General features: G+C 35.6%; 2 protein-coding genes across 2 annotated transcripts; one reads left to right on the top strand and one right to left on the bottom strand.

Annotated features, from left to right (window-relative positions):
* Positions 1–4,568: 4,568 nt before the first annotated feature.
* On the bottom strand, positions 4,569–28,223 carry LOC131949105 (uncharacterized). Its single transcript, XM_059310866.1, has 9 exons — positions 28,212–28,223; positions 14,025–14,123; positions 12,624–12,763; positions 11,230–11,445; positions 9,727–9,967; positions 9,367–9,516; positions 5,811–5,934; positions 5,560–5,659; positions 4,569–4,731 (listed from the first exon to the last, which is right to left on the bottom strand). Exons 1-9 carry the CDS (start codon positions 28,221–28,223, stop codon positions 4,569–4,571), a joined length of 1,245 nt encoding a protein of 414 aa, XP_059166849.1.
* A 29,168-nt stretch (positions 28,224–57,391) lies between these two features.
* LOC131949104 (uncharacterized) lies at positions 57,392–58,084 on the top strand. Its single transcript, XM_059310865.1, has one exon. It carries the CDS (start codon positions 57,392–57,394, stop codon positions 58,082–58,084), a length of 693 nt encoding a protein of 230 aa, XP_059166848.1.
* Positions 58,085–64,373: the final 6,289 nt, after the last annotated feature.

Below are 64,373 nucleotides of genomic sequence, written 5' to 3'. Positions count from 1 at the left end.
ATAAAATGTGCTTAATAGTGCGGAATATTATTAATACTTTGTAAATTCACATGCGCTTTTTGAGAAATCGGAAATAGTGAAAATTACCACTTCCAGTCAACGGAAATTACTCAAAATTTAATAGTTATCAGAGAATTAGATCTTCTACTTATATGTAAAATGTCATATATCTATCTGAAATAGTACTCAAGTTATAGGTTTTTGAAAAATTCAAAGCCGAAAAAGTACCACTTCCGGTTATAGGAAATCGCTCAAAAGTTTATACGGATCTAAGATTTAGATATAATACTTCTTTATAAAATTTCATCAACCTAGATGTAACGGTACTCAAGTAATCGTGTTTGCACACATACAGATACACGGACAGAATGGAATAATCCAGTTTTTCCAACTCCATTACGCATAAAACGCCAAAATTTTGATATATCTGGATTTATAATTTTTGCCCGATTAAAATAAGTCCTCTATATCCCGGATGTGCTGAAGGACCGAGGAGTAAAAAAAAAGAAAACTGTCAACATTTCATGTGATTTTTGTGCACGACTACAATACTTTCTCTATACTCTGTATACGAGAAAGTAATAATTGCTTGCGATTGTTCTTGCATCGACAAATGTTTCGAAAAAAGAAAAGCAGGCTGAAATCTTATATGATGGACCACAGAACACGTAACATGCTGACCAATAATGTTGGAGGAAATTCACTTCAATACAACAATTAATTACAAAGAAACAGTGTTTAGCAGGGGAAATCACCTACTCATGATGTCACTTTTAAACAAATAAACCGAGAGTAATCTCCCCTAAACTTTCTCGAGTATTCTTATATAAAAAAACAGGGGATGGTAGTTCGGGATATAGAAATGAATTTTAATCAATTTTAAATACTTACACTTTTAAAAATAGAATAAAATTTCGTAGAAAACAAATTACTACTTCCGGTAAACGGAAATTACTCAAAATTTGACAGAAGGTAGAGAATTAGATCTGTTACTTACATGTGAAATTTTATTTATCTAGCTGAAATAGTATTCAAGTAATAGGCTTTTGAAAAATCAAAGTAAAAAAAGTAACACTTCCGGTTATCGGAAATCGCTCAAAAGTTGATACGGATCTACGATTTTGATAAAATACTTATACATGAAATTTCATCAACCTAGCTGTAAAGGTATTTAAGTTATCGTATTAAGAGACACACAGACATACACACAGACATACACACAGACGTACGGACAAGATTGCAAACATGTTTTTCCGTATCATTGAGGTGTAAAACGTCGAGATTTCCAAAAATCTCGATTTTTTTTTGCACGATTACAAGACTTTCTCTATACTTCGTATATACGAGAAAGTAAAAATTAGGCTGTTCCCCTTTAAAAACAATCTATATATATAATTCTCTTCTTGGAGAGCATAGAAATCACCAAGCGGTAAGTGCGTCTAGCAGCCCCCTCTCTTGTTTTTTTTGTGGGGGGGGGGGGGTGTAGGGTAGGGGTTGGGGGAAAGGAGGGTGGGGAGGGTGGTTATCGTCCTTAACGACCTACTTATAGTGTTTTAAAGCAAATATTTTCAGTGGCAGCATTGGTACTGTCGAATTCACAAATTATTAATTACTATTAAATTATTAATTACTGAAAAGTAGAAAATAAAACAACTAAATAGCGGCATATGATACGCCGCGGGTCGGCTAGTGTAATATAATTGTAATATTCAGTTTGCCTTCTGATTACGGCAAATAAGATTCGACAAAATATTTCTCTTCACTACCGCCTGTAGCACAATGATTCATGTCTCAGCCTATGGATTTGTATAGCTAAAATATGCTTCTCCAAAAAAATGGGTTCTACGTTGTGGATTAGATTAGTTTTAAGTTATTCTGAATATAAGTCTAGTTCACAATGTGAACTTTGGTTGAGAATTGTGATAGACCAGTTCACGGTGTGAAGATTTTACGACTGAAGAGAAAACGAGTATCAAAGGATCAGAAACACGTGAATAATTAACAGCACTAATTGCATTTCAATGTCAATAGTTATTACCCTAAAGCTTTTATAAGTAACAAAAAAAAAATTATTAAATAACCAGCCAATACACAATTAAAAGTAATCAATGTTAAAAAAAATAAATAAACATTTATTGATATTGTGATTAGATTTAAAGTAGACGACCTAGTTCCACGTCAGAAAAAGGTCATAACACAGCACACACTTATATCCCATGATGTCTACTCCACTCCTATAAATGCTTCAGTTAAAAGAAATGAAAAAAAAAATTGTTGTTTAAATGAAACGTATGTTTACATTTTTCTAATGCCTTAAAACAAAATTCCTGCTTTGCTTAGCATGTGATTGACACTCTGAGTATATGCGTGCACTTGACGAGGCTTCAACACTTTCATTAGAACATAATTTTTCACTATGGCAATGAAAATAACCCAGCTCAACGGAGTACAATTAGATGTACCTGTGTCAACTTTCGTAATTTCATAATTTAACTTTGTGTCAACTTTCGTTATTTCCAAATTTAATTTACTTAGTGGATACAGCATTGGAAGGTAACCCGACGTTTGGATAGACTTTTGCTGTTATGGACAATAGTACTCAACTGATACAAAATGCAGTCATTGGTCCCACAACACAAACTCAGTAAACTTTCAATTTCACGCAATGTATTTAGAAAATACGTCTATATATATATATATATATATATATATATATATATATATATATATATATATATATATATATATATATATATATATATATATATATATATATATATATATATATACTAGCTGCATACCCTTGCTCCGCCACGGTGAATCATTTTTAATTGTGCCAACTAGCTTAATTTATATTCATCGGTTTTTTTATTTATTTCCCACAACAAAAGAGTATTTTATATGTTTTTAAAAATTTAGAATTCATTGTTACATAGATTATAAAATTACTAGAAGCATTTATCTGAAATGTAGTAAAACAAGAGAAAGAGTAGTTCTTACTACGTTTGGACCAAAAAGATAAGGATCGCAATAGCCAAACAAAATATCAAAAGTATTTGTACCACTAGAACGACCAAACTAACACAAATAGTTAAATTGATTTTAATTGATTTGATATGCTTTTCTCTCTTCGTAGAAGTTTTTAATAACGTAAATAATTTTTTTTATATTTCTAGTTGATAGAGTTAGGTTAATGACCATAAGCACGGAGCAAAGGACGATAATGATGCCTGGGACAACTGCGGTAATAGCTAGAAAAATATACGTTCGATAGATGTTGTAAAAATTTCCTAGTATCTTCATTATAATATAACTCGTTATCTAAGTGAAGCAATAGAAACATTAGTGTTGTCAACTGTTGTCCATATGATTTTGTATTCGACTAAAAATGGCATGTACAGAAGTATTATCAGAATGTAAACTATAATGACGAGACATGACATACGGTACGGCAGTGGCGTAGCGAGGTCGGGTGTCACCCGGTGCGGCACTTAATGGTGTCACCCCCCCAGAGGCATAGAGACCCTTCCCAGGGACAAAGTTTCAAGTTTTCGATTTGCACCCCCCCCCTCAAACTTTCGATTTGCACCCCCCCCTCGAGTTTTCGATTTGCACCCCCCCCTCAAACTTTCGATTTGCACCCCCCCCTCGAGTTTTTCTCTATATATTTTGCTATTTTTTGCCTTGGTGTCACCCCCCTAAATGGTGTCACCCGGTGCGGTCCGCACCCCCCGCCCCCCCCCTCGCTACGCCCCTGCGGTACGGTGTGATAATTCGTGATATACTAAAGGGAAATAACACAGCGGTCATCCGTTCTAAGGCGATGACGGACACAAGATGGACGCTGGTAGTCAGCGCACATTGGTTCAAGTAATAAAAACAAATACAAGTTATCACATTAAATGTTTCCGCTGTGTAAGTATCGACCAACGCTATGTATCTGTATACTTTCAACAGTAAATGTGTTGACGAATATAACAGATCAGATAGTGCTAAACCAGTTAGAACAATATTGTCACAGTAAAACCGTTGTAGAATAAAAGATAATGATTGTGACACTGTTTCCCAGAATCCCAAGTAAAATTAGAACTTCAATCAGAAAACTGTTCAGAAATATGTCTATGATGTAAAATACTTCATCGGGAAAATCGTACAACGGGTGCGGAATGTCGTTGTTTCTATTTATAACTGTGTCGTTTTCTTGGAGGCTCAGATTTCTTGAACTTTGAGTCATTTTATGAGGAAATTTAGAACCTTTTGTCAAATATTAAACACATTAATTACTGAAATTAAAAAAAAGGGTTAAATACACTTTAAAAATGTCATGCAAATTTGATGTTGAATTATAATAATTTTCTTTCACTAGACTATGATATATATATATAATATAGAAATATATACATATATATATATATATATATATATATATATATATACACATATATATATATACAGAGAGAGAGAGAGAGAGAGAGAGAGAGATAAAACAGTGTTGATCGAGATAATTAATGAACAAAAACATATTATAAATAAGCGTGTGTATATGTGGAAATTGTGAATCATAAAGGCTACATTTGCAAAAACAGTTTAAATCCCGTACCCACGACGGCGACTGAAGCGACACCTGGATATTTCTGTATCCTCTCCTCCAGCCACTGGGGGTACACGACCCCAGGTCCACTAATGATGGTGTCTGATGTCCGCCCAATGACGTGGATACCTCCTACATCACTGATAAAGTTATATCACACATAGTTTATTTTTACTTTCTCGTATATACGAAGTATAGAGAAAGTCTTGTAATCGTGCACAAAAAAATCGAGATTTTTACAAATCTCGACGTTTTACATCTCACTGACACGGAAAAACATAGTTTTGCAATCTTGTCCGTATGTCTGTGTGTCTGTCTGTCTGTGTGTCTGTGTGTGTGTGTAAACACGATTACTTGAGTACCGTTACAGCTAGGGTGATGAAATGTCATATATAAGTATTTTACTAAAATCGTTGATCCGTGTCAACTTTTGAGCGATTTCCGATAACCGGAAGTGGTACTTTTTCTACTTTGAATTTTTCAAAAGCCTATAACTTGAGTACTATTTCAGATAGATAAATGAAATTTCACATATAAGTAATAGATCTAATTCTCTACCTTCTGTCAAATTTTGAGTAATTTCCGTTGACCAGAAGTACTAATTTACGCTATTTCCGATTTCTCAAAAAACGCATGTAAATTTATAAAGTACTAATAATATTGCGCACTATTATGCACATTTTTTTTTGGTGTCCGCTTGGTGCGCAATTCTTTTTTCTATGAGATTCTATTCTATTTTTAAAAGTTTAAGTAATTAACAATCATGTCTATATTCCAAGTTATATAAGAATATTCGAGAAAGTTTAGGGGAGATCACTCCCGGTTTATTTAATTTGTAATAACGTGATTTAAATGTAGTGTCAGTAACATTTTAATTAATAATTTGCCCAAAAATACAGAAGCATTAAGTTCTTGATTGGTTTATCATAAGTGATAATTTTAAACAAATAAATCTAATGTTAACATACTCAATGTATCCCACATCACTAGAGTCAAACCACCCATCATCGGTGATGACTCCACTTGCAGTTGAGTCAGCATTCATGTAGTGACGCAGCACCATGCCTCCTAATGTGTGAAAAATTTACCTTCAGTTTTAATTTTTTTTTTTTAAACTTCGTTTTATTTTTTGGATAAAACAAAATGTTTAATACATTTGTGAAAATTAATTCCTACCAGCAAAAATCTAGCTTCTTCATATAAGAAGTCTAACGCCTACCTTTAAGAAACAACTTTCCAACTTGATTTGGGCCAGTGACCTCCCTGTTTGTTTGCTCGTCCACAATTTTCATCTGGACACTGCCCAAAAGCCGGTCTCCAACATAACAATCTTTCAACATATCCTGGGGACAATCAAACTATAAGTTTAATATGTGTATGCATTTAAATTCTGTTAAATGACATCTAAGTTTAAAAAAAAAAAACGGAACAAATATGAAGTTAAAGCAAGCAGATAAACTAGAAAATATTTGTACGCCACTTTTTAACAAAACAAAAAACCAGCCTAATTTGTCCTACCACACCAGCCAATTAGGTTTCTGCCCAAGCAGAGGTGTCGCAAGGTGTGGGCGGGGTGTGCGGACACCATTTAAATGGTGACACCATGGCGAAAAATTGCTGACTATATAGAAGAAATATGCATTTTTGCAGTTCAACTAAGATTAATTAGAGTTAATACACCTGCATTAATAAATGCCTATAGAAAAACATCTATACTTTTAACTGTGCACATTTTAAAACTATTACGGGGGGATTACTAAACAGACGAAGGAATTAAGCCTTATTGAGTATTTTGAATAACTGATAAGTTAACGACTGGAGGGGGTGACACACAAATCTAAAAATTTACGATAAAAACTATGTTTTTTCGACATAGGTGGATTGTGCGCACAAATTGACGCTATTAGGCAAACAGAGAATGTGGTGTCACTAATTTCAACTATATTTAAAGGCCCATGTAGACCTTAATATATATCACATCGTTGTCTTCGAGTGGGGGGTGACACCATGAGGTACCGCAGCGGGTGACACCCGACCTAGTGACGCCACTGTGCTTTATCCAAAGTAAGGGGCAAGAGGAGGGAAACTCGAGACATGTAAAAGACTAAAGTACGAGGGAGTATTTACCTTGTTCTCACTCGTCACCCGACCTAGGGAGTATTTACCTTGTTCTCCCGTGTTTCCCGACCTAGGGAGTATTTACCTTGTTCTCCCGTGTTACCCGACCTAGGGAGTATTTACCTTGTTCTCCCGTGTTACCCGACCTAGGGAGTATTTACCTTGTTCTCCCGTGTTTCCCGACCTAGGGAGTATTTACCTTGTTCTCCCGTGTTTCCCGACCTAGGGAGTATTTACCTTGTTCTCCCGTGTTTCCCGACCTAGGGAGTATTTACCTTGTTCTCCCGTGTTTCCCGACCTAGGGAGTATTTACCTTGTTCTCCCGTGTTACCCGACCTAGGGAGTATTTACCTTGTTCTCCCGTGTTTCCCGACCTAGGGAGTATTTACCTTGTTCTCACTCGTCACCCGACCTAGGGAGTATTTACCTTGTTCTCCCGTGTTTCCCGACCTAGGGAGTATTTACCTTGTTCTCCCGTGTTTCCCGACCTAGGGAGTATTTACCTTGTTCTCCCGTGTTTCCCGACCTAGGGAGTATTTACCTTGTTCTCCCGTGTTACCCGACCTAGGGAGTATTTACCTTGTTCTCCCGTGTTTCCCGACCTAGGGAGTATTTACCTTGTTCTCCCGTGTTACACGACCTAGGGAGTATTTACCTTGTTCTCCCGTGTTACCCGACCTAGGGAGTATTTACCTTGTTCTCCCGTGTTTCCCGACCTAGGGAGTATTTACCTTGTTCTCCAGTGATACCCGACCTAGGGAGTATTTACCTTGTTCTCCCGTGTTTCCCGACCTAGGGAGTATTTACCTTGTTCTCCCGTGTTTCCCGACCTAGGGAGTATTTACCTTGTTCTCCCGTGTTACCCGACCTAGGGAGTATTTTCCTTGTTCTCCCGTGTTTCCCGACCTAGGGAGTATTTACCTTGTTCTCCCGTGTTTCCCGACCTAGGGAGTATTTACCTTGTTCTCCCGTGTTTCCCGACCTAGGGAGTATTTACCTTGTTCTCCCGTGTTTCCCGACCTAGGGAGTATTTACCTTGTTCTCCCGTGATACCCGACCTAGGGAGTATTTACCTTGTTCTCCCGTGTTTCCCGACCTAGGGAGTATTTACCTTGTTCTCCCGTGTTTCCCGACCTAGGGAGTATTTACCTTGTTCTCCCGTGTTACCCGACCACTGACGATCATCCCAGCGTCAGTTGATGCATAGATCGTTATCAGCTCCTCACAGATCACGTTCACAAGCTCGAGCACACACTGATGGGTAGCCATTTTAATTAATGACAATAGTAATTGAAAATTATTGATTGTTTTATGCTGGATTTTATAGAAGCAAAATAGTACACTTTTTATAAAGCTAATAATCATCCCCCACTATTTTATTAAAAATGAAAATGTATGTTTATCTACGATTATCAACTGATAATAAACTTTAAAATGTAAAAAAAAAAAACTACTTCTCTCTAATAAATGAAAACAAGTAATTCAAAAAAGTCTAGTGACAGTTTTAGCGCAATTTCCTTGTGTTATCTAAAAATAGCTCTGTCGTAGCGTAAATCAAGAGCAGGGTTAGTAAAACCATTGGTTAGTTATTAAAACGTTTTTTATTAATTTTTTTTTCAGTATTTTACATGTTTTATTTACAATAGAGTAACATGACTAAAAACAATTGCGAGGCCAGCTACCGAACGTGACGTCGCAGCCATTGAACGTGATGGCGCAGCTTTTGAACGTGATGACGCGTGTGGTGTGGTTGCATAAAATGCCTACTAATTCGGTCCAAATTTTAATTAATTCAAAAATTTTTTGTGAACAAACGAAAGGATATTTTTGAAAACTTTCTTCGGCAATATTGTTCTAAATTATGGCAGAAATCGATTGGTACATGTTTCAAGTCGCTAAGTGGTCTGGTTGCCGAGATATGGGCCAAAAACTGCATTTTTCCAGGTTTTTTTGGCTTCTCCGGGAAATCCATGAAAGAAACCCGGAATTTTTATGGCCTATGTTCATCCTCGTAACTTGCTTAACATAATTGCTTTTGGAACTAGTCCTCGATATTGCTTCGTTGAGGAGGAGATACGACTTAAAGCTGCGGACACACATCCATCCATCCATTCATCCATCCATTCTCAGAAAAGACGAGTTAATAAACGCAATTCTCCAGAATGGAAATTGCGCTAAAAAAAATAATTATATATTTCTAGTGCAAACGTCATCAGAAATTATAAATCTTTGAAAAGTATAAATTGTTTCCTTGCCTTTTTGATGGGTTGACCTCCGCAGAAAATTCTTTTCATAGGTCTTGTTATGATTCCGTCTTGAAATCCCTGCATTTAAAAAGTGTGTCCTTTATAAGATTTTTTTTTAAATTCCCGAGTTTAAAATATGACATTTTAAGGTAGCTATTTTCTAATCACCGAGATTTAAAAATTTGAACTATTAATATACTTGTAACAGTCGCGTTTAATCAGACGTTTGCTGCTATTTAACTAGTTTTTACATAGACATCAAAAGGATGGTAGTTTAACTTTGCTGTAAAACAATTAAGAAAATGTGACCAGAATTAAGGACACATCTTCATCTTCTTTTTCTCCCGTTCGTGCCCAAGACACATAGGGTAAATACAGTAGAGTTCATCTGTTTCAATGACCTAGGCAAACAAAGGGAATTGTGTGGTCAGCAGGAATGTAAGGCAGGTACCCATCGGGGATTTGTAGGCTGAGGGAAGTTCTGCAGACTCGAACCCAGGATTCAAACTTGAGACCTTCGTAAGCTCTACCATTAAACCACACCGTCACCCTGTTAAATCCCTTACGAAACATAAAAATGAAATTAATAAATGGAGGTAAAGTGAGGTACGCATATCGCGGATGTATGAGAAAAGGGGGGGGGGATTTAGTTCTTTTACCATGCATCGTGATTGGAGATAAAAATGCAAGCAAATTTCTTAGTATTAAAACAAAGCAAAAATTATGTTGAATCGAAGTTTTAATGAACTGTGAAAACAAATGTAAACAAACCTGTTTAACGACCATCATTTCCTCGGGTATCAGCATAGCACCGGTAGCCCCCATATCGCAGGCAATATTCCAAATATCCGGTAAACTAATTTTGACGGAACTGTCCGTGTATTCTTGCACTATGGTAGTGGCTCCGCTGCCCAGGTAAGCGCACGGAAATGCTGCCATCCATTCCATCTCCCTATTGTTGAGAAATACGTCACTGTTGAAGTCAAGGGTGTCAGCGAACTTCAAACATTCTCTGCGGGAAATACACAGATGTATTTTACACGGGATAGAGATGCGATAATCTTACATAGGATAAACACAGATGTATTTTATACAGGATATAGATGTGATATATCGTACAGAGGATACACAGATGTATTTTACACAGGATAGAGATGTGATATATCGTACACAGGATACACAGATGTATTTACACAGCATATAGATGTGATATGTCGTACACAGGATACACATATGTATTTTATACAGGATAAAAATGTAATATATCGTACACAGGATACACAGATGTATTTTATACAGGATAGAGGTGCGATATATCTTACATAGTGTGATGACGCTAGTTTAGGTCAAGTAGATAGAGAAACAGACTATAGATAGTTGGGTGGAGACCAATTGACGTACAGGAGCTGACCGGTCACGTGGGATGGTCAGCTGACCACTGAGGTGTGGGCCAGTAGTTATATTAGCGGATGTTGATAGTAGCTAGCGAGGAGAGCAGAGGGTATTAGGTTGCATTATGGAGCAGACGTAGTTATGTAGAGAACTGTTAGTGTTAGGATTGGTCATGGGAGTGCGTAGTTAGTAGAGTTAGTAATAGTAGATAGCATATAGTATGAACAGTATACAGTAAAGAATAGATTAGTTAGGTTAGGTAGGAAGTAAGTTATATAAATTTGAATAAAGAACATTGTATTTTGAACCTGAACGTGTGTTGGATATTTCTGTCATCTCTATTCATCATCCCCACTCATCATGAAAATTCAACCGAACCCTCACACATATGATAAACAGCTGTATTTTAAAAAGGATAGTGATGTGACATATCTAACTTAGGATAGAAAACAGCTGTATTTTAAACAGGATAGAGATGCAATATATCGTACACAGGATACACCGATGTATTTTACACAGGACAGATAACGGTCCGCTTTTTTCGCTCTAATATCCTGTAGAGCGCTCTACTTTTGACTTTTATAACTAAAAACCGGTTATCCGTTTGGACCTTTTGGTGAGAAAACATTAAAGTAGGAGCTTACCATTGGTTTTACCTTAAGACAAAAAATGTAAGTGGTGTTTAACCAGAATTTAATATCTACCCATACAAACTTTTATAACAGAAATTATTGTACTGGACCAAGGACTAAATAGATAAATTTAGAGGATAGTTATACTTTTGTTAAATCAATTCAGCGTTGTTGTAGTCAAGCCTCGTGTAAAAATAAGTAGATAAAAGTACTAGATTGATCAATTTTCTCACAGTGACCGTCCACGTACCTGTGAGTTCTTAGCACCATCTTGGAGTAGCTGGTACTACCGGAAGTGAGGAAAATGTGAGCCTCGTCATCAGCTGAGCCGTGAGCTTGATAGAAGTCCTCACCTTCAAGGCTAGACAGGAGAGCTGTATGGTCCTCGTGAGAGCTGAGCTCGTACACAATCAGTTGCTTCAGGCACGGGGCTTGTTCACACTCTACTGGTACGACTGTCTCTAAACTGTAAAATACGAATGTTCAGATCGGGTCTTATGATTGGTGTGTAGTTTTATATTTAATATGCAGCCTACATTTAGTTTTTCTCGTGAAAATTTACTTTATATTTAAGAAATTGCAAATGCTTATGTTTAATAACAATCTTCTTATGATGTGTGTGTGTATTTTTATATTTTTTATAATTCGTACACAGAAATCCAGCGAGTTTTAATAACCTACACCGAAACATTATTTTCTTTACAGCATTTAATATGCAACCTACATTTACTTTTTCTCGTGAAAATCTATTTTGGTTTTTTAGAACTTGCAAATACTAATGTTTAATTTTTAATCTCCCTAACGTGTTCTTGTTTTTTGAAAAAAAATAATGCCATAATATTCGATAGTCACAATTCATTAAACTAAGTTGCTATTCCGCTATACGAAACACCTTGTCTAGTGTTAGCATAACATCATGGCTGTTAAACAGAAATTTCAAGTTTTAATAGCCCTGGTAGATGAGGCTCGATAGCTGGGGACAGCGGCCCATCTAGGAGAGGGCAACTGTTGTCTTGTTGTTTTATGTTGGATGGACAAAGGCTTAAGATAATCAGACTGAAATCGGAGTCACCATCATATATGGTGCATACTATATTGACTCGCAATTCCAAATTGTGTTGAAGGAAATCTCTATCTTTACAATTACGACAGAGGAAGTTACAGTTTGAAATACATTTTAAAATTTGTTTGACGTACAAGCAAGACCAGTATAAGCCGTCAGCTCTAAATTAGAAACACCATAGCAAATTCAGTATTAGCAGTCAGCTCTAAATTAGAAACACCATAGCAAAGTCAGTATTAGCAGTCAGCTATAAATTACAAACACCATAGCAAAGTCAGTATTAGCAGTCAGCTCTAAATTACAAAGACCATAGCAAATTCAGTATTAGCAGTCAGCTCTAAATTACAAAGACCATAGCAAAGTCAGTATTAGCAGTCAGCTCTAAATTAGAAACACCATAGCAAAGTCAGTATTAGCAGTCAGCTCTAAATTAGAAACACCATAGCAAAGTCAGTATTAGCAGTCAGCTCTAAATTAGAAACACCATAGCAAAGTCCGTATTAGCAGTCAGCTCTAAATTAGAAACACCATAGCAAAGTCAGTATTAGCAGTCAGTTCTAAATTAGAAACACCATACATACTCGGATGATGGGAAACTTTTCCCCATTTTTAAAAACTTTTGTAGAAAAATAAACTCTGGTCTTTTCCAAGATGTTAAGATGGTTTCACATTTGGAAGCGTTGAGGACTGTGAAAATATCTTGACCATCAGCAAGCATCGTCTGAGAAAATAAATTCAATTTGTTTTTTAGAAAGTCTTCGGTGGTATTCATCATTACGTCAACAATAGCAGTTTTCACAATACAGGGTAAACAAACAAGCTGTTTTTTTTTTAAATCTTTGGTGGTATTCATCATTACGTCAACGATAGCAGTTTTCACAATACAGAGTAAACAATCAAAAATGAAGTTAATGTTGTACTACCGTGGATTCTTTGAAATATTTCAAACGTGTGGAGTGTATGTATTTAAAGCCGAGAAGTGTGAATAACGTATAGCTAGATCGTGTGATGTCTGTGTTTGTTGATGGTGACGGAACGATGGAGTTTAACAAGGGGTGACTACTAGGTCGAGTTTATCAGATTGTTCCATAGAACATTATAGAAGGAAGACAGGGGAGATAAAAAGCTTGACTCGGAATTCAGATTGTGTATGGCTGCACTACGAGTAGCTTCATGGAATATTGAAGAAAATTTGATTAAATAGACATTTTGTGTTACAAAAACAATGTGGTTAACTGAGTTAATGTTGGGATCCCGGAAATCACCCAGCAACAAACACCATACCACAACGACAATTTTAATATATCTCACAACTAACAATTTTACCATAGTTTAGACTCCATTTTTACACCACTCATACACATATTTCCTATCACATCCAGACACACATATAGACAAATCTCACACCATACACAGCCACATATAACACCACACACAGCCACATATAACACCACACACAGCCACATATAACACCACACACAGCCACATATAACACCACACACAGCCACATATAACACCACACACACCCACATATAACACCATACACAGCCACATATATCACCACACACACCCACATATAACACCACACACAGACACATATAACACCACACACAGCCACATATAACACCACACACAGCCACATATAACACCACACACAGCCACATATAACACCACACACAGCCACATATAACACCACACACAGCCACATATAACACCTCACACAGCCACATATAACACCACACACAGCCACATATAACACCACACACAGCCACATATATCACCGCACACAGCCACAAATAACACCACACACAACCACATATAACACCACACACAGCCACATATAACACCACACACAGCCACATATAACACCACACACAGCCACACGCAGCCACATATAACACCACACACAGCCACATATAACACCACACACAGCCACATATAACACCACACACAGGCCCACAGACACACAACCACCTATTTACCAGCCCATTAACCACAACACCATCGGCAGCTATGACACCAAATGTTGTGATCAGTTTTGTCCGAGATGTTTTGATCATGGAGCACACCACGTCTCCGGTCTGTCAACAGAGTTTTACAAAAGTTAATTCAGCAAAAAATAACATTAGAAAGATATCCATTGTAAAGTTTTAAAATACCAACAGAAAGTTGTTTAAGACTTGGTTTTGTCATAAGCTGAGATCACAGAAACAGGTTAAATTTACCTCCCCTGCACCATTGACTAAGCTTCGAAAAGTACTCACCGTTTTGTAGTACAATATCCTAGCATGTATGGGCGTAGCGGGCACTTTCAACAAGACACCTACTTCAGAGGCGTAGCGAGGGGAAGGGGGGGGGGGATACATATCACCGAGCGCCGACCTTAAGGGGCGCCAAAATGGGTTGTAAAAACAAATTAAAATCTCATTTTAGCTGCAGTTTTGCTTTATAAATATACAACAAATATGGGGGGGGGGGGGTGCAAATTGAAAGTTTGAGGGGGAGGGGGGTGCAAATTGAAAGTTTGTCACCGGGCGCCGGGAAGGGTCGCTACGCCTCTGACCTACCTGTATACAATCATGAAGCGTAGCGTTACTTCAGTTCCATGAAAATGTTCTTAGTATTAAGCCTAACATATTGTGACCTTAATATAACGATAAACCTACTAGTATACCGTGACGTCTGATTCGTGAAGCGTAACGGCCACTCAGGTTCCTGTTAATTAAAATATGTCGGAATGTCGTGGTTAGAAGGTAGAGCTCACGACTGTCAACCTAAAAGTATCAAGTTCGGATCCCGGGCTGGAGTTAGTGGGACGTCCTTAAGTCCACCCGAATTTGTTTGTGCACCTGATGAAATAAGAGCGCTGTATTTCCCAGTATGCCTAGATAATTCAAACATACGAACACTAATCCGCTGTCTCTTGTGTCTTGGGCACAATCAAAAAAGGTGCTCAGATTAATTAAAAATGTCTACATTGTGTTTATAAATAAACACTGCACTAGATCATTATTTATCCCAGTATTTTCATTTAGGTAGCCCTACATATAGAGAAAAAATGTGCATTTGTTTGTAGTTAACGTCAGTGTATAAGGTTAGGTAGCCCTACATATAGAGAAAAAATGTGCATTTGTTTGTAGTTAACGTCAGTGTATAAGGTGAGGTAGCACTACATATATAGGAAAAAAATGTGTATTTAGTAGAGTTATGTGATTGTGATGACGCAACGTAACAGACAAACACACATGAATCGATAATTATGTAACATTCATGTTAAAATTGTTTAGTTAATTACAAAACATATAGCCATATGTGTTTTAAATAAACTTTTTTCAGCTATTTATTTTATCGGTGACATGCCAAAATAAGTTACGATGAATATTTTTTGCCCTTATTTTACATTTGAAATTATTTTTTTAAATGTTAGGATGTAATAAACATTTATGGTAAACAAAGACAAGAACTTTTCTTATTTTACTTTAATATGTATTCATGTATTTCCTGTAGTACATTATACTTTAAATAAACTGTTTCTATTTCATGATGCGCTTTTGTTTTTACTTTTTTACTTCAATAAACTTTTGTCTGCATAATAAGTGATAAGTTACTATGCTTGGTAATATAAAGAGATATTTTTAATCTTAAAGGATGCTTTGTAATGCAGATATTATTATTTTCATTTATTTTATTTTTTTGGAAAATTGTCTCAATTTCAAATTTTGTGAAACGTTTCCAATTTTTCATATTTTAATTATATCTACAAAACTGTATTTATTAACATTTTATGACTTAAATCGGTTTATGTTAATATATAAATCCTACAGAGCTATACAAAACAAAACACAATTGTGTTTACCCATGTTAACGTTAATGACAAAATAATAGAACGTGTTGATATTTGCTTCCACAAGATCCACAACACATAGATCTACTAAACGGCAAACAAGTTAGCATAAAATATTCATAAATTTAAAAAAAAAGTAACACAGATGTTTAGAAAAACATTTTTTTTTTAAATTAACTATGTAAAAAAAGATTGAAATAGAATTATTTAATAAATTTTTTTACATTATTGTTGTTTTTATTTATTAAGTTATATTTAATAAGATTTTAAAATTATTGTTACATTTATAAATTAAGTTATTCAAATTATTTATAGTTATCACTGGATGAGACAGAGCATTTGGCGTCTAGACTAAAAATGACAAAATTATTTTAAATTAATAAATTAGTAATTATTAGCTGTAAATTATAATAATACCATCAGGAAAAAAGTGTAATATTTTGAAATATACACGATAGGGATACATAATTTTTTTTTTAGTTTTAAGGTAACCAATTAACCAAAAATAAAATGCACGTCGATTTAACTCACCGAATGAGTGCATGAAGAAGGGCGAAGCTGTTAAAATTTTCAACAGAAAAATGTAATTATTTTCTAATAATAAAACGTCTAATTTACTTAACCCAGAATATCCTCTAAATAATTTGGATAGACCATTGAATTTTTTAAAATAGTGTAAAACGTTAATAAAATATATATCGTTATAAAAATCTGACTTTTTTTATCTTTGATGTTTATAGTATTTTCGGTAACTAAAAAAAATCAAAAACAATTAAATTTATCACAGAAATTGAAAACAAAAATGGCTACACATTAAAAATTGTACCGGCGAAGTTTTGTGTACAAATTACTATGAGTTTTGTTTTTAAGTTGGGCTTTCAAATCATGGAGTTCTTGTAGAACCAAACAATGTTTTTTCTCACGACAGAGAAAATTCAAGTTATAATTTAGACTGGATGAAAAAACAAAAAAATAGGAATGTAGCCTTAAACTCAAAATTTATTTTCAAAATTCTCTGGATTCGCAACTGCTAACTCTAAAAATATTAAATTTCTAAATTATTTTCAGGCTAAGGTTTTTATAACATAATATTTGTATAGTCGCTTTAATTGCAAAATAAAAACAAACACGTTCTTTTTGTTCATGTCAACATTAATAGTGGGAGGATTCTCGTCAACTCAGTAATGTTTATTATTAATTTTAAATCACACCACATCGTGTTGGTTGTCAACGTACCATGTTTGCAACAAAACAGTTCGGAAGAAGTTAATAAACTTCGGTTTTCAAGTTTCGACCCAAGTTAGACGTCTGTGGTATCAGACTCTTTAAAACCTTGTAAAACAAACTGATACAAGATTTTAGTCATCTACATGGACGACCTAATATTTGTTTCCATCATTCGGTCTATTCGTGTTATGTTTCTTTACGATTTGATGATTTAAACAAAATGTTAGTAAATTATTTATTTTAGCAGTGAACGTGTTGTTCAAGTTTGTTAATAGTTTAATAACATTCATTTTGTATACTTTTAGACAATAGGTCAATTCAAAAGTTAAGATTTTATGAAGGCCTATAGTATTAATTACAATGAAACGTTATTACATGGTATGAGACGACAATTAAATAAAACTAGCTAGAAATCGTTATTTTCGCCCACATTGTATCATTTGAAGAAATATTGCTTCGTAGAAGAAATAAACCGGGAGTGATCTCCCCTAAACTTTCTCGAATATTCTTATATAAAATAACAGGGGATGGGAACTCGGGCTATAGACATGATTTTTAATCCATTTTAAATACTTAAAGTTTTAAAAATAGAATAAAATCTCGTAGACAAATTAATTGCACACCAAGTGAACGCGAAATAAAAAAGCGCATAATAGTGCGCAATATTATTATTACTTTTAAAATTTACATTAGTTTTTTGAGAAATCGGAAGTAGCGTAAAGTACTACTTCCAGTCAACGGAAACTACTCAAAATTTAATAGAAGGTAGAGAATTAGATCTTTTACTTACGTATGAAATTTCATTTATCTATCTGAAATAGTACTCAAGTTATAGGCTTTTGAAAAATTCAAAGTAGAAAAAGTACCACTTCCGGTTATCGGAAATCGCTCAAAAGTTGATACGGATCTACGATTTTGATTAAATACTTATATATGAAATTTCATCAACCTAGCTGTAACGGTACTCAAGTTATCGTGTTTACACACGGACACACACACACACACACACACACAGACACACAGACATACGGACAAGATTGCAAAAATATGTTTTTCCGTATCAGTGAGATGCAAAACGTCGAGATTTGCAAAAATCTCGATTTTTTTTTTTTGCACGATTACAAGACTTTCTCTATACTTCGTATATACGAGAAAGTAAAAAAACATAATTTAGAATAATATCGCTATTTAACTTATTTTTTTTTCACTAAATTCAAAGAAAATGTACCTGTTTAACTTTTTTTCTAACCACATTGTTCAAAACATTTAATTAATGGAAAATGTACAGAAGCTACATACAACTCTCTTGTAATTTTATATTACATCTACAATTTAACATATCTTTATAGCTACAATTAAATGATCTATAGCTACCACTTTTAACAGATCTAATATCAAACAAATTATAAAAGCACAAGCGTATTTTAACTCAGAGATATTTACTTCATTCCGCTGTTGTACAAAGGGAAGCGTTCCTTGGTTGCATAACATGGTGCTTTTTAATTATAAAAAGAAGGGTTAATTAAAGTACGATGTGAGCTTCGGTATAGATTTTTTTTTCTTTGTTTTTTTTTAGTTGTTAAGAGAACGGTCTCTAGCTATGATCAGTAGAAAATATCATAAGCTAACAAATCAATAAATAAATGATATAAACTAACGTCGTATCTAATTGCACACATTCAATTGATTCAGACACAAGTGAAAATGAAATTTCGAAACTCGTTTCTATTGGCGTTTTGAATAAATTAGCATTTGTATTTTAAAAAAATGACATTTTTAACATTTAACTTGACTAGTTCTCAGCACAGATAAACTCTACAGAGAATTACTCAAATACCGCAAAACCGTGTTTCTTAGTATCAACGATCTCAAGTAAAATGGATGCAACTAAAATAATACTAAATCGGTATATTGTTTGCAACTTCGATTGATCGGAAAATATTTTTGGATTGCACTATTAAATAGGAGATGGTTTTTTAATAAAAAAAACACTTAAAAATTCTTCAATTTACAGTTTTAAAAATTTCCAAATATTTACTGTCACAGTAAATGTTAAACAATAGAATGACATTAAATAAAGAAAACGACAGTTTTTTGTCAAGTGAGACGGATCTTTATGAAAGTAATGTATCCCTAAAGCAACCATTATACGATTTTCCTGATGAAGTATTTTACGTCATAGACATGTTCTTGAACAGTTTCCTGGTTGAAGTTCTCATTTTACTCGGAATTCTGGGAAACGGCGTCACCATCGTTATCTTGGTCTACAACGGTTTAACAGTGACAACAAACATAGCCCTGGCAGCGCTTGCTGCTTCAGATTTGTTCTATTCGTTGACACACCTCGTGATAAAATCGTACAGATACGTGCAGTTGTTCCATGTGTACGCTGCGCACACGACTAATGTGATGACGTCTGTGTATGTGTACTTTTGGAATCTATGTGCTATGACCGTCAGCGTCCATCTTGTGTCCGTCATCGCCTTAGAACGGATGACCGCTGTGTTATTTCCCTTTAGTGTATCACGTATTATCACACCGTACCGTATGTCTTGTCTCGTCATTACAGTTTACATTGTCATATCCATCTTCTACTTACCTTATCAAGTCATATATAATATTATATGGGTAACAGAAGATAACACCAACACTACTGTTGCAGAGTATGATGTCAACTATATATACAATAACAATTACTACTTTTATACTTTTTATCGACAGTATGTTTTTCTTATAGTTACCTCCGTTATTCCTACTGTTATCATTATCGTATGCTCCGTGTTAATAATAATAAAGCTAACGATATCGAAGAGAAATATAAAAACAATGTCTTTGAGGAAGACATCAAAGAAAAGGGATAAGGATATGAAGGGTATAAAAATAACTTTAGCGATGTGTGCTAGTTTTGTTGTGTTGGTAATGATCCCATCAAACACCCTTGACCTTTGCTTTAATTACTGCGACCCCTATCTGTTTAGTTCAAACGTGAGAAAAACAATTTTATCTTTACTGTTTATTATCTTTCAGCTTAACGCCTCGATTAATTTTATTATTTATGTGACGCTGAACTCTAAATTTTCCAAAACGTATAAAAATTTGTTTTGTTGCAAACAATAAATGAACTAAAAGATATTATTAATCTGAATTACTAATTTTCATTCATTCCTTTTTTTTTTTGTTTGGTGTTACCCTTCGTGTGAATTTTTTTTAATTGAAACTGGAAAAACATTATTTTCACGGTAAATTTTTCGATATTTCGATTTTTCGTTTTGTAGTTATCCTGTAATGGTATCACAGGATACTGATCACACCCCCATTTTATGAATCTAGGAAATATAGCTTTTAATTAAGATTAGTTCAGATTACTTTTGAGCGAGAAATATTTGGATTTTTAGTTATATTTTTTCGAAAAGTTAACTTATTTAAGATAAATAACTTAGCAAACTTCGGAACCTTAGAGAAAGCTTTGGAATGTTTTATATAAGTTATAAAATAATTTCCGACTGTCGGAAGCTTATAGGAAACCTTAGAATGTTTTATATAAGCTATAAAAAGATTTCCGACTTGGAGCCTTAAAGATATCTGTAGGGCAAAAAAAAAGGCTCAACCGAAGTAAGATACACAATTCTAAAAATAAATAATGTTTTCATTAAATAAAAACATACAGGTTGAAATGACGAGATATTCATTTAACAGAAAGGTGAGGCTGATATGGGCAGTTGAGATTGCACATTTTTTTTTAATGCGGTACTTGTTTAGAATTTTCTCGGGGGAAAAATATAAAAAAAACAAGCATAATTGAATTACAATCTATTACTAGAATACAAAACGAACTACATTAATCTATTTTAAGTTTTGCAATTAAACAAAAGTATTATTAAAATATCAAATTTTTGACATTTTTAATACAGTAATAATACTTGTTGTCATTTCAATTTCATGTTCGTACAATTATAAAAGATTCTAAAAACATGATAAAAAATAAGAAAAATTGATTTCATTTTCTTTCAATTACACGTACATTATGGTTTAAGCAGTGGCGTAGCGAGGTCGGGTGTCACCCGGTGCGGCACTTTATGGTGTCACCCCGCCCCAGAGGCGTAGCGACCCTTCCCGGGGACAAACTTTCAAATTTTCGATTTGCACCCCCCCCCCCTCAAACTTTTGATTTGCAACCCCCCCCCCCCCCTCAAGTTTTTCTCTATATATTTTGCTATTTTTTGCCTTGGTGTCACCCCCTTAAATGGTGTCACCCGGTGCGGTCCGCACCCCCGCCCCCCCCCCTCGCTACGCCCCTGGGTTTAAGTGTATTTAGGAACAAATCTATGGCTTATTTACCCGCCGCCATTTCACACATTTATTTACTCGTTCATACGAATAGCCTTCCCTTTCCTTTAACTTGAAAATTCAACACAAAGGGGGGTAATTTTTAAAAAGGCTATTTGTATAATAAAAGTAAAATAAGTGTATGTGTTCTTGCAAAATTAATACATTATTCAAACAAAACAAACAAACTGACACAAAATAGATGTTATAAATTTCAACTTTTAAGGGTTTGTTATGATAATTTTTTAGTAACAATTTGGTTTTAAAAATACGAAACCTTTAACTTATTCATTTTGTTATGTATATATAAAACGTTACTTCCTGAAACGAATAATCTGTGGAGCTGGTACTATGAATTTTTAAAATTTATATAAAATGTATATCCAAATTCCACCCCCCCACCCCCTCCTGTCCCCTCAGCCCACCACGCACGCCGAGAAAAAAAAACCTTGAATCATCATTTAATTACACATTTGCATGTTCAGTTTCAGGTTGGTTTTTTAATTTTTAATTTTTTTTCTTTATATTTAGACGTTTTGTATTAGATCTATGTATAAGTAAACCATCTTAAATTAATGAAAGCAGGCTACAAGTAAGAAAGAAATATTACTATTGTAAATCTGTATCAGTCCTCACAAGCCGATGATGAAAACTGTAATACTAAAGCGAACACACAACTGACGCTGTAAATTACATGTCAGAGGCGGAAAAAAAATATATATATAAAATTTATATTTATTGGTGTTTCCTTTTTTTACTTTCTCGTATATATGAAGTATAGAGAAAGTATTGTAATCGTGCACAAAAATAACATGAAATTTTGACATTTTTTACCGTAATACTCCTCAGTCCTTCATCACATCCGGAGTATAGAGGACTTATTTTAATCAGGCAAAAATTATAAATACAAATGTATAAACATTTTGGCGTTTTATGCGTTATCGAGTCGTAAAAACTGGACTTTGCAATTCTGTCCGTATGTTTGTTGTGTGGCTGCGTGATGTTTAGAAAAACTTATAAGCGGTGGATTTATTCTTTATTAAGAAAATATTAGTTGATAAATTATTTTATTGCGTAAACGTTGAATAAACATTTTTGTAAATAAAAATGTTATCATAAGAAACCTTTATTTATAGTAAAATCAATGTGTATTGTTTGTTTATATATTATGTAAAATATGAGTGAGTTATTTTTTTTTTAAAGTTGCCCATAACGGACAACTATCCACTAGCTGTAGATTTTTTTGTTGCTAAAATGATTGTAAAGGATTTCAAAAAGTTTCCGTTTAATAGTTTTTATTTCCATCGCGTTTCTAAACAACAAGTCTAGTTTTGATATTAACATTTTGTAGCATTATGGCGCTTTACTCTTGTATTTTTTTTTACAACGTCTTCTGCGAGTTTTAGGACCAAGACATAGAGCATATCTTTGGAATAGAATTACATGTATGCAAGTATTAATTATCTTTTTATTCCCGAGCCAACACTGACTCTAAATCATAAATTATCGACAAATTCCTCGCGGTGTAAGATGTGTGCGTTTGTTTATTATTTTATCTTCAACTGTGGCTGGTATAAAGACATTGTAGGCCCTATGTTGATCTGTGACCAAATACACCAGAGGCGTAGCGAGGGAGGTGCGGGGGGTGCGGGCCGCACCTGGTGACATCCGACCTAGTGACGCCACTGAATACAACTGAACCTGTCGACTTTAGGGGAGACGGGAGAAAGGTATCAGTCGATTTAGCTCTGTATTTTATTAGTCACTGCAAGGAAATAACGAGTCGTACATGAACAACCTCACCCTATTTTATGTTACCACCACCTTCTAAATGTCTAATATGGTCTACAATGTGTTACTTCCCCTGCCGTCTTTTTTTTTGTCTTCACTTCATTAAAGGGACGTAACCATGAGAACTTGTTTTTATTGCAAATATTTATTGAGTAGATTAACTTGTTAAGAGATTTGCTAATCAGTGGCGTAGCCAGGTTGGGTGTCACCCGGTGCGGCACTTAATGGTGTCACTCCCCCCCCCCCCCCCAGAGGCGTAGCGACTCTTCCCGGGGACAAACTTTCAATTTTCGATTTGCACCTCCACCCCTCGAACTTTCGATTTGCAACCCCCCCCCTCAAATTTTTCTCTATACATTTTACTATTTTTTGCCTTGGTGTCCCCCCCCCCCTAAATGGTGTCATCCGGTGCGGTCCGCACCCCGCCCCCCCCCCCCCTCGCTACGCCTCTGTTGCTAATCACAATAATTTAATACATGCTTTAGCTAATCCGGCTCAATGTCAGCTTCGTTTAACGATGTTCATGCACAAGAGCTAGTAAAGGAATTAATTTTTGGTAAGGTATACACATTTAATTACTGCGCATGTTGTAATGAAGCCCATGCACCCAGTAGTTTAGTGTGAATACAAGAATGGTTTCCCTTTATTTACACGAACGTACTGGGTTAACACTAAAATAGCTGACATGGTATGTTAGTATAGCTGATATGGCGATACCCCACTAGTTGTAAATTACTTAAGCTGTTAAATGATTAGCACTAGGTCCAGAGGCGTAGCGAGGGGGGGGGGTGCGGACCGCACCGAGTGACACCATTTAGGGGGGTGACACCAAGGCAAAAAATAGTAAAATATATAGAGAAAAACTTGAGGGGGTGCAAATCGAAAATTTGAAAGTTTGTCCCCGGGAAGGGTCACTACGCCTCTGGGGGGGGGGGGATGACACCATTAAGTACCGCACCGGGTGACACCCGACCTCGCTACGCCGCTGACTAGGTCTAGTTGTTGCGTTAAGGCGTTTTGTCAAGAGTTCGGTGACTGGGTTTTTCTATCAATACAAGCGAAAATACTTCGACATGCCCGACAATAAGGATTTTAAGGTTGGGTTATCGTTTGCCGTAAGTTATGAGTATTAATTGTACTGGCCAAACAGTGTAGAGCAGGGGTCTCCAAACTACGGCCCGCGGGCCGGATCCGGCCCGCGAGGTCATTTTATCCGGCCCGCGACGATCTTTATGTCCACTGATTAAATGTTTTTTGGAGGTGGCTGAAGAGCTTAATTTGCACAGAAAATTCAAAACTATTTAAAAATGTAGCTTTGTGTGCAAATACAATTACTCGCCGTGTTGCAGACATTGGTGAAAACATTGCGACTCAAATAGCGAAAAATTCAAGCAAGTTTCGCCATTTTTCAATTGCAATGGATGAGTCGGTGGACAGCTGTTCCACCTCTAAACTACTTCACTACATATAATGTATGACACTGTTACCGAAGAGGATATCTAACCATAGATAGTTCAAAGACCATATTTCACATCAGTAAGATTGCTAATTTTGTGAGAAAATTCTGAGCAGAGTATCTAAAAAAAGAAATAGGTGACTTCCTAATAGTAAAGGCAAGTCACAGCCATTATTGTCTGATGAAGAGTGGTTATAGAAATTGGCCTCTGCTGCAGACATAACTAGTCATTTAAATTTTCTGAACCTAAAACGGCAAGAAAGTGAAATCTAGTTTCTGATCTATACACCCATCTACAAGCCTTTAGATACAAACTTGTCATGTTGTTGGAACAAGTACAGGCTAACAGCTTGACACACTTTCAGCAGTGAAAGGTCTTTACGGCTGAAGCAACCACTGAGTTCCCCACGGCATATCGTTTAAGACCTCCAGTTGCAGTTTCATTAGCGGTTTTCTGTCTTGGACTCAAAGGCAGAAGAAGTGAGACTGTTTCAAAGCTCATTTGAAGCAAATGTGGCCAGTTGCCCAGATGAACAGCAGCTGGAGGTAATTGAATTGCAAGAAAATGACTTCCTTAGAGACACGTTCAAAGAAGGGCGTATGGGTTTTCATACGTTTTTGCACAAGGAAGACTTTCCTAACATTAAAACTTTTGCATCAAAGTACCTTTCAAATTTTCGAACAACATACCTGTGTGAACAAACATTTTCAAGAATGAAATAGGTGAAGAAAAATTTGAGAGCAAACGTGGACCTCGGGTGGGGGTGGGGGGGGTGGGAGGAAACTTGAAATTCGTATATATTTCTATATAAATTATATTTCGTTGTGGGGGGGGGGGGGGGGGGGGGCAAGGGGCGGTAGACGTTCTTCGGGGGGGGGGGGGGGGGCGCCACGACCCTGAAAATATAACTTAAAGAAATTCTGGCCCCCGAACTGATATTTGATAGTTAAAGCGGCCCTCCGGCTGAAAAGTTTGGAGACCCCTGGTGTAGAGTGATGTCATAGTTTATTGTGTCTTATTTTATCTAATGATAAGATGTGATCAAAACTCTCACGTGATCATGGATTGGACACACGCTGGGGAGATGAGAGGAAAATATCGGCCACAGGCAGTAGACTAGAACCCACAGACATATCGGATGGACAATTAACATACTGGAGGGCTATAGAAAGTGATGTAAGGGCTGGGGAATGACATGAACTCAACTGAAGAGAAACGCCAAGAAGCTAGTCTGATGGAAAAGTGCAGTTGCAGCTCTTAGCTCCAAGAGGATTTCACATGACTTAATCAAGGCACATGACTAAATCAAGTCACATGACTAAATCAAGTTACATGACTAAATCAAGTCACATGACCAAGTCACATCACTAAATCAAGTTACATGACTAAATCAAGTCAGATGACTAAATCAAGTTACAAGACTAAATCAAGTCACATGACTAAATCAAGTTACATGACTAAATCAAGTCACATGACTAAATCAAGTTACATGACTAAATCAAGTTACATGACTAAATCAAGTTACATGACTCAATCAAGTTACATTACTCAATCAAGTTACATTACTCAATCAAGTTACATGACTCAATCAAGTTACATGACTCAATCAAGTTACATGACTCGATCAAATTACATGACTCAATCAAGTTACATGACTCAATCAAGTCACATGACTAAATCAAGTCACATGACTCCATCAAGTCACATGACTTAATCAAGTCACATGACTAAATCAAGTCACATGACTCAATCAAGTCACATGACTCAATCAAGTTACACGACTCAATCAAGTATGTCTGGATTCAGAATGTGTGGATGGACTTAGAATGTACGCCAGGTACTCTTTAAAGCTGAGTGGACTCACAAGCGTTTAGAGCCATGCCAGGGACCATTCAGTGCTGGATTAACTACAGGATGCTCCTACAGGAACCCCCCCCCCCCCCACGTATAGGTACTCGCGACGCGAGGTTAATGAACTGAGATTTTTTTGAAAAAATGACTTAGAATTCTCTCAGTAATTCGACTACGAATTTCATACATGTCACACACAAAAATTTTATTCTGGCTAGAATTGAAATGTTTATCTCGTGTACCTTAAAAAAAATATTAAGTTAATTATATATTTCTCCTCTAACTGACATCATATATAGAAAAAAATACTTGCAAGAAAAGGTGTGGGGGGGGGGGGGGGTCAATACCGGTGAACACTCTAAAAATATGGCTCAAGAAAAGCAGATGTTGCCTGGTCAGAATAAAGGAATGTAATGAATGCAGATCAATTTTTACAGAACTAAAGATGGGTATCGATTAGCAAGGAAATGATCAGGGTTATACATATATTTCAAATACTTGTTTCTTTTTAAAACATCTAGATCTAGATACATTTTACGCTGCATTTACATTTGTAAAGAATCCGCTTTAGACCTAGCGACAACTGCGCAGATGAAGTAGTGTTGGCTTATGAAGGGACGGTGTAGTCAGCACTTTGCCCATCCGCCTTTACTTTCCCTTTCCCTAACATTAGTTAGGTACCCATCAGAGCTGGGTGGACTCAGGCACGATCTACATATTTGGACCCGGATTCAATCGCGAGACTTTTGGGTCAGCAGCCTAGCGCTCTACCACTTATGCCACGCCTTCCTATATTGACATGTCTGCTAGCAGTAAAAAAACAATACAGTGTTAGAAGCTGGTCTGTCGGTGTTCAACAATAACTTCACAAGGGGAGGGTAAAGTATGGAAGACTGGGCATTCCTCGAACGAAATGGAATTTATATAGGAAATATATACTTTTAACTTTTAACAGTGTCCGTCTCTCCCCCCCCCCCCGGAAATTATAGTCCGCCCCCATCCGCGAAAATTCCAGATGCCCCCCCCCCCCCCCCCCCCCCCCCGAGAAAAAAGTCTGGAAGAAACACTGGGTAACTGTCATCGAAATAAAATACCTCAGTTATTAGAAATGTTTCTCTCGGGCAGTTGAGGCTCGACAGATGGGGACAGCAACCCATATAGAAGAGAAAAAATTCAAAAGCAAACAACAGCTGTCTTGTAGTTTGTTCTTGGTTGGACAAAGGCTATGGAAGCAAATTTAGACAGAAAAGCATTCTGTAATTTGAGTCACTGGGTCACATTGCGCATAACAAGTTGACACGTGGTAGTTAACTGTGTTATAAGAATAAACTTCACCTCATCAGCTCTCATGTAGCATCTGACCTGAAGAATACTTACTTCTTACATTATTGTAATTAGAGTAATTGTATTTCACAAAGTGTATTGTTATAGCCGTGCCTGTCCCACTTGACCGTCAACTGGTTGGCGGCCGCCCAAACTTCTGCCGCCCATTTGGTAAGCGCCCCGGCGTCACGCCCGCATTATCTTTCTTTTCATCAGTGTATGGCGAAACAGTGCTGTCGATCCATATGGGGAATTTCGATAATACGGTAGGAAAAACACACGATTAAATCATAGATTTGTAAATATCATGAATTACAATCGCGTGTAATATAATACAACAATAAAGTTACCAACAGCTTCATTTTGATTCACGGTTTCTCTAGCTAAACAAAACTATACACTAGGAAAGTATGTCAGTAGAGGCTCATTACAAGCTTTTATTTAACTCACTTCCTCTGTCTGTCGACAGTCTGTCGTCAGTCTAGACGGAAACGCAGGAGTGAAAATTCGGACAGTTCTACTTGACCGACACGATTCACAGTTGGCACGTGGGTCAAGACATGAAGACAGTGCAATCTGAAACTAAATTTGACTTAATTGGATGCCTAATTGATTTTTTATGAATAATATTAAAATTTGGACCGAATTAGTAGGCATGTCTAGCCAACCACACCACACGCGTCATCAATAGCTGCGCCATCACGACCACGTAATGGCTGCGTTCAAAAACCATTGCGCGCCTACTGAACGTGATATTCAGTAGGCGCGCAATGGTTTTTAGTCATGTAACTCTATTGTAGATAAAACATGTAAAGTACTGAAAAAAAATTCATAAAAAAACGTTTTAATAACAAGCTTTTATGTAATGATGCACTAAAAAGTAGAAAATAAATTATAGACTACTATTTAAATTACTATAAAGAAAAGCGTGGGTGTCTTCCTTAACATTAGTAAAGGTATCCAATAGATACTAAAGTGACCCACGCTTTTCTTTATAGTAATTTAAATAGTAGTCTATAATTTATTTTCTACTTTTTAGTGCATCATTACATAAAAGCTTGTTATTAAAACGTTTTTTATGAATTTTTTTTAAAATCCATCATTTGCTTTAAAGGAAAGAATTTGGAATGAAAAGATCTTTTTTTTCCATCACTAGTAACGAGAATATCAACGGGTACAAAATAGAATTTATGAATTCTGTATCAACAACAGTTTGACATGAATAATACAATCAATGTATAGCAATGGATATTTGTATTCAGTCTATAGTGCTTGTAAGTAGGTCACCAACTTCTTATCATACTAGCCAGCTAGTATCTTTAAAACCAATTGTGAATATGTTTATAAAATCGGTAGAAAACAGAAGTAAAAGTTACTTACGCTATTGTTAAGTAATTTAAAATCGTAAAAACTGATAATGATAGTTTGAGAATTCACCTGACCCTGGCTAACGAGATTTCAAATTTTAAGTAAGAGAAGTAAAGAGACTTACAAGCCCTATAGCAGTCTATTTGTTTTATTACAGCATTATAATAAGTATACTTGTTTTTGACTTAGTATTACAGTAACATTAAAAAACAAATATAATAGTTGTTTAGAATTTGACAGAGTAGCTGTTTCAACTAAAGCTATAGGTATTTCAGGTATAAATATATACTATACATACATATAGTCAAAGAGTTGTGTTCATAGTTTCTTCCAGGCATCTCTTCGGGGGGCGTAGACCCCCCCCCCCCCCCGAAATGTTTTTACCGCCCCTCCCCCCCCCCCCCCCCGCGAACGAAATTAAATGTATATAATTTATATAGAAAATATATACTTTTAACTGTGTCCGCCCCCCCCCCCCGAAGAAAGTCTACCGCCCCCCCCCCCCCGAAAATTTCAAGTGCCCCCCCCCCCCCCCCCCCAGAGAAAAAAGTCTGGAAGAAACGCTGGTTGTGTTGAAGCTCTATAAGGCTGGTAAGTAGGTCACCAACCAGTTCTACGGCTCAATAAAAACTGCATGGTGTCCCACGTTTACGAGCATAATTAATATATTCTTGCATTCAAGTCGAACTGCTCGCCTATCTAGACTCGATCTTGGGGTTCATTTGCTTCTCTCTACTGGTTACATTGTTTAGCTTGGGGGTAAGACTCGCATTGTCACGTGGCTTTACTTGTCACATGACTTTACTTGTCACGTGACTTTACTTGTCATGTGACTTTACTTGTCACATGACTTTACTTGTCACATGACTTTACTTTGTCACGTGGCTTTACTTGTCACATGACTTTTACTTGTCACGTGGCTTTACTTGTCACATGACTTTACTTATCACGTGGCTTTACGTGTCACATGACTTTACTTATCACGTGGCTTTACTTGTGGAACACCTGACTGGATTTGTGCCACGTGGAATGTTTCTGCAAAGTCTGTATTTAAACTTTAACTAGCGCTTTACTTTTACAGAATTTTCCAATTTGACCAAATAAAATGAATACAAAAGGAGGATTGGTCATTTTGTACGTTGTGGACCAAAGTACCGTACATATAAGATAATAGAAAAATGGTGTCAACTAATTACTCTACAATGTTAGTTTGTAGGCTGTGTAAATAAAACAATACACAAATAAGCAGCAATAGGAAACTTAATGACAAATAATAAGTTATGCGAAGCGAGGTGGGAACATGGGGGAATCAAATTAATGTTGTTAGAAATGTATTTAGATAATACGTCATCTTCAGTATTTATTATAGTATTTCAACACAGGGGTGGGATCATGGGGGACGAAGGAGATGCAGTTAAGGCGGCAATATGATATGGCAGGGGTCGGCAACCTGCGGCTCGCGAGCCGCATGCGGCTCTTTTGATGTCAAAATGCGACACAAATATTAATCATTATTTTCAATTATTTTCAAAACTCATTAAAATTATTATAAAGAAAAACAACTTTAAACAGGCTAAAAACACTCATCAGAGAACAGTGAGAGAAGGTGAGGTACAAAGTATAAGGACAGCTGACAGCCACTTGGGCACCAGAGCCACAACCGTGCTGTAGCCAGCCCCGTGGCGAAGGTTCCATTCTTGCCACTGCCGACTTTTTCGAATATCGTTAAATGAGGAATATTATTCTTATTCAGAATGCATTTCTCTATCGGTCAGTATGCATTAATTCGATGTAAGTGACGTAGTTTATAAACTTATTAGCTTCCTACGGTTGAGCCGGTGGGGTACGAGTTTACCCTGCGTTCAGTCGGTAGGAAGATAAGCACCGTGAGAACAGAAGACAGAAGCGACCGATACCCAAGCCAGTAGTCGGAGTTGACCGTGTTTAGGGCTTTCTGGCTAGGGAGCCTGAACCGGTGGTGTCCGTAAAGAAAGGAAAAAAGTTATTGGCTTCTAAAGTGTATTGGGGTAGTTGTATAATTATATTATTTGATTACTAATTTTATCATAGCAGAGCTAGGTAAAATACTGTAATATGTTTTGTGCGAAATATTAGTATGCTTTTAAAGTATAAATATTCTTTCATATTTAAAGCTATTTATTTTAAATCAGAATTCAAAAGTATATACCTAATCCTAATCAAATGCCAAATTATTAAAATAAAATGTTAGTGGCTCTTTAAAAACTGGAAACTTATGTAAATTGTAACTTTTTGATCTTCCGGCTTAAAATGTTGCGCCCCCTGTGATATGGGGATACAGGGTTGTTTTTTTTTTACTGTAATCAGTCTTTTTTTTTTCATGCTGTGAAGCAATGCTGTCATAATTTTCAACATTACATTTTATTTAGTTTTTTTTTTTAGTTTAATTTTAAGAGCCTTATTTAGGCTGGCCATAAACATAAAATTCTTAAGTTTTTTTTTTCTTTTACAAACATACAGAATTAAACTTTATTTGCAATTTAAAACAAGTACATCAACATCAAATTCTTTACATAATTTCGAACACCAAATGAAAACGAAATGTTTTGCAAAAGTACATAATGAATATTTACATGATGTCATGTATGTGATTATACAAAATTGAAAGGGATAACAGAAAAAGGGGTGAAGGTTAAATGAAAGTGTCAGGAGTCCGGGTGGGGAGGGGAGAGGAAATTGTTCAAAGACGGGGGGGGGGGGGGGAGAGTCAACGGGACAGTGAAGCATTTTCTAGGTAGAGAAACAAATTATGTTGACCAGTTGAAAGAGTGTTTATTTATATACTGGTCGCGTTGAGTTTTCAAAAGGTTGCTGTGTGAAAGATGAGGGGAAAGAAGCAAGATTTAGAACTTTAAATAAATAAATGAAAATAGTTATTCGAATTTGATGTTGGGGTGGGTGGTGGGGTCGTTAGAACAGTTAAAGGGGATGTGGGGTTATTATGTCTGAGGGGAAAGTGGACAGAGGGGGGGTAGATGTGTCTGACGAGGCGTGGAGAGGGTGTCTGTGTGTGTTTAAACCAAGTCAAGCGTCAAATTCTGTGCTGTGTGATCTAAATGCTGATGTGTTACTATTTATAGTGTGTCTGGATGGGGGAAGGGGGGGGGAGGGAGGGTTTGACGAACAGGTTGCTGTGTGAGCGATTTAGCGGGAGGGTGTAAGGTTGGTATGTTCAAGTCGGTGTTTATGTTTGTTTGGATGTTTAGTACCGACAGGTTAGGGGTGGGTAGGCGTGTAGTTATCACGGGGTGTGGGGATACAGTGGAGTTTTATAGGTAAAAAATTAGTTAACAGTGTTCTCATAAAAGAGTTCAAATGAGGCCGTACATGTTATTAAAGTTAACAAAACAACTGTAAGTATTAATTTATGGATAATAACATGAATACAAAAGGATGAGGGGTCATTGAGGTGAATTTTTGCGTTGTGGACCAAAGTACCTTACATATATGATGACAGTAAAATAGTATCAAATGACGACTTTACAATGTTTGTTTGTAAGCTGTATAAATAAAACAATACAGAAATAAGCAACAATAGGAAAGTGAGTGACAAATGATAAATAATGCGAAACAAGGTGGGGACATGGGGGTTGTGGGGGTGGGAGTCAAATTAATGTTGTTAGAAATGTATTTGGACAATACATCATCTTCAGTATTTAACATAGTATTTCAACACAGGGGTGGGGACGAAGGGGATGCAGTTATGGGGCAATATGATATGGGGATCATAAGGTTTACCGGCGGGGAGGGTGTGATGAAGGGGGATGTGTCGGTTAGATTAGGCGGGCCAGGTAGCCAATGCAGTGTAATATGTTCTTTACGTTGTGGTGTTGCTAATTATGGTATACGTGTTTGAGTGCTGTCATTGTCGAGTCGTCTACGATAAATCAAGTCTCGTACGTGTCCCATGAACTGTACCTTGTACTGTTTTGCTTTTATTCTACTGTTCCAAATAGTCTGTCTATATATAGCTACCGTCCTTGCTTTTTGCTCTAGGTCCGTCCTGTCTCTTTGTTTAGGGATTTTGTTTAGAGTTAGAACTATATCGCTGGTCTCATTTTTTGTTATTTTGGTTTCTAGCGTCTTTTTCATGTTTTGTTTCTAAATAGATGTGCATTTCGGTTTCTGGTGTGTTTTGTCTGCATAGTAGGCAATAGGGTTTCTGTTGTTTTGCTAGGGGTGTTGAATTGTAGATGAGTCTGTATGTTATTTCCCTGGCTTTGGGTGTGATGGTTTTGAGGTGTAGGTTACCGAAGGTGTCTGTTGTGTCTGTTAGAGCGTATTTCCTACACCATTGAATTCTATTGTATAGTGGGGTTGAAAGTTTTTGCACTAACTTTTTGTGGATGTTTTGTGATTTTTCGTGAACAAGTTTTTCGTTGTTTTTTAATATTTGTAAGCATTCTGTGTAAAAGGGACTATGTTTTCCTCCTATGTAATGTGGAGTTGTATTATTGATTTTTGTAAGTTTGTTGAGCTGAATGCCTATATAGTAGTGAGCTAGAGGGTGAAAGTTTGGTTGGCTAATTATTCTGCTAATGTGTGTTAGTCTGAATGTATTGATTTTGGTCTGAATATGGTGCAGGTTTATTCCTCCATGAAGTTTGTTTAGTACTAACGTGTTGTGGCTAATGTTTGAAATTGTGGTCTGAAATATGTACTCTCTAATGATTTTATTCAGATGTTTAATTATTGGCTTTGGGATTGTTTTAGCCGTGGTTATATAGGTCATTTTTGGGATGACGTACCTATTAATTATAGATGACCTAGCAAAAATTGTTGTTGAGCTAAATTTATAAAGTGCTATGGTGTTTTGGATTTTGCTTGAGACTTGTTTCCATTCATCATCGTTATTGGTGTGTGGGTTGCTGTAGTGGGTTATGCAGTAAAGTTTTAATTTGTTGGTACCTAGCATGTTTAGTGGGTAATTGGGTTTGTTGATCCACCGTCCAAGTCCCATGATTTTGGTTTTCATTAGGTTAATTTTGACCCGCTACCCAGCCCAAAGGATTTTTTGTTTAATTGATTTGGAATGTCGATTCCTCTGATGTCTCTAGTGTTTCTAATGCATTCTAACAGGGGTTCGAGTGTTAGGTTATAAAGGATTGGAGATAGGGGGCAACCTTGTCAGACTGATTTATTTATGCTAAAGGGTTGGGAAATATTATGGTTTATCAGTAGGTGACTATGTGCATTAAAATAGATTATTTTTATCCATGTCGTAAAGTATTGTCCTAAATTGTTTGCTTCTAAGATTTTGTGAAGGTATCTGTGAGCTACCAGGTCGAAAGATTTTTCTTGATCTAAACTGAGTATGCATGCTAGAGTGGTTTTTTTTCGTATGTGTAGTGGATGATGTTTCTAATTACGTGATTGTGATTTTGTATGTTCCTAACTGTGGTGTTGCATTGTTGATCTACATTTATAATTTTATGCAAGTGTGGTTCAATTTTGTATTTGTTCATTTATTTTTTTTTTTATTTTTTAGTGTAGACTCCTCAATATCACATAGAAAACATTTTTAATGCTGACAGTTTCATATTTTTATAAAATTAATACTACAATACTTATGGTTTGACTTATTTAATAAAGTAATAAATATGTATTATTTTTTCAGTTTCAAGCCAAACTGTACAATTATTAAGGTTTCTACAAACATTTTAATAAAATAAATTTTAAAAATTACCTCTATTTCTTTATATTACACATACGTTATTGTTTAAATATATTTACAAACAAAACTATGGATTATCTACCATGTATGTTTTTTAAATTTTCAAATGGGAAGTAACAGTTAAATGTAACGTTGCATAACTGTGCACAATGTTTAGTAACAACTCCAAAAGTAACAAGAAAACCAAGACGGTGGTATAAGTGTCAATAAATACACATTTAAATCATGCAGATTTCAGGTAGAACACTCAGCGCATTCGATATCTAATGGACGCAGTTGTAATGGAGCTAATCGTTATTGTGTAGATGTATAGGTCTCTACTGTATTAAAGTTTGACGATACACTTGACCACAAGTATAAAAGTATAAAACAGCGTATAGAATTAATGCATTCTGTTTTAGTGCTTAACTAAAACACTAACATGTTAAGTGGTAATCTCTGAGACATTATAACTGTAGAAAAAGGCTGTAAACATACATGTGTTCTACAGATACAACATTGCATGGCCTAAAGTAGTCTTTATAAAAACACTAGCCGTCCCGACTAGGCCCTGCACTGGCCTCTGTAAAAAACCTATATGTAAAGGACCATGACTTGTGTCTTTATTAAGCAGCATATACTCGTCATGGAGGTTTGACTAAAAAACACATAACCCTAAACCCCACTCTAACTTTAAACTTAACACTAACCACAACTAACCAAAACCAAACCACAAACACAAAAACAAAAATCACACAAACGCAAATACAAACGCAAACACAAACGCAAACTAAAACACAAACGCAAACGCAAACGCAAAAGCAAACACAACAGTAACGCAACACAAAAAAACGCAAATACAAACTTACTTTGGGGTACTCCCTCGGTGAATACACGTAAAGACGTTACAGAAAAACAGTATTTCTTCCAGACTTTTTTCTCCGGAGGGGGTGGGGGGGGGGGGGCACTTGAAATTTTCGGGGGGAGGGGACACGGCTAAAAGTATATATTTTCTATATAAATTTCATTTTGTTCGGGGGTAGACTTTCTTTGGGGAGGGGGGGGGGCAGAGCCCCTCGAAGAGATGCCTGGAAGAAACTCTGCAGAAAAATGACTTAGAATTCTCTCAGAATATTTTATTTACTGCAAATCATACACGTTTCTTATTATGGCTACAATTGAAATGTTTATCTCGTTACTTAAAACTTGTTAACTATGTATATATTTTAGCAGTCACCTTATATAGAAAACATAAAACTTGCAAGAAAAGGTTATAGGTGGGAAGGGGGAGTAAAAGCCATTCAACGCTTTAAAAATATGGCTAAAGGAAAGCAGATGTTGCCTGGTCAGAATAACAGAATGTAATGAATGCAGATGATTTTTACAGAACTAAAGATGGGTATTGATTAGCAAATGATCCGGGTTATAAATATAACTCAAATACTAGTTGTTTTTTTTAAATATCTAGATACATTTTAAGCAACATTTACATTTGTAAAGAATCCGCTTTAGACCTAGCGACCATTGCGCAATAATATATGAGAAGGTGTGTTCAGCACTTTTCCTAGCAGCCTATAGGCCCTACTTTCCCTAACATGAGTAAGGTACCCATCAGAGCTGGGTGAACTCAGGGACAATCTACTGACTTGCACGAGGATTCGAACTCGAGTATTCGGGTTAACCGCTTAGTCCACGCTTTCTCATATTTACATGAGCGCTAGCAGTAAAAACAATTTATGGTGTTAGAAGCTGGACGGTCTGTCGGTGTTCAACAATAACTCTAAAAAAGGGAGAGTAAAATATGTAACAATGGGCATTCTCGTGACGTGCAGTTTTTTTTTCAAAACTGTATAGCTTTTTTGTCTTCTTTAAGGCAATTACACTGTATTGAACTTTTCAAGAACATTTTAATATATACTCTTTATGGCTTTAATGTGTGAGTTTCGATAGACAGCATCCAGTATAGGAGAGCACAACTCCGAAATTAACTAACTGCTGTTTTGTAGTTTTTTCTTGGTTGGTCAAAGGCTTTGGAAGCAAATCCAAAAAAGAAAAGCAGTCAGAAATCGGAGTCAACGGGGCATATGGCGCATAACAAGTTTACACGTAATAGTTCATTGTGTTGGAGGGAATCTCTTTCACCACTAAACGTTTTTACCTTTGACTTCAACCATTAGCCTACATTGATCATCTACAAACATCCTATAGTTACCTCTACATGAAACATTAGCCTACATTTATCACGTACATACATCGTATTGTTACCTCGACATGAAACATTAGCCTACACTTATCATCTACCACCATCTACCAACATATATACAGCAACATACCATTTAACCTTTACCACCAAACTTCTCTATTCAAAATACCAATTACCCAGACAAAAAAAGATACAAGACGTTGTGAAATGCTTATAATAGATATGTATAAGTAAGTACAGGTTAAATAGCCATACCAGATGTTGCTGCAATTGAAGTCTGTATAAATAAACGCCTGATCTAACAGAAAACATCTAACACTTACATTAAAATAGCGCCAGTGCGGGTAGTGTTTTGCTCTGCCTGCATACATTTTCTTTTCTCGTTTGTTACATACTTTTCAATTCACTTTCCTAAGGTGAGTTTGGCTTGAGTTACGGTCGTTATTTTTATTTGAAAAACTTTACTAAGGTGAGTTTTAGTTGAGTTATAGTCGTTATTTTTATTTGACACGCTTGACAAAGGTGAGTTTGTTGTGACTTATAGTCGTATTTTAATTTCATGGTGTTCTCTATTTAAGATTAAAATTTGAATACTATAAAATTGTTGTATTTTTTAAAACATTTCTGCTAAAAATGCGTGTATTATATAAAACTTAAATATCAAAGATTTTTGTATTCTAAAAAATATTTTATGCCGAATGTTTGTGAATTCTATAAAACGTTATTGCCAAAAATGATTGTCTCCTAAAATACTTTGCTTGATTTATTAATGTTGATATTCCTATGGCGTTACTATGAATTAATAACATATTTTCTAGAGTCTATATAATTTGACCAAAATATACAATTAGCAACAACTTTGAACTAAGCTTGTCCTGCTTTCTTAAGCTAGAGAATTAAAATTTACAAGACAAACCTTAATTAATCAAGATGGCAGATATGACGTCACAGAAAATCGTCCAGCAGCTGTATGTGGCAATGACCAAGACACTGGACATGGACGCCAGGTTTAACACCGAGGCACTTCCGCCGTACGTCAATGACGTATTAACCAGGATCAGCAAACGTACCAGGAAAAGGTGAGATTTCTTGAAGAAATGTTTTCAAGACGTTTTGTGGAAAAAACTTACCTTTTAGCAAAACAAAAACAAAAAAAATTATTTCTTCAAAAGAAAATTTAAGTTTATTTCCTCAAATGTATTGCCTTTAAAACATGTCATTATAAAGTGTTTTAAATTTGTTTTCTATTTTTATGTTGAATATTTATAAGAGCTAAGCCAAAGATCATGTATAAGTAAGGTTTTGTTCACAATTATAAAAAGTAAATAAAGGTACCTTTTCAAACATGACGGTCTATGAGGCAGATGAAGTAGAGCTCACCCTGAATCCTTGACCACGGCACAAGAAGGGGTAGTGAGGACAGCACTATGTCTAGCCGCATTTATTTTACTCACTTGATTCAGGAACTCTTCAGAGCTGGGTGGACTCAAGGACGATCTACGGACTCCAGGCTGAGATTCGAACCCGACATGTCTAAACTTAACAACTACAAGACTGTTTTTTACTGCTCTAGTTGGGATCCGAACCCGACATGTCTAAACTTGAAAACTACAAGACTGTTTTATACTGCTCTAGTTGGGATCCGAACCCGACAAGTCTAAACTTTGAAACTACATAAGCATGTTTTATTCTGCGCTAGAGTGGATACGAACCCGACACGGCTAAACTTTGAAACTACATATTATGCCTGTTTTATACTGCTCTAGCTGGGATCTGAACTCGATAAGTCTTAACTAGAAAATTACATATTAAGCCTGTTTTATACTGCTCTCGTTGGGATCCGAACCCGACACGTCTAAACTTTGAGACTACATAGCATGTTTTATTCTGGTATAGCTATGACGGGGCGTCCACTATTATCCCCGATGACCTCGAGGGTGCCCGTGTTTTGGACATTGGCTGTGGGGGCGGGTGCCAGGTGTTCATCTTGTCCAAACTAGTGGGTCCAACTGGATACGTTGTTGGCGTGGACAACTCGAAAGAATTTGTAAGGATTTGGTTCACTGGCTTGTATATTGAGATGGACGGATGAAAGGATATAAGGACAGATACACTGTAGACTGAAAGGTTGGACAACTCGAAAGAATTTGTAAGGATTTGGTTCACTGGCTTGTATATAGAGGTGGATGGATGGAAGGATATAAGGACATATACACAGCTTGTAGACTGATAGGTTTATGTCTGTACCGATGAATGGACGGATGAATGGACGGATGAATGGACGAATGAATGGAAAGATGTATGGACGGATAAATAGACGAATGAATGGACGGATGAATGGACGGATGAATGGACGGATGAATGGACGGATGAATGAAACGATATATGGACGGATATATGGACGGATAAACGAACTTTTAGACTAATTGGCTAATGTCCGGACGAATAAATAGACGGGTGTATTGACGGATAAACAAACTGACAAATGAAGAGCCGAAATGATGGACGTATAAAAGAAACTTTTAGTCTGGTTGGATCATGTCCGGACAGATAAATGGACGAGTAAACGTGTTCGAATGTTGGACATAATCGAACTGATGAATGGCTTGACAGATGTACGGACTTAAGGACCATTACACGAATTTGTAAACGAATTGACTTGTGTACGGATGGATCAATGAACATTGGAACGGATGTAGTGGCTCATAGTATGATGGTCAAGAGTCTCAAAGACAGATGGATATGTACGTAGCTAGGTTGATGTTCTGTTTAAATAAATCTTCAGATCCAACTGTGTCAAGAAGAGACCCCCTACCACATGAAAGAATGGGGCTACAGTAAACCCAACTGTCGGTTCATTCACTCAGATGTAGACAACTTGCTAGAACTCAACCTCAAACCGTTTGATGTGATCGTGTAAGTAGAACTCAATGGGGCTTTCATACACCTACCGTTAAACTTTCTTCATTATTTATGTAAGTTTAGGGGTATAAATACACGGACAGTTTAGAGATGATTTTAAAGCATAACGTTAATGAATAAAATCGGTTCGGCGAGCCGTATCTTCTATATATATAATTCTCTTCTGGGAGACGCTAGAAAACAAGCTGTAAACGCGCTCCCTACCACCCCACCCCTACATGGTCTGGTGAGCTGTGGTTCACTCTAAATTTTTACAAACAGAGCCGGGTTTAGTGACGACTATTAGGGGCAGATAATTTAGTTTGAAACGATTTTAAACGTAGGGGGGGGGGTAACTAAATGGAGTTTACTTTAACGGAGGGGGGGGGGATGAGGAGGGGGGGGGGGGGTTATCGTCCTTAACGAGCTACTTATAGTGTTTTAAAGAAATATTTTTAGTGGCAGCGTTGGTAGTGTCGAATTCACAAATGAATAACTGAAAAGTAGAAAAAACAACCACTAAATAGCGGCGTATGGTATGCCGCGGGTCGGCTCGTATTTTATAAGAAACGATCAGAATTGCGAGGATGGGAAAACCGGAAGAGTGAGTAGATATTAGATTCAGTTCAAATTTCCTCACTGGCTTAATATTAAAGTAGTTTTCAAGCCCTTAAATACAACAATTTTATTGAGATATGTAAGAAAATCAAATTTACGAAAAATGTAATAATATTGGAGAACCATTATTTCAATTACTGAGTTCAAATCACTTTACTTTGAGGAAATTTGGGGCATTAAAACTAGTGTTTTTAACGGACCCACAATTTTAAAATTCATAAAAAATTAGTTTGAAGATATGCATTTTAAATTTTTAGTTGAGTACCCCAAAATATGGAAGAAGATTAAGAATTCATTGTTTATTGCGTTTAAAATATAATACTTTTAGAATGGAGGAAAACATACGAAGGGGTTAATTTATCAAGATGGCCGCCGTTGTCATAGTTGCCAAGATTTTTTCCACCAATTTTTTTTACTGGAAACACATATGCAAATGTACTTTAAGCTATAGAGAAATAATTGTTTCCTAACGAGTATTTAAAAAGTTTTTTTTTATTGGAACTTACCACTTTAATAAAAAAAATGTCAGTTATAAAATTATATATAATTTATTGTGAATTATACTTATCGGTTTATCAATCTCATTTTTAAAATGTAAATACAGACAAATTATATTTTTTTTCCCAGATCAAACGGCCTGTTGTGTTTAATTCCAAACAAAGAGAAAATATTTCAAATAATAACAAGCTTACTTAAGGTAATTTTAACATTTAACAAAGTTTTTTTTCTTTTAAATTTTATATCATTACAACTATAAAATTTAACAAAGCTCATTAAGTATCAAATTATTAATCTTCATATTAATTGTGCTTCAGGAAAATGGAGAATTCTACAACAGTGATATCTTCTCGGATGGGATGCAATGTGATGAAGTGAAGCACAACCCAATCTACAGTTGTAGGTGCTAACTATTATAATGTGACTTGGTTTAAGAACGGTGTAAGGGATACATATTGTGGTTAATATGTGATCGACAATAATATATGTGAACCTAGTATGTATTCGAGTATTGGTATTACATTTGTCACAACAGATTTCCAAAAATACATGCGTTAAATTATTCTTAGTTATGTACAGAGTTTCTTCCAGGCATCTGGAGGGAACGAAATAGAATTTATATAGAAAATATATACATTTAACAGTCTCCGCCCCCCCCCCCCTCGAAGAAAGTCTATTCCCCCCCCCCCCCCACGAAAATTTCAAGTGCCCCTCGGAGAAAAAAAGTCTGGAAGAAACACTGGTTATGTAATCTCAGATAATCTCAGGTGGAGTCTTCGGGTCAGAAATTAGGGTTAACTCTTTGATTGGACGGTGTGGTCTAGCGGTAGAGAGCTAGACTGCTTACTCGGAAGTCTCGAGTTCGAATCCGGGTTCTAGTCAGTAGAATGTATCTGAGTCTACCCAGCTCTGATAGGTACCTGACTCATGATAGAGAAACTGGCTGAGGATACTTCTGACCACACTATCCCTTCATATGCCGAGGTCACAGAAACAGGTGAACTCTACTTCACTTGCCCTATAGACCGTAAAGTTAGGAAGGGAGAACTTTGCTTACTTTATACTATGATTAGACTTGGATTAAAGTTAACCATAGCAAGCCTTTATTGTATTTATGGGGCTATTAGTTATCTAGCAACCCTTTTCGGGAAGATTCGATACCTACAGCCTTATCAGGCACACGTCCTACATTTAAACCTTGATGCCATTTTGTCAACATTTGATTAATGTAGCATTATCAGTCACACATTGGTCTTACATTTAAACCTTGATGCCATTTTGTCAACATTTGATTAATGTAGCATTATCAGTCACACATTGGTCTTACATTTAAACCTTGATGCCATTTTGTCAACATTCGATTAATGTAGCATTATCAGAAACACATTGGTCCTACATTTAAAACTTGATGCCATTTTGTCAACATTCTCCAGGCTATGGGATCAGCCACGCCATGGTGTGGTCAGATCTCAGACCTGTAGCTGGACGTCACGGATTCTCTGATCCCTTCCTTCTCTACGCCGCTGACGCCTTCAAATTTGAAAGCGAAACATTAGAACAGGATTTAGGTTGGAAGACTTTTTTTTTGGTTGTTGCATAAAAATAGCATAAAGAGCCAACAGATTTTTATTTTATTTTTTGTGTGTGTGTAGTTATGCACTGCTGCTTACATATTTATAAATAGAAACATTATCTTTAGCTGATAAATAAAAGCTTCTTATTCTAAACATTTTTATTAACTTTTTGTATTAACTTTTCGTTCTACGTATTTAGAAAAAAAAGCTAAAAAAACAGAACCTTAATTAAAAGCTTTTAGTGCTTGTAGGAGCAAAACGACATTAGTACTTTGTATAGCAATCTTTAATTAATTTCTTACAATTTAATTACACTACTAATCATGTTAAAAATCATGTAGCGGTACAACGTCGTCGGAACTTGACCTCTTTGAACAAAATTGGTTCGGTTCACGTGAGATAGAGGAAATAAATTAAAAGCTTGTAAAAAAATAGGGGTTTGATATGTTATTTGTCAACTAGCAATACACATTATTGAAATTACCATCCAATCACACTCCCTTTTTAATAATTTTTCCTAATATATCAATAAAAAATGCTTTTTATTGAAGTAATTTTTCTCCATCGTAAAGGCTCTTAACTTCTTAAACAACCATATTTTCTGTGTGTCGTAGTGTGCTTTTTTCTGTAACTACTGTCTGTTACAAAATGTTACAATAGGAGACAATGGAAGTAGATGTTGCTCTGTGGCTTATATTTGATGTTAAAACTTGTACAGGTGGGACCAACTATGTCTGCGCCGTGTACAGACTTGCGAAATGTCTGCCTCAAACTTCAGGACAAGCCGCCATTGTCACCTACAATGGGAAATGCAAGAACAACGAGGACAATTTCAAATGGGATGTGGATTCGTTATTCAAGGTATGAGACATTCATACTGTTGCTTCTTTAACATACTAACCGAATTCACATTTTTTAAATAGTATTGTTAAAGAAAAGCCCTATTTTTTTTTTAGAAAAATGTGCCTACGACCATAGATGGGTATCTGGCTAGTATCTTGGCTAAAACAAAATACGCAAAGTATTTTACCATTCAATTTCATGAGGACAAGATAAAAAAGAAAAGGGTAAGATATGTGTAGGCCTACTAGTACGAGAAGTAAGCTGATTGTTAGCAAATTACACTAATAATTATACATTATATCATTATCATCATCATTGTTTTCCGTTCGTGCCCAAGACACATGGGGCCGCCTTTGTTCTCTAACGTGAGTTAGGTACTTATCAGAGTTGGAATGATCTACTGACATGAACCCGGATTCAAACTCGTGACAATGGGGTTAACAGTCTAGCGCTCTACCGCTTGGCCACACCGTCCCATACATTAATAAATAATTTTGTAAGCATTAAAAATTTAACGTAGTTTCAAAAAACATGATCATGTAATATACTAATAGAATTTGTATTTTTATTTGCTTAGAACCAGAATCCCTTTGCTTATCTGAAAAGCCTCCGAGAAAAAGGTGAAAATTGTCCCAAACCAATTTATCAAATGGTATGTTTACATGTATAATTGTGTAATTCTTTTGTAAACAGTTTTATAAAAAAATATTTGTGTGCTATTCTATTTTAACTATAGTATATAGGTACTGAAATCCACCACATGTCCTAAATTCTCAGAATATTATTCATCAGTTATGTTGCACTATAAAAAGTAGCTTTTTTTATTCAACTTTAACATTAAAATTTGAGTCACAGATAATATTTATTGATTGAACTTACAAATACAGTAGTTGAAGATTTTTGAAAGATAAATGCGCGAATTCTAAAAGCGAAATTAAAATTTAAGCACCTTTCATGACAATATTTTATAAAACGATTGTTTTTGTTTAAATATAATTTTATCTGTTATTTTACAATCAAAACAAATGTGAAATAATCCTTGCATATGTTAAAATCTCCTTGAATATAATGCAGCAAAATATTTCTTTCAGGATGAATACAACAAACAGTTTTTTACGGATGTAATTACGAAAGTAACGTAAAACCGCTCTGAGACTGGAGAACACATATACCAAGGGTTTCTTTCAGATATTTTATTTTGGGGGAAGTTTGGAGAACTTGAAACGTTCGGGTGCGGTTGGGGGCGACAACTATGGTTGAAGTATTTATTTTCTATTTAAATATACTTTTTTTTCTATTTTTTTTTGCACGCATCAAACAGAATCTACTGTCAGCGTTATAAACTCTATTTTGAATATATTCGCCCGGTTGTTTCTACGTTCACGCGTCACAATTTTAACCGTCTTCCACCATTCCTCTTCCAGTGTTGTGAAACACCCCTGATGATGTCTTCCCATCATTTTATCCGGCCGGCTTTTTTCTTTGTATGTCTATATATCTAAAGCTTTTCAAAACGTGTAGTTCATTTTACCATCAATTGAAAAAAAATCGCAGGAAGATTTATGACGAAATTGCAATTTGTTTTATCAATACAGTTTAATGATAGCAGTACATATATATATATATATATATATATATATATATATATATATATATATATATATATATGCATATACATATATATATATATATATATATATATATATATATATATATATATATATATATATATATATATATATATATATATATGTGTGTGTGTGTGTGTGTCTACGTGTGTTTGTACGTGCGCGTGCGTGTGCGTGGTGTGTGTGTATGTAAGGGGAGAGAAGATATCGAATTCTGAATGCTCCCTAAACCCAGAAAACTTGGATACGCCACTGGCTTGAGTTAGGGTTGAGATTAATTTACATCATGTTATTTGTATTATTTGTGTTTTTAATTACCAGTAATGTAAAAATGTTTAGTATAAATAGCACACTCATAATTTTTTTTAGATGCGTACCTTTACTAAAGAGAGATAACCAATAAAAACCAAATCATAGAATGGTTTGCCAGCTAGATTGATTTAATCGAAAAAATTGCTAGTTGCTGTTTATAACAAAATGTTTTAACAAATCTAGGATACGATGAGATACAGTGATGAATATTTGTATCACATTTTGCTAAAGTTTTTATAACTTCCAACATTTTACTATTCAAATAATTCTGCTCTGTACCTGCCTCCATGCCATATAGACATTGGGTTGAGGCAGATTTTCGTTTCTTGGGTTAGACAGAGTTATTCTAAAACAAATGTACAATTTACGTTGATGTGATTTCGTGTAGATGATATTCCACAGCCTATACTAGACTCATGTTTGCGATTTAAACAATAAAAGTTGAATTATATTTTGTTTTGTCTAGTGTCTCGGTCTGTTCTGTTACAAAGTCTAAAATGTTTGTGTTTAAAGGTTCGTTGTTACGATGTTTGTGTTTTAGTAAAATAACTTTAGCTCTACGACAGATTAAATATAAGAAACCGGAGAAACATTTTACAAAATAAATTGGTCCGAAGGTTATCAAGTAGAGGAAACGTTCACTATAGATTAAAGCAAACAAATATAACAATAAACACATCCAATATTAAAGTCTACTTTCTTAGATGATTAAATGTAGTAAGGTTTAAAACTAAATGCTGTATGTTAAAATTACCTACCCTTTCTCTCTTTTTTTCTATAATGCACTGGTGCGAACAATGGCTCTAGATGAAATAGATGACCAATGGTGTTTTACCCAAGTCTAATAATGGCAAACAAAAACAATGCAGTACAATGGCATTAAATTATATATTTGTTTATTAAAGTAAACATTTTATCGTACACATGAATTATTAATATACAAAGAAGACAACCTAAAATTGTATAACACATATTCTATCAGGAAAAAATGTTGAAATTACTATTGATAAATAAAATCCATATTAGTGTATGTACATACTATTAAAAATTAAAGATACAAATTATTTCATAATACTTTAATAGTTTCACATACAAAGTACGGTATCAAAATAGAATATTGATATTCTTATGTTAAGCCTGAAATCAGAATTAATGATTGAAGTACACAAAATCAAATAATATAAAATTTTAATCAAACTATTTTACACTCTGAAAGTTAAATGAGCCTGACATTTAAACAGATAAACATACAATTTTCACCATCTGTTTGAACATTATTCTTTTTAAAATACTAAAAAAAATTTAAATCCAAGATGAAGCTTATAATTTACAAAAGACACACCAAAGGAAGTGAAATTATATGAGTCGATCTTGCAAATTAAAAATTCTTACGACATAAAGTTAAGAATGAAATTTGCAAGATTTATCACAACGGTACACTGTTTATTACATAAAGGTATTAGATAAACCACTATCGTCCATCTACCAAATAACAGCTTTTGTTACAGCGAAAATCAGATGTGTCATCACAGCAATTTTTATAAACGTAATAAATTCAAAAGTATTTTAGAATTAAAAATTCAACTAATTGATCGATGTATGTCAATTTCAAATGTTCAAAACCGTTTTTCGTTGTCGTGTTGACAGTATGAACTGGTAGTATTCATTAGTATTCAAGCCGTTGTGGGTTTGCTATTGCAATCTTCCTAGACGTAGAACAAACTATCAACACAGAAGATTTGTACCACAAGCAGGGATTATAACAATGAAAACACAAGAGTTCATATTCAAAGGCAACTACAAATCGCTGACGACAATCGATCAGTCTTCATTTACGCACACACACATACACACACACACACGCACACACACACGCACACACACACACGCGCACACACATACAACTGGTGATCTGTATTAAACAAACAGAAGAAAAGACAAGCGTCTTTAATATTATTCACACGCTGTTTGCTGTTCATTTGGTGCGCAATTCTTTTTTCTATTCCATCTAAAAAAAAATGTAAGTTTTTAAAAATTGATTACAACAAATCATGTCTATAGTCAGAGTCGTCATCTTCCGAAGTATTATATAAGAATATTCGAGAAAATTTAGGGGAGATTTTTCTCCCGCTTAAAAAAAAATAGAATAGAATAACATCTTTCGTTACATAACATTGCCACGTAATGCTCTTTTTATAAGTTTTTATTTAACTCAAATCCTCTGTCTGTCGTCAGTCTAGATCAAAACGCAGGATTGAAAATTCGGACACTTCTACTTGACCGATACGATTCACAGTTGGCACGTGGGTCAAGACATAAAGACAATGCAGAGTGACATTAAATTTGACTTAATTGGATGGCTTATTAATTTTTTTATGAATTAATTAAAATTTATTTTTATGACAATTTTTTAAATATTTAGTTAACAGGCATACATATGTGTGTTAGAGTTTACATTTAGACATGGCTATGCATGGCTGGCGCAAAGTCTGGTCGATATCGGTTGGTTATTTATATTAAAAAAATATTAAATTTGCAATATACATTTTTTTTCTATTTTTCAAAGGCTGTTTATGCTAGCTATCCGGTAGCTACGCCTCTGCTTTCTGCCACACAATCCCTAGCAACAGCATTATAAAACACTGTTTCTCTGAGTATCGAACGATATTAATTTCTTTCTTGGGTTGTCACACGATTTTTTTTATCAGCACATCTATTATCCCAAGAGCTACACCTTAGGTACCACATCAGCATCGATCGTACGGTACCACATCAGCATAGTGAGTCAGTGAGTGAGTCATTGAGTGAGTCAGTGAGTCAGTGAGTGAGTCAGTGAGTGAGTCAGTGAGTGAGTCAGTGAGTGAGTCAGTGAGTGAGTCAGTTAGTCAGTGAGTCAGTGAGTCAGTCAGTGAGTCAGTGAGTGAGTGAGTGAGTGAGTGAGTGAGTCAGTGAGTGAGTGAGTCAGTCAGTCAGTAAGTGAGTGAGTGAGTGAGTCAGTGAGTGAGTGAGTGAGTGAGTCAGTCAGTCAGTCAGTCAGTAAGTGAGTGAGTCAGTCAGTCAGTGAGTGAGTCAGTGAGTCAGTGAGTGAGTCAGTTAGTCAGTGAGTCAGTGAGTCAGTCAGTGAGTCAGTGAGTGAGTGAGTGAGTGAGTGAGTGAGTCAGTGAGTGAGTGAGTCAGTCAGTCAGTAAGTGAGTGAGTGAGTGAGTCAGTGAGTGAGTGAGTGAGTGAGTCAGTCAGTCAGTCAGTCAGTAAGTGAGTGAGTCAGTCAGTCAGTGAGTGAGTCAGTGAGTCAGTGAGTCCGTGAGTGAGTCAGTGAGTGAGTCAGTGATTGTGAGACTAAATTGCCCAAGTTTCTGCTAATAGTTTAGAGCAAATGTCATATAACATAATAATAACCACAGACGACATAAAAACCACATTCCAGGAAATAATTTGTATTCCAATATGACAACAGGAGTAAAGTGCTCAATAAACAGACAAAAGCCCTTTACAATTTGATCATCGAATTAGATTACAGATAAATAAATATAATGCTTTTATAAAAATGCTTTAAAGAAACAGATGTTTGTATTTAAGCTGCTGTTCTCCATAGCAACAAATGGTTATAAATATTTATACTTTTAGATATTCCACAGATAGTTATAAGCGCGATAGACAGTAAATATTTATATCATTGTGTTTTCTGAAAACACCAAACATAGCTTTCAACCTGGGAATATAGAAGCATTTAATACAGGATCATTTAAGTCTTAAGGTTTGTTTTCTATATTTTGTATTTTCCGTCTTTTCTCGTTAGTGCCAAAGACACAAGTCGAAGATGTAATATATATATATATATATATATATATATATATATATATATATATATATATATATATATACAATTATTTCTCTTACACATGTATTACTTACATAACTGGTTCCTTACCTTACTTTCAGCATCAGCTCCATGACTATCTTCACCAACCAACAGTGTTACATCGGTTGTCTTGTAGCCTGTGTCATTGTAGCAGCAATCTTGTTAAGGTAGGGCTTCAATAGGATAACACAATCAACAGGATAAAAGAATTAACAGAATAGCACATTCAACAGGATAACACAATCAACGGAATAAAACAATAAACAGGATAACTCAATTAACAGAATAAAAAAATGAACAGGATAACACAATGAACATAAATTGTGAACGGAAAAGAAGTTGGGTTGATCTAAAGTGCAAATAATATATTACTAATATTTATCTACACTTTATTTTTAAAAAGTGGTCTTAAATAGAATCAGTAGTAATTTATTCGAATGACCATGAATCGAATTAAGCTATGCGACATTAATCCGTCCTTAAATCTGCACAATTACATCCGACATTGCTTATCGCCCAGAAATCCTTAATTTTAAACTCAGGGTTTTTTTTTCAAATTTTAAAAGCGACAAACTATAAATGTTTACTATAATAGCTACTCTTAACCGCTAGTGAATACATTATTATCCGGCTGATTCGACTTATAATTGACATCATATCAAAATTCGATTGTTGCGATCCAGAAAGTAATGTAGACATGTACACAATAATTTCCACACACTGCTAACACAGTTTTTTTTTAAACACGTAAAATGTGTCTTGACCATAGGGGCTTTGACCATGGGAGCTTTGACCACAGGTGCTTTGACCATAGGGGCTTTAACCATAGAAGTTTTGACCCTAGGGGGTTTGACCACAGGTGTTTTCTCAGCAGAGAGTCTGTGATCACAGGTGGTTTGTCAACGGTTCTTCGATCACAAGCGCTGTGTCCAGCTTTGACCACAGGTGTTTTATCCATATAAGGTCTTTGATCACATGTATTATGTCTATATAGGGTCTTTGATCACAGGTGGTTTGTCCAATGCTGGCGTTTGATAACAAGCGCTTCGTCCATATATGGTAATGATAATTTATAATAGTTGTGTAATTATATTTTAAATTGCGGCAGGATGTAATAATATGTTAATTTATCATTTATAAATACAAGTCATCTAAACCATATTAGTATTACTTCTTTGACTATACTGTTGGCATGTTTTTATCCTTTGTTATCCTTTATATTTATGTATTTTTAAGTACATCTATATTATTTATTTGTGAAACTTGTTATCTGTCGCATTATTTGTGTTCGATTTACATTTAAAATAAATTCTATGAAGCCTAGCACCAGCCTTTATGTGGAGACTAAAATATCTTTCTTGACCATTTTAGTACATGTTAATTTCTATTAATGGATTCTCAGGAAACATGCATAAAAACGTTTTAAGTGTATCATAAATTTAAATCAAAAAACATTTTATAATTTCTATTTTAAAATCTATATATGTGGTCTAAACCCCGTTGTGGTCAAACCCCGTATGGTCAAAGCCCATCTGTGGTCAAAACCCCGCTGTGGACAAAGCCCCTATGATCAAACCCCCTATGGTCAAAGCTCCGCTGTGGTCAAACCCCCTATGGTCAAAGCACCTGTGGTCAAATCACCTAGGACCCTTTAATAATACCAGTCAAGCGATAATTTCGACTCCATGTGAATAACAAGATAATAAGGCTTGTAAGTCGGCCTCTCTCGCTTAAAATTCGAAATCTCGTTAGCCAGGGAGAGGTATACATTTTCGAAGTAATTTTTTTGATTTGACCATGATTTCCATTGATAAAAAAGGAGGCTATTTTAAGAAAACTTGTTACATAATCGAATAAATAACAAACTGTAAGCTTCGTTAAAAAAATCACAATTGAACGAAGTCTTTATTTTTTAAGCTAGTCTACATCTTGTAGTTAAACATTATCATTTTTTTTTATTTAATATCTTATCATTAGCGGAAGTAACTTTTTCTATTTATTTATTTTTTACCTCTTTATTTTTTCTTTAACCCTTTGTGGGACCCTTGGGAGCAAAGGGCTGCAATCACACCTCTCTACCGGACTCAGTTTTAAGCTGCATTTTTTTATTTTTATTTTTTATCTGATAAAACATTTTCCATTTGGTTTCAAAAATACTAACTGGCAAGTACGAAAATGATAACTTCGTAACCTACTTATAAGATGTATTACAATCACAGTTTTTTACAACAGCTTAAACGTCGATATTGACTAAGTTGATAGATAGGGTAGAAAATGCCTACATACAGCAGTCTCCTTTAGTGTGACACTGTGATAACATACATAACGTTGACCACACATGGACATTGTTCGCTCATCTTTTTCTGAACGAAATAAAAAAAATTGCATTTATACGAAGCACCACGCTAAATGTTGACTGAATCATAACAAAACAGGACTAGGCATGACATTAATATTATTGTCAGTAGATAGACACACCCATGATAGTAAAGTAAAAGTAAAGTTTCCCTTTCAAACCTGACGGTCTATGGGGCAAGTGAAGTAGAGTTCACTTGTTTCTGTGACCTCGGCATATGAAGAGATAGTGTGGTCAGCACTATGCCCAGCCGCCTTTACTTTCCCTAACGTGAGTTAGGTACCCATTTTGAGTTGGGTGGACTCAGGGACGGTCTACTGACTTGAACCCGGATTCGAACTCGAGACTTACGGGTTAGCAGTCCAGCTCTCTACCGCTAGACCACTCCGTCCCATACACCCATGATAAGCTTTCCCATACTATCTAGCACAAAATGAAAACTTTTTAAATTATTGAAAATTTGAATCAACTAAAACTATACTGTTAGTTGTGTAAATATTTTTTTCACATTATTAAAATTCTAGACATTTTTGTTCAAGGCAAATCCCACATGATCTCTACTAGTTTCATCTTTGTATTTCAGATTCCCCAATGCCTATGATAAAACGTCATGGAAGATATTCAGTCTCAGGCCTCTTAAGATGGGACACAACTCCTTAAATAAAATTGACAATGTGATAACATATAGGCCTACTCATAGAACAACTAAATTGACAGCTATTGCAGGTTTGTAAAAAAATATACATGCTAGATAACAATAATACACACACATACATACACACGCACACACACATAATATATATATATATATATATATATATATATATATATATATATATATATATATATATATATATATATATATATATATATATATATGTATATTTATACCAATTATTTTTTATTATTTGCATATTTTCCTAACAACTTATTAGTTTCTTATTCCCATTTGATCTAGATAGTTTCCTTTTCCCTATTACATCTCGCTATGTTTGGTAATATTGTTATAATTTTTGAAATATAATTTTGAGATACATTTTAATCAAACAAGTGTGATCAATTTTTAAGCAAAGATTGTTTATAATTAAACAGAATAAGCCCATTCGTCCACAAATGTATATTAAAAACTTAGATTTTATCGAAAAAAATGTATCTTTACTCAGATTCCTCAACGCTTCATACGTGGCCTTCGTTAAAGGGGACTTCTATAACTGTAGACGAAATCACAGAAAAATTGGAAAGGTTTTTTAATTTTTTTTAATTTTTTATTCTCCATGTCCCTGTCTTGTAAAATTTCCCATACAAGAACTCTGAGAGTTAATTAAATATAAATTAAACTCTAATGGAATATCGTGGTCGAATGGTGAATCAAAAGACGTTTACCCGGATATATCCAGTTCAGTTCTAAAACTCGAGTCGATAGGACTCTAGAAGGCAAGATTCGAGTGGAGGTGGGGGGGGGGGGGGTGATAAAGCGGCCAGGCATAGATGTGACTACACAATCCATTCATATATCAGGTCAAGGAAAGAGATTAACTAAATCTCATATCTGAACTGGTATTAGGTCCCCATGTATACGTATTTAGGACGTGCAATGTATCAGACATGACATACAATGCGGTAGACTTTCACGTGTAAACACGACAAAATCTCAGTTATTCTAGATGTCATTTTAGTCGGATAATGCTAAACATAATTTGCTCAAATATTTTATAAAAGAAACAAGTCAATTTAAAACTCCCATTTATATGTAAAAGTAAAGTTTCCCTTTCAAACCTGACGGTCTATGGGGCAAGTGAAGTAGAGTTCACTTGTTTCTGTGACCACGGCATATGAAGAGATAGTGTGGTCAGCACTATGCCCAGCCGCCTTTACTTTCCATCAGAGTTGGGTGGACTCAGGGACGGTCTACTGACTTGGACCCGGATTCGAACTCGAGACTTACGGGTTAGCAGTCCAGCTCTCTACCGCTAGACCACTCCGTCCCATTTATATGTAGATCTATGTAAATCTCTCATTTGCGTGTAGATCTATGTAAATCTTCCATTTAGGTGTAAATCTTTGTAAATCACTCATTTAGGTGTAAATCTGTGAAAATCTCCCATTTAGGTGTAAATCTGTGTCTATAACCCACAACCCCGCGTGTAAAGACGTCCATGAACACCCACTGGAGTACTGGAGGTCGGAGTCTAACAACACCAGTGACGCCATCTCTAGGATGGTCCTTGCGTCACAGTGAGTCGTGCGTCACAAAAAATACACTACTACTAGATCTAGATAATGTATTTACATTGAAATAAAATACAATTACTTGAAATTAAGTGTCGATTACGTTTTGGCATACATAAAATAAATATTATCAAAAGCATAAAAATTTAAACCTGTTTTATGTCCAGTAAAAGAGTAAATTATTTATTGCTAAAAGTTAGTTTATGTTTAGCAGCCTCAAAATTTTGTCTGTTTGGCTAGAAGAAGCGGTCTCTGAACAACCTAGATGATTTAAATATTCCTGTTAGAGGAGAATTTAAAACAAAAATTGCTATTTCGACGAATAACATTGTTTAGTTATTTTCAGTTTGAATGCTTGAGTTACCAATTATTGTAAAAACAAAAATTAATTCCCCAGATGCTGTGCTTTCAACCACACGGAGCTGATGATCCCAGCCCCCCACCCCCAGCTCTACCCCTGGGAGAAAGACTTCCTGTCCCACCCACCTCTATGGGATATCAGAGACATCGCGTCAGCGGACAACTCCAAAGTGGTTTTAGTCAATGACTCCAGCACGTTCAGACTAGGGGACATCATCAACATTCAAGTGGTGCTGTTTAATGGGAGAGGGGAGAGAATTACAATAGGTAATGTCATATTTACTGGGTTGTTTAATGGGAGAGGGGAGAGAATTACAATAGGTAATGTTATATTTACTGAGTTGTTCAATGGGACAGAATTACAGTAGGTAACGTCATATTTACTGGTGTTCTAAGGGAATGGGTAGAAAGTAAATCAGGACATCCTTTTCATGATATATTTTATGATTTCTGGTATAGTTGGAAAGGTTGTAATCGTGAAAAAAATGGACATCGAGACATTGACAAATCATAACAAATCTTTTACCTTTCTGTCTTATAAAAATAATTGTTTAGCAATCTGGTCTCTGAATGTATATCTATGACCCTCCCAATATATTAGTGTGTGTGTGTTTGCGGGTGTGTGTGTGTGAGAGAGAATATATATATATATATATATATATATATATATATATATATATATATATATATATATATATATATATTTATTTATATATATGTGTGTGTGTGTGTGTTTGTGTGTGCGTGTGTGAACACCATTACTTGAGTACTGTAGAACCATTTAATTATGTGTTAGTTAAATTTCCTGTGTAAATGCTAGCTGAGAGATCCTATATGTATGTTTCTATTACGTTTCATCACCTCTAACTTACCCAGTTTCGGTTTTTCTTTAATTTACAGAATTATAATATTTCTATTTCATCCATTTTTGTTCCTCAAAAATGTATAGAATTTGATTTTTTTCTATTTCATACATTTTCTGGTTTCTCAAAAATGTATAGAATTTGATTTTTCTATTTCATACATTTTTTGGTTTCTCAAAAATGTATAGAATTGGACTTTTCTATTTCATACTTTCATAAATTAGAATATTCTGAAATTGTTTCGCTTTTTTTGTATTTTTCCAAAACGTCACAAACTTCCACTTCTCGTCTGCTTTGTTTTGATAAATCAGGTTTTCACTAGAAACGAAAACTGCTATGTCCAGGGACAGATTACACATTTTGTCTATAACGAACCTCAGTCTGCTTGAATATATTCTTAAAACAAGCAGGGAAATCTAACTTTATTTTGAAATACCTTTAAATCAACTTTTTTTTTCGATGTAATGGTTAAGTTTGAGGGGCCGGCGTGGTCGAGTCGGTAAACCTCATGGTTGAGTTCGAACCCTCGGGCAGATGAGGCTCGTTAGCTGGGGACAGCCACTATTCTAGAAGAGGCAACTCCAAAATCAATCGACTGCTGCCTTGTAGTTTGTTCTTGGTTGGACAAAAGCTATGGAAGCAAATCCAAAAAGAAAAGCAGGCTGAAATCGGAGTCAATGGTCTCAATGGCGCATAACCAATTGACACGCATACTTAAATGGATCCCTCCGAACACTAAAATTAAGGACGAAGAAGAATTTAAGTTTGAAATTTTATTTATTAATTTATTGAATTTATTTATGTAAAGTAAATATGTTGTTTTAAATGTACAATAAATTATTATAAGAAATATCTACGAGTTTAAAATAGTTGTGATAAAACAGCATCAACATTCAATGGACCTCTTTTGGAGCATAAGAAGCAAACACTCCTCGCTATCGCACTCGGTTTAGGGCGATTCCCCATAGTCGGGTCCACGACATTCCGGCTATTTCTCCTTCACTGACAAATGATCTTTTTTTCAAATTTGTTTTGACCTACCTACTTTCCACTTTCCTCTGTGATTCCAATCTTGTATCGGTCTGGAAGTGTTTGTTGGGTTTGAAGGGTGTGGCTGATCACTGAGATATGTTGACAGTAAGACAAACATTATACACACCTGTATGTGCAAGTGTGCAATGATCCAACCTTGACCTCCCCAGGTGTGGCTAGTCCCAGACACTCAGACAGTAAGACAAACATTAGACACACCTGTATGTGCAGGTGTGCAATGATCCAACCTTGACCTCCCCAGGTGGGACCAGCGTCAGGGTGTGGCTGGTCACTGACTCCCTTAAAGCCGCCATCGCTGCTGACGTCACGGATAATTTAGACGGGACGTATCTGGCGTCTTGTCCGTTACCATGGAGTGGGTCAGTGAAGGTCAAGGCCGCTATCGCCCATCACAGAGAACTCTTCCGGACGATTCTATTTTTAAAAGTAAGTTTTTGAAATTATTCTTTCACAAACTTAAGAAAAGGGATTTGGAGGGGGGGGGGTGGCGTTGTTAAAGGATGTTAAGCAAGTGTGAGGTTAATCTTTTCATTTTTAAACTTATTTTTAAACTTGATTCTTTACATATTTTTTCTGTTTAGAAGACATTTAAGTAAACTTTCGTATTTTTGTATTAGCTCCTAACTATTTTTATAAGCTCTTAACTCTAGTATTTTTTAAAGCTTCCTAATTGCTTATTTTAAAATTAGCTCTTACCTCGTTTTTTAAGAGGATATTTACAACCACTTGCTGGGAAATTGCCACCTTTTCTAACGGTGCAGGGTCAGAGGTCACGATATGCTCGGCCCTCCCTAAACTACCCGGCTACAACGTCACTGAAATGTGTAACCTTACAGAGGTCAACCAGTTCCCGTGGTATTGTGGGAAACCCCGGCACCTAAAAGTAAGAACTTTTCCCATTTAGATATTACTAATAAAAATGGTGTCTAGGTCATATAATTTATTTTGTATATTGAAAATCCTAACACATAAAGAGTGCGTTAATTTCTGAAAATATAAATAAATACCCTGTTTTATTTTTGCTCAATAAATTAAGTATAAGGTCTGTCTGGTCACAAAGAAAGATAAAAGGCAATTTAAAAAATCTTCAAGGTGTTATGCAAATTTGTTTTCAATGTGGAAGAGGAAGAATATATGCAATAAAAGCTTTACTTTTAAACGAATGTATACAATATGGGCTTTCCGTTACATTACAAATTTTGTAGCACTTGGAATATAACAGTAGACACCATGAAGTTAACAGTAGGCACCCTGAAGTTAACAGTAGACACCATGAAGTTAACAGTAGACACCCTGAAGTTAACAGTAGACACCATGAAGTTAACAGTAGACACCCAAACGTTAACAGTAGGCACCCTGAAGTTAACAGTAGACACCATGAAGTTAACAGTAGACACCATGAAGTTAACAGTCGACACCATGAAGTTAACAGTAGACACCCAAACGTTAACAGTAGGCACCCTGAAGTTAACAGTAGACACCATGAAGTTAACAGTAGACACCCTGAAGTTAACAGTAGACACCATAAAGTTAACAGTAGACACCATGAAGTTAACAGTAGACACCCAAACGTTAACAGTAGGCACCCTGAAGTTAACAGTAGACACCATGAAGTTAACAGTAGACACCCTGAAGTTAACAGTAGACACCATAAAGTTAACAGTAGACACCCAAACGTTAACAGTAGGCACCCTGAAGTTAACAGTAAACACCATGAAGTTAACAGTAGACACCATGATGTTAACAGTAGGCACCCTGAAGTTAGCAGTAGACACCATGAAGTTAACAGTAGACACCCTGAAGTTAACAGTAGACACCATGAAGTTAACAGTAGACACCTTGCCATTAACTACAAAACCTTATTAGAAATGAAACCAGTTCCGGCTACATGTCATGTCTGAAAACTTCATTCATAGTAGACTCACCCCTGCAAACAACGTTTAATACACAATACACAGATACTATTAAAGGTCATTGCAATCATATATATATATATATATATATATATATATATATATATATATATATAATCAATTTATGTACGTATCTGCATTACATTAATACGATTCGTTCTTGACAAACTTAGCTACACTTGTTATCCCAAGATAACCCAGAAACTAAGTCATTATTTTTTGTATCTCTCCTAGTGTGGAGATTTTAAAACTTCCAGAGATATTGGCAATCCCAACCTCCCAATGACGGCAGCTGAGGAAAAGTTGATACATCTGACAGAGAAGTATGTCGAGTCTAGGGAAAATTAGATGTGTTTATTTTAAACTATTGGAAAGTTAAATACAGAGGAACATTTAATGCCGTTAAAGCAGTGGTTCTTAAATTAAGTTCGATTGAACCCCAGGGGTTAGGTGATCAAGACACACACTAAATAAAAACAGGGGTATGGTGGATGTGCATATAAAACGTGTGGTGTTCTGTGCCTCCTGAAGGGCAACAACCACTGATCTAAACGACATTTAAGTAGATCTATGTTAATTCAAGGGATAAAAAGATGTTTTTGATCAACAACTTGTAGACGTGAGATAATGAAACCTGAGGTTATGGAAAATTTTAAAATAAAGTTTCGTTTTGTGTCAAACATATCTTATGGTAAATGAAAACGTATTTTAAATGGTTATATTTTATACTTACAACCAAAATATCTAGTATAATTTTATATTTATTATTTGAATTGAATTTTTTATTTCTTTTTAAATAACAAAAATATTGTGATCATGAAAAGGAATTTTAAAAATAATTTTTGCAGTAATCGCCCTTTCATGATTCCATCAAAAATTACACTTCAAGTTGTATCAGGTACGTTACGTTTTGTATTTCTGCATTAACTTTCCAAATTTATAGATACTTGTAATAGTTAAAGCTAGAAATCGTAATCTTACCCTCAATCTCTCTCTCATTCTCTCTCTTTCTCTCTTTCTCTATCTATCTCTCTCTTTCTCTCTCACACTTTCTCTTTCTTACCATACATCTTTCTTACTATTAAAATTGTATTTTGACATTTCTGGTTAGAAAACAGTACAAGAGTTCTGTCGTCACAACTTCCATGTTCCAAAAGGAATTTGTCAGAAACATTTGATGACGTCAACACATCCGGGTATTTTTATGACGCACAATGGCGACCTCGGCGTTGTCAACTTCCGGTTATAAACAAAGATTTCCTGCTCACGTGTTTGAGATGAACAAAGGTTGTAACATTTAAACTGAGTTTTGTTCTTTACTGGCCGTTCTAGCATTCCTTTTTAAACTCACTTTAAACGGTTTTACTTACTTCACAGCGTCCGTTTGTAGTCATCTATATATATAATTCTCCTCTTCGAGCCGTTAGAAAACAAGCTGCAAACGCTCTCCCTACCTCCCCACCCCTACATGGTTTTAGTGAGCTGTGTTCACTCTAAATGTTTACAAGCAGAGCCAACGATTTTAAACGTAGGGGGGGAGGGGGGGGGGAAGGAAAGGGGGGGTTGGGTTATGGTCCTTAACGAGCTACTTATAGTGTTTTAAAGAAATATTTTCAGTGTCAGCGTTGGTACTGTCGAATTCACAAATTATGAATTATTGAAAATTAGAAACAACTAAATAGCGGCGTATGTTATGCCGCGGGCCGGCTCGTTAAAATATAATTAAACAGTTTCGAATCTAAGGAGTCTATCAAGATTAAATGCTAGCGATCACTCGATAGATTACTATATTCAATAAGAGAAGGGGAGCTAACTAGCTAGAAGCGATCACCCTAACAGTCTAGTGAGCTGCGGTTCACGAGAATGTTTACAATCGTAGAGCCGAGTCAGGTTAGTGAAGGCTTTGAGGGGCAGGTAATAAAGTTTTATGTAAACAAATTGAAATTAACTGGAAGTAGCGGGTTTAAGAAATATCGATCGCTTAATCAGCTTGCAGTAGTCAGAGGCGTAGCGAGGGGGGGGGGGGGGCGGGGGTGCGGACCGCACCTGGTGACACCATTAAGGGGGTGACACCAAGGCAAAAAATAGCAAAATATTGAGAAAAATGATAATTTCACTTAATTAAGTGATTAATTCGAGTGTAAAATAGTGTTTTAAGAGGTGCAAATCGAAAGTTTGAGGGGGGAGGGTGCAAATCGAAAGTTTGAGGGTGGGGTGCAAATCGAAAATTAAAAGTTTGTCCCCGGGAAGGTTTGCTATGTCTCTGGGGGTGACACCATTAAGTGCCGCACCGGGTGGCACCCGACCTCGCTACGCCACTGGCTGTAGTCTTTAATTGGTGATCACAGATGGCTGCTTTCACGGGGCAGGTAATCGTCTTTCAGTGATCGCAAGCTTCTGATGGTGTTTTAAAGCAAATATTTTAATGGCAGCAGTAGTAGTGTCGACTTCATAAATTATGTATTACTAACAAAATTATATCTTTTTTTTCTAACAAGAAGCTTTTATTAGTACTTAAAATTTTAAAAAATCTAAATTGATTTATTTCAAAAATGCTTTGATCACTAAAATGTGTAAAAGATCTCATGAGCGACCAAAGTTTTCATAAAAGAAGGGCAAATATCTCTAAATATATAAATGTAAAGATTATTGCTACATATATTAAAATGTATATTTCAATTATTTCTAATAATATGGTTTACTTTACCAAAAGCTGCAACATTTACTGTGCGATTTAATGATAGCAAATTAAAATCAAGGCTCTTGCATCTACTCTTCTCACCTGCTGTGCAGGTGTACCTGATAGGTGACTCCAATGTGAGAGAACAGTACCTTTGCTTTAGTAAAACTATCCAGTGTCAAGAAAAAATACACATGACAAAGGTAAGACGTTCGACACTCGTACATACGATCAGATATTCAATTTTTATATTCTGTATTTGCTATAACACAAACTGGCAATTCTTTAATTCTAAGAATCATGAAAGATCCCTCGGTGTACTTGAGAGTTTACCAGAGTTTCTTCCAGGCATCTCTTCGCGGGGGCTGCGCCCCCCCCTCCCCCCCCCCCCACCCCGTAGAAAGTCTACCGCCCCCCCCCGAACGAGATGGATTTTATAAAGTAAACATACACTTTTACTAGAGTCCGTCCCCCCCCCCCCCTGAAAATTGTTGATCTCCCCCCTCCCGGAAATTTCAAGTGCCCCCCCCCCCCCCCGAGAAAAAAGTCTGGAAGAAACGCTGGAGTTTACTAAGTATATATTTTATGGTCTTTTAAATATTTTTTATACGTCTAAGTTTGCTTGACATAACATTTTAACAACAGAGCACGTTATAAGTGGGACAATAAAGGCTAGAAATAGAGAGCTAGCTAGACAAGTCTCGAGTTCGATTTCGGGTTCAATTTAGTACACCGTCCCTAAGTCCACTCAGCTCTGATGGGTACCTAACTCAAGTTAGGGAAAGTAAAGATGACTGGGTATAATGTTGACCACATCCCTTCATATGTCGAGAACTCTACTTCGCATGCCCCATGGAAAGTCAGGTTGGAAAATGGAACTTAACTTTCTTTTGTGATGGATGGCCGTGTTGACAATCAACCCTAAATTTATAATTTTAATGATGCGCAGGTATATTCATTTTTATAATGATATAATTAAAACAAAATATATACTTTACCACTTATTTTTGTTCTAGATAATATATACATATATATATATACATATATATATACATATATATATATATATATATATATATATATATATATATATATATATATATATATATATATATATATATATATATATATATATATATATATATATATATATATATATATATATATATATATATATATATATGTAGTTGACATGGCACGCCCCCTTAAGGTGTGATGTTGAAAGCATGAATATATCTATCAATTACCTCCCACATAAACTGCCTTTTTACGGAAATCAGGTATTCATATATAATAATTAATTAAATAATTAATTAAATAATTCGTTAAATAATTAATTAAATAATTAATTAAATAAATCATTAAATAATTAATCAAATAATTAGTTAAATAATTACTTAAATAATTAGTTAAATAATTAGTTAAATAATTAATTAAATAATTAATTAAACAAGTAATTTAATAATTAATTAAATAAATAATTAATTGAATTATTGATTAAATTATTAAGTAAATAATTAATTATCAGACTTTTCAATAATTGTGTACGCTTTATCTTTTAGATATTTTGTTTCTGACATTCAATTCAGTAAATAACTAAAATAAGTGAGAAAAAAATAATTTAGCAAAAATTAATAATATTGACACACTTAAAAAGTACGACTTTAAAGGTAAATCTAATTAATGTTATATTATTTTTAAAAAGCAAATGTTGTTCCATACCCCAGTATGACAGAGAATTTAAGAACTTTGGTGGTCCATACCCCAGCATGACAGAGAACTGTAGAACTTTTGATGGTGGTCCATACCCCAGGCGGTCTTTCTAGTAGATGAAGTAGATTTCGTCTGCTGCTTTGACATCGCATGTTAATGTGGTCAGCTCTATGTCCAGCCTCCTTTCTTTTCCTTAACCGTGAGGCAGGTACCGTGATCCAAACTCAATACTTTCGCGTTAGCATTTCATCAGTCGACCGTCCCAACAATTTAATCGAATTTTTCATTTAAAATGCTCAATTTATTCTATTCTTTTATTAACTTACTATGTTGTTCAGTGCGGGAAAAAAAACAGTTACATGTAAAAGTTGTAAAATATACGAATTATTTACGTTTAACGGATTACGCCTTAAAACCTAATTTCTTTTAAAAATATATCTCAGGATGAAGATTTACGAAACGAAGATCTGTATTCAGCAATGCAAGTCATGGACAGCATCCCAACCACAGGTAGATACATCGTGCACCTGCACGAGTTTCTTCACCTGGCGCATTCTCACCTGTCTGTAACGGAGACTCACCTGCGTCTGATTCGAGCCGCCATACAGAGATTGGTAGCACGTAACCCAGACGCCTTAGTCGTATTCCAAACTGTCCATACTGCTTATAATCGGTGGCCGCAGAACGAGCATAAGCAAAGTGTTTTCATGATGGAGCTACAGAGGAGGGTGTTGAGAGGTTTAGGGGACAGAGTGATGCTAGCGGTCACTTGGCCGATGACCATTGCGTCTGAGAACACGGATCATCATCCGAAGATTTGTTACCAGTTTTTTAACCACTATATGGGTCACCTATGTGGCAGATTCTAAGATTTAAACCACTACATGGGTCACCTATGTGGCAGATTCTAAGATTTAAACCACTACATGGGTCACCTATGTGGCAGATTCTAAGATTTAAACCACTACATAGGTCACCTACATGGGTCACCTATGTGGCAGATTCTAAGATTTAAACCACTACATGGGTCACCTATGTGGCAGATTCTAAGATTTAAACCACTACATGGGTCACCTATGTGGCAGATTCTAAGATTTAAACCACTACATGGGTCACCTACATGGGTCACCTATGTGACAGATTCTAAGATTTAAACCACTACATGGGTCACCTACATGGGTCACCTATGTGACAGATTCTAAGATTTAAACCACTACATGGGTCACCTACATGGGTCACCTATGTGACAGATTCTAAGATTTAAACCACTACATGGGTCACCTATGTGACAGATCCTAAGATTTAAACCACTACATGGGTCACCTACATGGGTCACCTATGTGACAGATTCTAAGATTTAAACCACTACATGGGTCACCTACGTGGGTCACCTATGTGACAGATTCTAAGATTTAAACCACTACATGGGTCACCTACATGGGTCACCTATGTGACAGATTCTAAGATTTAAACCACTACATGGGTCACCTACATGGGTCACCTATGTGGCAGATTCTAAGATTTAAACCACTACATGGGTCACCTACATGGGTCACCTATGTGACAGATTCTAAGATTTAAACCACTACATGGGTCACCTACATGGGTCACCTATGTGACAGATTCTAAGATTTAAACCACTACATGGGTCACCTACATGGGTCACCTATGTGACAGATTCTAAGATTTAAACCACTACATGGGTCACCTATGTGACAGATTCTAAGATTTAAACCACTACATGGGTCACCTACATGGGTCACCTATATGACAGATTCTAAGATTTAAACCACTACATGGGTCACCTACATGGGTCACCTATGTGACAGATTCTAAGATTTAAACCACT

This window comes from Physella acuta, unplaced genomic scaffold, assembly GCF_028476545.2.
Source record: "Physella acuta isolate Inbredline_101_S28 unplaced genomic scaffold, ASM2847654v3 ptg000674l, whole genome shotgun sequence".
NCBI lineage: Eukaryota > Metazoa > Mollusca > Gastropoda > Physidae > Physella > Physella acuta.
Note: the sequence above shows the minus strand (reverse complement) of the source record. Positions and strands in the feature narration are given on the sequence as shown.

What these genes read in the sequence shown, in the direction of transcription:
- LOC131949104 (XM_059310865.1), top strand. Translation starts at nt 57,392, where the DNA reads ATGGGCTTTCCGTTACATTACAAATTTTGTAGCACTTGGAATATAACA.
- LOC131949105 (XM_059310866.1), bottom strand. An exon ending in CTGACCACACAATTCCCTTT is followed by an intron (nt 5,935 to 9,366) that starts GTTTGCCTAGGT and finishes GATTGTCCCCAG; the next exon opens with GATATGTTGAAAGATTGTTA. An exon ending in AGTGATGTGGGATACATTGA is followed by an intron (nt 4,732 to 5,559) that starts GTATGTTAACAT and finishes TAACTTTATCAG; the next exon opens with TGATGTAGGAGGTATCCACG.